The sequence below is a fragment of the Pristiophorus japonicus genome, chromosome 18 (assembly GCF_044704955.1).
Source record: "Pristiophorus japonicus isolate sPriJap1 chromosome 18, sPriJap1.hap1, whole genome shotgun sequence".
Classification (NCBI taxonomy): domain Eukaryota; kingdom Metazoa; phylum Chordata; class Chondrichthyes; family Pristiophoridae; genus Pristiophorus; species Pristiophorus japonicus.
The window spans coordinates 108,602,907-108,674,995 of NC_091994.1; the positions used below are offsets into that span (position 1 = coordinate 108,602,907).

General features: G+C 46.4%; 1 protein-coding gene across 1 annotated transcript; it reads left to right on the plus strand.

The window, feature by feature from the left end:
* Nucleotides 1-25,862: 25,862 nt before the first annotated feature.
* slc25a33 (solute carrier family 25 member 33) lies at nt 25,863-58,923 on the plus strand. The gene is made up of 7 exons (XM_070860510.1): nt 25,863-26,022; nt 44,319-44,498; nt 48,629-48,706; nt 54,383-54,483; nt 55,764-55,830; nt 55,935-56,209; nt 58,255-58,923. The coding sequence occupies exons 1-7, from the start codon at nt 25,982-25,984 to the stop codon at nt 58,443-58,445; spliced, it is 933 nt and encodes a 310-aa protein (XP_070716611.1). The 5' UTR covers nt 25,863-25,981; the 3' UTR covers nt 58,446-58,923.
* The last annotated feature ends 13,166 nt before the right edge of the window (nt 58,924-72,089 follow it).

Consider the following 72,089-nt stretch of genomic DNA (forward strand, 5'->3'; position numbering starts at 1 on the left):
TATCTGTAAAACATGCACTCCCATGTTCCGCCACCAGGGAGCGTATCCCCTGACGTCCCAAGGGATCCCAGCATCCCTTGGGAGCACTTTATATAAGCCGGCCCCCAAGGCCTGTTCCTCACTCTGGAGTGTCTTAATAAAGACTGAGGTCACTGATACTTTAACCTCCCTGCGTGCAGTCTCACCTGTGTTAGGAACACAACAACTGGTGACGAGAATACAAATCCAACGCAAAGATACAGCAAACTGTGGGCATCCTGGAGAAGTTCTCGGAGGGTGAGGACTGGGAAGCCTATGTCGAACGGCTAGACCAGTACTTTGTAGCCAACGAGCTGGACGGAGAAGGAAGTGCTGCAAAAAGGAGAGCGGTCCTCCTCACAGTCTGCGGGGCACCGACCTACAGCCTCATGAAAAATCTTCTGGCTCCGGTGAAACCCACAGACAAGTCGTATGAGGAGCTGTGTACACTAGTTTGGGAGCATCTTAACCCGTGGGAGAGCGTGCTGATGGAAAGGTATCGGTTCTACATGTGCCAGCAATCTGAAGGTCAGGAAGTGGCGAGCTACGTCGCTGAGCTAAGGCGACTTGCAGGACAATGTGAGTTTGATGGCTACCTGGAACAGATGCTCAGAGACTTTTTTGTACTGGGCATTGGCCACGAGACCATCCTACAAAAACTTTTGACTGTAGAGACACCGACCCTCAGTAAGGCCATTGCGATAGCACAGGTGTTTATGTCCACCAGTGATAACACCAAACAAATCTCTCAGCACACAAGTGCTAGCAATGTTCATAAAGTAATTGGAACTGTGTTTGCGAGCAGAAATGTACAGGGCAGAAATCACGAGTCTGCAACTGCCAGCAGGCCTCAGGTGACCCGATTGACTCAGAGTCCACAACAAAGGATGAATGCAAGGCAGTTCACACCTTGTTGGAATTGTGGAGGCTTCCATTCAGCCTATTCATGTTGCTTCAAAGGGTATGTTTGCAAGAGCTGTGGAACAATGGGGCACCTCCAACGAGCTTGCAGATGAGCTGCAAGCTCTGCAAAACCTGCTAACCACTATGTGGCAGGGGAAGATCGGTCCATGCTGGATCAAAGCAATTTTGAGCCTCAGAGAGAGGAGGCAGATGCTGAAGTACACGGGGTGCACACATTTTCGATGAAATGTCCACCTATAATGCTAAATGTAAAATTGAATGGCTTACCCATAGCCATGCAACTGGGCACTGGCGCTATCCAATCCATCAAGAGTAAAAAGATGTTTGAGAGACTGTGGTGCAACAAAGGACTCATACCAGCCCTGAGCCCCATCCACACGAAACTGAGAACGTACACCAAAGAGCTCATCACTGTCCTGGGCAGCGCCATGGTCAAGGTCACCTACGAGGGCACAGTGCATGAACTGCCACTCTGGATTGTCCCGGGTGATGGCCCCACATTGCTTGGAAGGAGCTGGCTGGGCAAAATCCGCTGGAACTGGGATGACATCCGAGCGCTATCACATGTCAATGAGGCCTCATGTACCCAGGTTCTTAACAAATTTCCTTCCCTTTTTGAGCCAGGCATTGGAAACTTTTCCAGGGTGAAGGTGCGGATCCACTTGGTCCCAGAGGCATGACCCATTCACCACAAGGCGCGAGCGATACCTCACATGATGAGGAAGAGAGTGAAAATCGAGCTGGACAGGCTGCAACGCGAGGGCATCATCTCCCCAGTGGAAATCAGCGAGTGGGCCAGCCCAATTGTTCCAGTACTCAAAAGTGATGGCACGGTCAGGATTTGCAGCGAATATAAAGTAACTATTAATCGTTTCTCACTACAGGATCAATACCCGCTACCTAAGACAGACGACCTATTTGCGACGCTGGCAGGAGGCAAGACGTTCACCAAGCTCGACCTGACTTTGGCCTACATGACACAGGAGCTGGAGGAGTCTTCGAAGGGCCTCACCTGCATCAACACGCACAAGGGACTGTTCATCTACAACAGATGCCTGTTTGGAATTCGGTCGGCTGCAGATCTTCCAGAGAAACATGAAGAGCCTATTCAAGTTGGTACCATGCACAGTAGTTTTTCAGGACGACATATTGGTCACGGGTCGGGACACTTTTGAGCACCTACAAAACCTGGAGGAGGTCCTCCAGCGACTGGATTGCGTAGGGCTGCAGCTGAAGATGTCGAAATGCGACTTCATGGCAACAGAAGTGGAATTTTTGGGGAGAAAGATCGCGGCGGACGGTATTCGGCCCACAGACGCCAAGACAGAGACTATCAGGAACGCGCCCAGGCCACAGAACGTCACGGAGTTGTGGTCGTTCCTGGGACCCCTCAACTATTTTGGTAACTTCCTACCGGGGTTAAGCACCCTCTTAGAGCCCCTACATGTGTTATTGCATAAAGGTGAGAACTGAGTATGGGGAAAAAAAACAAGTAATTGCTTTTGAGAAAGCCAGAAACATTTTATGCTCAAACAAGCTGCTTGTATTGTATAACCCGTGTAAAAGACTCGTGCTAGCATGTGATGCGTCGACGTACGGAGTCGGGTGTGTTTAAAACAAGCTAACGTTGCGGGAAAGTTGCAACCTGTCGCCTATGCTTCCAGGAGCTTGTCTAAGGCCGAGAGGGCCTACAGCATGATTGAGAAAGAGCCATTAGCGTGTGTGTTCGGGGTAAAGAAAATGCATCAGTACCTGTTTGGCCTCAAATTTCAGCTGGAAACCAATCACAAGCCCCTCGCATCCCTGTTCGCTGAAAACAAGGGGATAAATACCAATGCCTCAGCCCGCATACAAAGGTGGGCACTCGCGCTATCAGCGTATAACTATACCATCCGCCACAGGCCAGGCACCGAGAACTGTGCGGATGCTCTCAGTCGGCTACCATTGCCCACCATGGGGATGGAAATGGCGCAGCTGGCAAACTTGTTGGTGGCTCAGCCCGCAGACTTGTTGATGGTCACGGAAGCGTTTGAAAATGATAAATCACCTATCACGGCCCGCCAGATTAGGACTTGGACCAGCCAAGATCCTCTGCTGTCCCTAGTAAAAAACTGTGTACTGCATGGGAGCTGGGCCAGCATCCCCGTTGAAATGCAAGAGCTAATCAAGCCATTCCAGCAGCGAAAGGACGAGCTGTCCATTCAGGCAGACTGCCTGTTGTGGGGTAACTGCGTAGTGCTACCCAAAAAGGGCAGGGAGACGTTCATCTCGGATCTTCACAGCATACACCCGGGTATAGTAATGATGAAAGCAATAGCCAGATCCCACGTGTGGTGGCCCGGTATCGACTCTGACTTAGAGTCCTGTGTACGGCAATGCAGTGTGTGTGCTCAGTTGAGAAACGCGCCCAGAGAGGCACCACTAAGTTTGTGGTCCTGGCCCTCCAGACTATGGTCGAGGATCCATGTCGACTATGCGGGCCCGTTTCTCGATAAAATGTTCCTGGTGGTGGTGGATGCTTTTTCAAAATGGATTGAATGTGAAATAATGTCGGGAAGCACTGCCACCATTGAAAGCCTGAGGTCCATGTTTGCCACCCACGGCCTGCCTGACATACTGGTCAGTGACAACAGGCCATGTTTCACCAGTGCCGAATTTAAAGAATTCATGACCCGCAATGGGATCAAACATGTCACCTCTGCCCCGTTTAAACCAGCCTCCAATGGGCAGGCAGAGTGGGCAGTACAAACAATCAAACAGAGCCTTAAACAAGTCACAGAAGGCTCACTCCAAACCCGCCTGTCCCGAGTACTGCTCAGCTATCGCACGAGACCCCACTCGCTCACAGGGGTGCCCCCGGCTAAGCTACTCATGAAAAGGACAATTTAAACCAGACTCTCTCTGACTCACCCCAACCTGCATGATCAGGTAGAGAGCAGGCGGCAGCAACAAAATGTAAACGATGGTTCAGAGAGGCGGGAGTCGAGAGAGGCAGCGGCCTATAAAAGGCTCAGCAGTCCGGGGAGCGTCCAGAGAGGCGTACCGGTGCAGCTCCAGCTGAGAGAAGTCAAAAAAGAAGTAGAAAGAAATCAAAAGATGACGTCACAGCCAACGTGGTAAGTGATTGGCTGCTGATTGGTGAGTAGTTTTTCTTTTTCTTTATTAGTCAGTAACTTTTAACATTGTTGTCGGCAATTTAGGTGTATCTAAGGGTTAAGTCATGGCAGGACAGCTCGGTCACGTGATATGCTCCTCCTGTACCATGTGGGAACACGGGGACAACACCAGTGTCCCTGACGACTACATGTGCGGGAAGTGTGTCCACCTCCGGCTACTGACGGTCCGCGTTGCGGAGTTGGAGCTGAAGGTGGATTCACTCTGGAGCATCCACGATGCTGAGAATGACGTGAGTATCACGTGTAGCGAGTTGGTCTTACCGCTGGAGAAGGGTCCACAGCCAGCGAGGGAATGGAAGACCAGCAGGAAGAGTAGTGCAAGGAAGGTAGTGCAGGGGTCCCCTGTGGTCATCCCACTGCAAAACAGATACACTGCTTTGAGTGCTGTTGAGGGGGATGACTCATCAGGAGCGGGCAGCAGCAGCCATGTTCATGGCACCGTGGCTGGCTCTGTTGCACAGGAGGGCAGGAAAAAGAGTGGGCGAGCGATAGTGATAGGGGATTCAATTGTAAGGGGAATAGATAGGCTTTTCTGCGGCCGCAACCGAGACTCCAGGATGGTATGTTGCCTCCCTGGTGCAAGGGTCAAGGATGTCTCGGAGCGGGTGCAGGACATTCTAAAAAGGGAGGGAGAACAGCCAGTTGTCGTGGTGCACGTTGGTACCAATGACATTGGTAAAAAAAGGGATGAGTTCCTACGAAATGAATTTAAGGAGCTAGGAGCTAAATTAAAAAGTAGGACCTCAAAAGTAGTAATCTCGGGATTGCTACCAGTGCCACGTGCTAGTCAGAGTAGGAATCGCAGGATAGCTCAGATGAATACGTGGCTTGAGCAATGGTGCAGCAGGGAGGGATTCAAATTCCTGGGGCATTGGAACTGGTTCTGGGGGAGGTGGGACCAGTACAATCCGGACGGTCTGCACCTGGGCAGAATCGGAACCAATGTCCTCGGGGGAGTGTTTGCTAGTGCTGTTGGGGAGGAGTTAAACTAATATGGCAGGGGGATGGGAACCAATGCAGGGAGATAGAGGGAAACAAAAAGGAGGCAAAAACAAAAGACAGAAAGGAGATGAGGAAAAGTAGAGGGCAGAGAAACCCAAGGCAAAGAACAAAAAGGGCCATTGTACAGCAAAATTCTAAAAGGACAGAGGGTGTTAAAAAAAACAAGCCTAAAGGCTTTCTGTCTTAATGCAAGGAGTATCCGCAATAAGGTGGATTAATTAACTGTGCAAATAGATGTTAACAAATATGATGTGATTGGGATTACAGAGACGTGGCTCCAGGATGAGCAGGGCTGGGAACTCAACATCCAGGGGTATTCAACATTCAGGAAGGATAGAATAAAAGGAAAAGGAGGTGGGGTAGCATTGCTGGTTAAGGAGGAGATTAAGGTAATAGTTAGGAAGGACATTAGCTTGGATGATGTGGAATCTATATGGGTAGAGCTGCAGAAGACCAAAGGGCAAAAAACGTTAGTGGGAGTTGTGTACAGACCTCTAAACAGTAGTAGTGATGTTGGGGAGGGCATCAAACAGGAAATTAGGGGTGCGTGCAATAAAGGTGCAGCAGTTATAATGGGTGACTTTAATATGCACATAGATTGGGCTAACCAAACTGGAAGCAATACGGTGGAGGAGGATTTTCTGGAGTGCATAAGGGATGGTTTTTTAGACCAATATGTTGAGGAACCAACTAGGGGGGAGGCCATCTTAGACTGGGTGTTATGTAATGAGAGAGGATTAATTAGCAATCTCGTTGTGCGAGGCCCCTTGGGGAAGAGTGACCATAATATGGTGGAATTCTGCATTGGGATGGAGAATGAAACAGTTAATTCAGAGACCATGGTCCAGAACTTAAAGAAAGCTAACTTTGAAGGTATGAGGCGTGAATTGGCTGGGATGGATTGGCGAATGATACTTAAGGGGTTGACTGTGGATGGGCAATGGCAGACATTTAGAGACCGCATGGATGAACTACAACAATTGTACATTCCTGTCTGGCATAGAAATAAAAAAGGGAAGGTGGCTCAACCGTGGCTATCAAGGGAAATCAGGGATAGTATTAAAGCCAAGGAAGTGGCATACAAATTGGCCAGAAATAGCAGCGAACCTGGGGACTGGGAGAAATTTAGAACTCAGCAGAGGAGGACAAAGGGTTTGATTAGGGCAGGGAAAATGGAGTATGAGAAGAAGCTTGCAGGGAACATTAAGACGGATTGCAAAAGTTTCTATAGATATGTAAAGAGAAAAAGGTTAGTAAAGACAAACGTAGGTCCCCTGCAGTCAGAATCAGGGGAAGTCATAACGGGGAACAAAGAAATGGCGGACCAATTGAACAAGTACTTTGGTTCGGTATTCACGAAGGAGGACACGAACAACCTTCCGGTCATAAAAGGGGTCGGGGGGTCTAGTAAGGAGGAGGAACTGAGGGAAATCCTTATTAGCCGGGAAATTGTGTTGGGGAAATTGATGGGATTGAAGGCCGATAAATCCCCAGGGCCTGATGGACTGCATCCCAGAGTACTTAAGAAGGTGGCCTTGGAAATAGTGGATGCGTTGACAGTCATTTTCCAACATTCCATTGACTCTGGATCAGTTCCTATCGAGTGGAGGGTAGCCAATGTAACCCCACTTTTTAAAAAAGGAGGGAGAGAGAAAACAGGGAATTATAGACCGGTCAGCCTGACATCGGTAGTGGGTAAAATGATGGAATCAATTATTAAGGATGTCATAACAGTGCATTTGGAAAGAGGTGACATGATAGGTCCAAGTCAGCATGGATTTGTGAAAGGGAAATCATGCTTGACAAATCTTCTGGAATTTTTTGAGGATGTTTCCAGTAGAGTGGATAAGGGAGAACCAGTTGATGTGGTATATTTGGACTTTCAGAAGGCGTTCGACAAGGTCCCACACAAGAGATTGATGTGCAAAGTTAGAGCACATGGGATTGGGGGTAGTGTACTGACATGGATTGAGAACTGGTTGTCAGACAGGAAGCAAATGGGTACTTTTCAGAATGGCAGGCAGTGACTAGTGGGGTACCGCAAGGTTCTGTGCTGGGGCCCCAGCTGTTTACACTGTACATTAATGATTTAGATGAGGGGATTAAATGTAGTATCTCCAAATTTGCGGATGACACTAAGTTGGGTGGCAGTGTGAGCTGCGAGGAGGATGCTGTGAGGCTGCAGAGCGACTTGGATAGGTTAGGTGAGTGGGCAAATGCATGGCAGATGAAGTATAATGTGGATAAATGTGAGGTTATCCACTTTGGTGGTAAAAACAGAGAGACAGACTATTATCTGAATGGTGACAGATTAGGAAAAGGGGAGGTGCAAAGAGACCTGGGTGTCATGGTACATCAGTCATTGAAGGTTGGCATGCAGGTGCAGCAGGCGGTTAAGAAAGCAAATGGCATGTTGGCCTTCATAGCAAGGGGATTTGAGTACAGGGGCAGGGAGGTGTTGCTACAGTTGTACAGGGCATTGGTGAGGCCACACCTGGAGTATTGTGTACAGTTTTGGTCTCCTAACCTGAGGAAGGACATTCTTGCTATTGAGGGAGTGCAGCGAAGGTTCACCAGACTGATTCCCGGGATGGCGGGACTGACCTATCAAGAAAGACTGGATCAACTGGGCTTGTATTCACTGGAGTTCAGAAGAATGAGAGGGGACCTCATAGAAACATTTAAAATTCTGACGGGGTTAGACAGGTTAGATGCAGGAAGAATGTTCCCAATGTTGGGGAAGTCCAGAACCAGAGGTCACAGTCTAAGGATAAGGGGTAAGCCATTTAGGACCGAGATGCGGAGGAACTTCTTCACCCAGAGAGTGGTGAACCTGTGGAATTCTCTACCACAGAAAGTTGTTGAGGCCAATTCACTAAATATATTCAAAAAGGAGTTAGATGAGGTCCTTACTACTAGGGGGATCAAGGGGTATGGCGAGAAAGCAGGAATGGGGTACTGAAGTTGAATGTTCAGCCATGAACTCATTGAATGGCGGTGCAGGCTAGAAGGGCCGAATGGCCTACTCCTGCACCTATTTTCTATGTTTCTATGTTTCTATGTCGCACCACTATATCACGGGAAATTGATCTGAATGACCCTGTGTATGTGCTAAACTATGGACATGGTCCCAAGTGGATCGTGGGCACGGTGATAGCTAAAGAAGAGAATAGGGTGTTTGTAGTCAAACTAGACAATGGACAAATTTGCAGAATGCACCTGGACCAAACGAGGCTGCGGTTCACAGACTGCCCTGAACAACCCACAGCAGACACCACCTTTCTCGAGCCCACAACACACACCCAAAGGATCAACGACACCACTCCGGACCAGGAAATCAAACCCATCATGCCCAACAGACCAGCAAGACCAGGTTCACCCAGCAGCCAGCCCAGCGAGGGCACAGCCAACACACCAGAACAGACATTTGTACCGAGGCGGTCCACCAGGGAAAGAAAGGCTCCTGACTGCCTCACCTTGTAAATAGTTTTCACTTTGACTTTGGTTGGGGGGGGGGGGGGGGTGGGGGGAGGGGGGAGTGATGTTGTGTATCTGTAAAGCATGCACTCCCAAGTTCCGCCACCAGGGAGCGCATCCCCTGAAGTCCCAAGGGATCCCAGCATCCCTTGGGAGCACTGTATATAAGCCGGCCCCTAAGGCCTGTTCCTCACTCTGGAATGTCTTAATAAAGACTGAGGTCACTGTTAGTTTCACCTCCCTGTGTGCCGTCTCATCTGTGTTAGGAACATAACAGTGAAGGTAGTCACCTTTCTCACAGCTGCCACAGTCACAAAGCTCGAAGTGCAGCTTGCACTTTAGCAACTTCAGGCCAAGCAATTGGTGTCACGTAGACTGACTCTGAAATCACAACCAGCATGTGGTATCTAATCTCTGTGCTGCAGCCTTCTCACCGGCGTGAGAACACTAGCGGCAGGTCAGGGCCATAAAAGGGGCGGAGGTGCGGTGCCTGGGAGCAGCGTGGAGGCATACCGCCACAGGGGGGCAGCACGAGCTGCGACGGCAGCGAAGAGTGACATCATCAAGGTCCAGGTCGGTGATTGGAGCAGGGGCAGATACAGCAGGAGCGGTGAAGGCGTGGCGAGAGAATGTAGAGGGATGTGATCGGGGCCTAGGGGAGGCATGCTTTCGGGGCCAGGGGCCCGGGGGCAGCACGGGCCCAGCCCACACTGCGAGATGTGTGCGCGCACTCGGTCTGTGCAGCAGAGCTGGTCTCCAGCCGTCTTGGATAACCCTTGCCACTGGACCAAGACCTCGCTCTGTCAAGCCCGTGTGGTGGCTGGTGTACAACGGTCACCCCACGTTAAAAAAATCCACCCACAGGCATCTTCCACCCTTCAGGATGTAGTTCGGGATCTGGAATATTAGGTCCTTCATTGAAACACCTGTGAGCTCATCCCTTTTTGGCGTGGAAGCAAGTCATCCTCCTTTCAAGGGACCTCCGATGACGATGATACAGCTTTCCAACAAACAAAGACAATGAATCCTCAGCCCAAATACCCCGCAGTCTGCAAACTTTCTCCTCTGCACTAGTCCGCTCCCTCTTTCATTGTCCATCTTTCACTCAACATCTCCTGCCAAAATAAACATCAAACAATCTCGATTGCTGTTCCAAGTACCTCACTGATGTAAGACAGGCTGATGAAGTGGATTGGTTTCTCCTAGAGGAACAATCAAACGTACTTCAAGCTAGACTATGGAGTACAGAGTCTAAATAAATCAGAAAATATCAGCTTTTCGAACTCACACACAATCTCCTCCATATTAACACAGGCAAATGTGGGCATTACATTTTGGCAAGAAGAATGGGAGGTCACCTATTACTGGGAGGGTGCGAGTCTAGGTGGGGTAGAGGAACAAAGGGACCTCAGTGTACAAATACACAAATCACTAAAAGTTACTGTGATATAGTCACAGAGCACAGCACACACAGCTTCCTAACATGGCAGGCAGCTCTCTCGGAAGTCTCCGGAAATCTGCCTGGTTCTGTTTATTATTAGCCCTGCACTTGCAGTACACAATACATCCACATCCACAGTGTGGCGCCACAAACATTACATGCTTACAGACATTACACTTCTCCCTCCTTAATGAAGAAGCTATCATAACAAGCATCATACATAACTTTCATGTTTATACATAACACAGGATATAAACTTTTTTTTCCATATTTACAAATTTAACTTTACCACTTGTTTTCTGTTTCGAAGAGGATACCTTTGCTCTCAAACAGAACCTACCAAACATGGTCTCGAATCTAAACTCATTCGAGGCTCATCCTGAGGAACGTTTTCCTCCACAGAATTTCCTTGATTTTCATTTGAACTCACTCTAACTTCAGGCTCTTTGTTTTCCTGACTTGGACTCAGACTTTCATTCTGATTCTCTCCTGGATTTGTTTCCAGTACGTTGGATTTAGGATTTGTTACTGGTGTATCAAAACTATCTGATGAGTCAGAAATAATTGAATCATTCCCACCTTCAACTCCTTCCATGTCTGTAAGTAAAATATGATCAATGTGAACAAACCTAACCTGTCCATTATCAAACATCTTTACCAAATATGTGCGAGGACCACATATCTTCACCACTCTTCCTGGTAACCACTTTAACCATTTATGGTGATGGTTCTTCACTCTCACCTTCTGGTTTAATTTTACACTTCTCTCTTTTACTCTACCTCTATCCTGATTCTCTTTCTGTCTTAATTGTGTCTCTTCTACGGACTGTGCCAAATTTGGCTTTAACAACGAGAATCTGGTTCGTGGCTGTCGTTTGAGAAACAACTCTGCTGGTGTTCTACCAGTAGTTGTATGAGGAGTATTTCGATATGTAATCAAAAAATTAGCCAATTTGTGATCCAATGACAACTATCGTTTCCTTGGATTTGGATCTAACATTTGTTTTATGAGGGCACGTTTTACAATTTGTACAGTGCACTCTGCTGTACCATTCGAAGCAGGATGGTATGGTGGAACCTTGGTATGTTTCACACCATTTTTGCTTGTGAATTGTGCAAATTCTTCTGAACTAAATTGTGGTCCATTATCTGAAACAAGCTCTTCAGGGAGGCCAAATGAAGAAAATAATTTTCGTAAAATGTCTAATGTTTTACCTGTTGTTACTTTCCACACTGGAAACACCTCAACCCACTTCGAATGGCTATCAATCACAATGGACAATTGTTGTCCTTCTAACTTAGCAAAATCAATATGTAGCCTTTGCCACATCCTGGAAGACCATTTCCATGGCTGTAATGGTACCGATGGTGGTTGCTTGCTTACCGATTAACATGTCGTACACTGACTCACGATGTACTCTATATCTTTATTAAGACCTAGCCACTATAAATAACTGCATGCAAAACTCTTGGTCAAACACATTCCCAGGTGCTGGTCATGGAGGTCTCCTAATAATTTGGACCTGAATTTATTTGGTATAACCACTCTTGCACCCCACATGATACAATCCTTATCAACTGATAATTCATTCTTACGAATGAAGAATGGATGTGTATCTTTGTCTGTTACCTGGTTTGGCCATCCATTTGCAATATATTCATACACCTTTGACATCACTGGGTCATGTTTGGTTGCTCTACCAATCTCTTCAGCTGTGACTAGCAGTTCACCAATGTATGAAAAATAAAACACCTTCCCTATCAGGTGTAACTTGTGATGGGGAAGGCAATCTAGACATTGCATCAGCATTACTGTGGTCAGCTGATCATCTGTATTCAATATCGTATGTATATGCTGACAAAGTCAAAGCCCATCTCTGCATTCGGGTTGCAGCTAATGTTGGAACTGAGTACTTTGGATGGAGGATTGCTGTTAGGGGCTTATGGTCCATAATGATGGTAAACTTATGACCATACAAGTATTTGTGAAACTTCTTGACCCCAAAAATTAATGCCAAAGCTTCCCTTTCAATTTGCACATAATTACTCTCACTGGCACTGAGAGTACGTGAAGCAAAAGCAATTGGTCTCTCCTCCCCACTACTTAATACATGAGAGATTACTGCCCCAACTCCATACAGAGAGGCATCACATGCTAGCTTAATCTCCTTAGATATGTCACATTGAACTAACATGGTGCTCTCTTGTTTTTTTTGCTTTTACACTCCTTGAATGCTGTATCGCATTCTTTTGACCACTTCCAATGGACCTGTTTTTTTCAAAAGTTCATTCAGTGGATGTAATACAGTAGCCAAATTTGGTAGGAACTTCCCATATTAGTTCAAAAGACCCAAGAATGAACGAAGTTCAGTGACATTCCTGGGAGTGGGTGCATTTCTAATTTTTCCATGGTTGGATGTAAACCATCTTTGTCTACTCTGTACCCTAAGTACTCCACTGAGTTTTGAAATAACTCACACTTACGAGCAGACACTCGTACTCTGTGCTTCTCTAGCCATTTGAGGACTTCATTCAATATGTTATTATGAATTTGCCTATTTGGTGCTGAAATTAGTATGTCATCCAAATAACATACTACCCCTTCAATACTTTGCAAAATCTGGTTCATCACCCCTTGGAATATGGCAGGGGCGGAAGACACTCCAAACGGTAGCCTATTAAATTGATATAGGTCTCGATGAGTATTTATAGTCAAACATGACTTGGACTCCTCAACTAGTTCAAGCTGTAAGTAGGCATTTGTGAGATCCAGTTTTGAGAAGATCTGACTACCTGTCAGTGTTGTGAACAAATCTTCCAAATTCGGCAATGTATTGGGGACACTACCCTCTAGAACCTGGTTTACGGTTACTTTATAATCACCACACAATCTTACCTTACCATCGGACTTAGGTACAACAACAATGGGTGTAGCCCAATTATATCGATCCATCTTACAAATAATGTTCTCAGTCTCTAGTCTTTTTAGTTCTTGCTCAACTTTCTCCTTGAGTGCATATGGTATGGAACATGGCTTGTAGTAAACCGATCTAGCGTCCTTCTGTACCCTGACACTCGCCTTGAAGCCTTGGATCGGACTGCCTGTTTCGCAGAACACCTTCGGATACTGTTTGATAACCTCATCCGTTGATGAAAATCTCGCTTCCACACAGAAAATCTTACTCCAATCCAGCTTCAGTGAGCTCAAACAATTTCTTCCTCATAAGGCAAGCTTGTCTCCTTTCACTACTATTAGAGGCAAGTTCTGAAATTGATCTTTATATTTCACCGGTACGGTGATACGACCTACCACAGGAATTTTCTCTCCCGAGTAGCCTCGCAGCTTTATCTTGGATTTCTCCAGTTGGAAATCACGCAATTTGTCGAGGTACAGCGACTCCGGTACTACACTCACGGAGGCACCGTGTCAATTTCCATTGGTATCTTGAATCCCGTAACATCTATGTGGATTTTGATGCTTTCCAAATCGCTGTCCGTTAACCTCGTGCTCCTGATGACGTGTAACTCTAACATCTCCTCGTCCTGTTGTTGTTCTTCCATGCTATGTAGTCTCTTGGGATTTCTACTCATAGCTTTGAACACTGGACTCATAGCTTTGAAAGCTGTTTTATCCTTCAGTCGGCATGCCTTCGCAATATGCCCAGTCTTCCTGCAGAAGAAACACTCTGCCTTCATGTATGGACAACTTTGAGCAATGTGTTGTCCCAGGCACCTATAGCACGACTTCGACGCTCTGGTAGAATTTCCAGTTTCTGAGACTTTCGACCATGCCCGTCTTTTACTTTGAACCTGCAGGTGATTTACCTCGGTTGACTGACGACCGTAATTATTATTTAATTCTCGGGAATATTGTTCGGCCATGCCCATCGACCTCGCTGTCTGACAAGCAATCTCAAAAGTCAAGTTATCCGGCGTCAATAATTTCCTTCTGATCACATCATTTTTCACCCCACAAACAAAACTATCCCGTAATGCTCGGGTTTGAAAGTTTCCAAAATTACAGTGCATTGATAGCTTTTTTAATGCTACGATGTAATCAGTGATACTTTCATCAGCCTTTTGATTCCAAGTCCCGAAACGATAGCTTCCAGCAATTTCTAATGGTTTGGGGTTATAGTGCTGCTCCAGCTTCGTTAAAATCTCTTTAAGCGTTGTGTCCTTTGGCTCGTCAGGCACAAGCAGATTTACAAGAGTGTCATATAATGCCGGACTTGCCTCCATTAAGAAGATCGCTTTTTTACGTTCCAACACAGCCGGGTTCTGGACTGCATTGTCTGGAACTTTGATTATGTTATTTGCAGTGAAATACATTTCTAGCCGGTCCACATCTGCTTTAAAACGTTCCCGGCCATGTCTATATTCCCCCAAATATCCCAACACACCTGCCATTTTAATCTCTACCTGTTCACACCGTGTGCTGTATTTTACCTCGGATTTTGTAGCTTTTTTCCAAAGACAGAAACTTCCAAAGTCTCTCTGTCGGCTGGCTGAATCCTTCACCAACAAAATTTAAGCTTTAAATCATCCGAAAAATCCCATCTTCTGTCGCCATATATGATATCTTCACAGAGCACAGCACACACAGCTTCCTAACATAGCAGGCAGCTCTCTCGGAGGTCTCCGGAAATCTGCCTAGTTCTGTTTATTATTAACCCTGCACTTGCAGTACACATTACATCCACATTCACAGTGTGGACCTACAAACATTACAAGCTTACAGACATTATAGTTACGACACAGGTTAGCAAGGCCGTAAAAAAGCAAATCAAGCACTAGGGTTTATTTCTCGACGTATCAAATTGAAAAGTAGGCAACTTATGCTAAACCTGGAGTACTGCGTACAGTTCTGGTCGCCCTATTATAAAAAGGATATGGAGGCACTGGGGAGGGTGCAGAGAAGATTTACAAGGATGATACCAGAAATGCGAAGGTATACATATCAGGAAAAGATGAACAGGCTGGGTCTATTTTCTCTCTCAAAAAAAGGCTGAGGGGTGACCTAACAGAGGTCTCTAAAATTATGAAAGGTTTTGATAGAGTGGATACAGACAGAATGTTTCCACTTGTGAGGAACAGCATAACTAGAGGCCATCGGTATAAGATAGTCACCAAGAATTTTTGGAAGGGAATCAAGGGATATGGGTTTAGTGCAGGAAAGTGAAGTTGGGGTAGAAGGTCAGCCATGATCTCATTGAATGGCGGAGCAGGCTCGAGGGGCCGAATGGCCTACACCTGCTCCTAATTCTTATGTTCTTATGTTCTTAAATCGCGAATTCTAAAGAAAATTCTTTACCCAGAGAGTGGTGAGAATGTGGAACTTGCTACAGCAGGGAGTGATTGAGGCGAATAGTATAGATGCATTCAAGGGGAGGCTAGACAAGCATATGAGGAAGAAGGGAATAGAGGGTTATGCTGATAGATTTAGATGAGGAAAGACGGGAGGAGGCTCGAGTGGAGCATAGACACTGGCATGGACTGGTTGGGCTGAATGACCTGTTACAGTAACATTAGCATTAGCACCAAGAAAACATCCCACTTTCAGCAATAATCAGATGGTAGTACCAGACACATCGGAAAACAAACCTTGTTGTATTTATTCAAAATCAAGCTGCAAAAGGAACTGCATAGAATCATAGAATGATACAACACAGAAGGAGGCCATTCGACCTATCATGCCTATGCTTAAAAATGATAGAATAAAATCCTTCTATGTCCTGTTGAGCTAAGTCTAGTGTGACCATTGTTCACACTGGCTATATATTACTGCCACATATGAGAACATAAGAACATAAGAAATTGGAGCAGGAGTAGGCCATTCGGCCCCTCGAGCCTGCTCCGCCATTTAATCCGATCATGGCTGATCCGATCATGGACTCGGCTCCACTTCCCTGCCCAGTTCCTGTAACCCCTTATTCCCTTATTGATTAAAAAACTGTCTATCTCTGTCTTAAATTTATTCAATGTCCCAGCTTCCACAGCTCTCTGAGGCAGCGAATTCCACAGATTTACAACCCTCTGAGAGAAGAAATTCCTCCTCATCTCGGTTTTAAATGGGCGGCCCCTTATTCTAAGATTATGCCCCCTAGTTCTAGTCTCCCCCATCAGTGGAAACATCCTCTCTGCAGCCACCTTGTCAAGCCCCCTCATAATCTTATACGTTTCGATAAGATCACCTCTCATGGATCTATTGCTTTTATGTTTCAGATCAAAGATCCTTTGGCTTCAACCTGAAACGTTAACTCTGTTTCTCTCCACAGATGCTGCCTGACCCGCTGAGATTTCCAACATTTTCTGTTTTTATTTCAGATTCCAGCGTCCGCAGTATTTTGCTTTTGTATTTTTTTGTGTGTTTGCACCATACACTATGGTTCATTCAAAATGCTGTCATTGTTAATATTGTAAGGAATGAATAAACTATCTTCTCATGGGACGTCCTCAAAGTGGTTAGCCACTCACCATTAACTCAATGACGTGGCTCATTAGTGAAGATCAATAACGTGCCTCTGTCCATCAGTACAATAGGCAGAAGCCCTGAATCCTCCAATATCAAAGAATTCCTTTCTGCAATGGTTAATAGGAAGGGCAATTAGGATCATTAATTGGATTTAAGACTGTGCATGGCCTGTGTATTTTCACAACGAGACTATTCCATTAAACATAGAATCAATAATTACTTCAGGCACATGATTAAGGGCCTGAGAAATTATACAAATGATTTTCAAGACTTTATTGAATAGGATTAGGAAGCATATTACATGCATGCTAGAATATGAGAACATAAGAAACAGGAGCAGGAGTAGGCTATACGGCCTCTCGAGCCAACTCCGCCATTCAATGAGATCATCTCTGACCTTCGACCTCAACTCTATTTTCCTGCACTATCCCCATATCCCTTGATTCCCTTAATATCTATCGATCTCTGTCTTGAATATACTCAACGACTGAGCCTCCACAGCCCTCTGGGGCAGAAAATTTCAAAGATTCACCACCCTCTGAGTGAAGAAATTTCTCCTCATCTCAGTCCTAAATGGCTGACCCCTTATTCTGAGACTGTGGCCCCTGATTCTAACTTCCCAGACAGAGGAAACATCCTCCCTGCATCTATCCTACATTAATGATTTAGACAAAGGAATTGAATGTAATATCTCCAAGTTTGCAGATAACACTAAGCTGGGTGGCAGTGCGAGCTGCGAGGAGGATGCTACAAGGCTGCAAGGGCACTTTGTCAGGTTAGGTGAATGGGCAAATGCATGGCAGATGCAGTATAATGTGGGTAAGTGTGAGGTTATCCACTTTGGTTGAAAAAACAGGAAGGCAGATTATTATCTGAATGATGACAGATTAGTAAAAAGGGATGTGCAGCGAGACCTGGGTGTCATGGTACATCAGTCATTGAAGATAGGCATTCAGGTACAGCAGGCAGTAAAGAAAGCAAATGGCATGCTGGCCTTCATAGCGAGGGGATTTGAGTATAGGAGCAGGGAGGTCTTACTGCAGTTGTACAGGGCCTTGGTGAGACCAAGTATTGTGTGCAGTTTTGGTCTCCTAATCTGAGGAAGGACATTCTTGCTATTGAGGGAGTGCAGCGAAGGTTCACCAGACTGATTCCCGGGATGGCAGGACTGACATATGAAGAAAGACTGGATCGACTAGGCTTATATTCACTGGAATTTAGAAGAATGCGGGGGGATCTCATAGAAACATATAAGATTCTGACGGGATTGGACAGGTTAGATGCAGGAAGAATGTTCCCGACGTTGGGGAAGTCCAGAACCAGGGGTCACAGTCTAAGGATAAGGGGTAAACCATTTAGGACCGAGATGAGGAGAAACTTCTTCACTTAGAGAATTGTGAACCTGTAGAATTCTCGACCACAGAGAGTTGTTGAGGCCAGTTCGTTAGATATATTCAAAAGGGAGTTAGATGTGGCCCTTACGGCTAAAGGGATCAAGGAGTATGGAGAGAAAGCAGGTGTAGGGGGTGGTGTGTGGGGTCAGCTTGCCTTCCCTGACCCAAAGCGGTTGGGAGTCACTCCCACTCCCTGGTTCTTGAGCCTGGATTTATTCATCAGGGTGTGATAAAGTACAGCAGACAACTGTTTTGTACAAAGAAATGTATGGTTTTTATTCACGAAGAATGAATACACCTTTTATTAAAACTGAAAAAACTTATCACTTTAGATGAGAGAAAACTTACTACTGAGAGAAAATTTATCACTCTAATGGGGAATCCTTTACTCAAGCACAAGAGAATACACAGCAGTACAACACCTCCCAATTCCCCTATCTAACTAGGTTAGGCTCTGGGGCTTCAGGGACAAATACACAGCAGTACAACACCTCCCAATTCCCCTATCTAAATAGGTTAGGCTCTGGGGCTTCAGGGACTGCGCTCACCAATCCTTCCTTGACAGTCGGTAATTGATCACGGTTTCGGGGTGCATTGGATTTTGTCGATTCTGCTAGCCATACCCTGAACGTAGGACAGGACTTCTTGCTGCATGTTCCTCAGTTGGGTGGTGTCCGCTGATGCAGATTTATGGGGTGAGTACCCACTTTCTTCCTTCAGCAGTAGGTTTTTAAGTTCTTTTAGGTAATGTTTTACCCGTTGGTAGCTCAGGGATAGCTTGTAGAGTGGAAACAGTTTGCGAATCTTTGGGTTTTTGTCAAGTTGACTTCGGTTTGGAAATTGTTGGTTGCGGTGGCTCAATATTACCAATTTGGTTGCTGGTAATATCTTGGTGGTTGCTTTGTGAGCCTCTTGCTGCCGCGGTGTGCTTGGTGTCCTGGTCATTTGCAATGCTGTCTTGGTTGATGTTCTGAAGAACCAGGTTAACAAAACTGGTGTGCTGGTCTTGAAGTCTGCCAGGTCTACATAAGAACATAAGAATTAGGAACAGGAGTAGGCCATCTAGCCCCACGAGCCTGCTCCGTCATTCAACAAGATCATGGCTGATCTGGCCGTGGACTCAGCTCCACTTACCCGCCCGCTCCCCGTAACCCTTAATTCCCTTATTGGTTAAAAATCTATCTATCTGTGACTTGAATACATTCAATGAGCTAGCCTCAACTGCTTCCTTTGGCAGAGAATTCCATAGATTCACAACCCTCTGGGAGAAGAAATTCCTTCTCAACTCGGTTTTAAATTGGCTCCCCTGTATTTTGAGGCTGTGCCCCCTAGTTCTAGTCTCCCCGACCAGTAGAAACAACCTCTCTACCTCTATCTTGTCTATCCCTTTTATTATTTTAAATGTTTCTATAAGATCACCCCTCATCCTTCTGAACTCCAACGAGTAAAGACCCAGTCTACTCAATCTATCATCATAAGGTAACCCCCTCATCTCCGGAATCAGCCTCGTGAATCGTCTCTGTACCCCCTCCAAAGCTAGTATATCCTTCCTTAAGTAAGGTGACCAAAACTGCACGCAGTACTCCAGGTGCGGCCTCACCAATACCCTATACATTTGCAGAAGGACCTCCCTGCTTTTGTACTCCACCCCTGAAGCATACGAAGCTGGTGTAGAAGCCAAGTGCAATCCTGGCTGTAAAAACAGGTCTTAATCATACTTTGAGAGACTTCCTTATCTGTCCCCAAATCAATCTTGGTTCTTTGTTTAGGTTTTGCAGCCCAGCTAACTGAAACTTGATTAAGTTTTAATCTGGCGTTGATAGATTTTTCTGAGTCCATTGTGATAGCACTGGGTTTTTTTTTGCTTCGGGAAGTCTGGCCTGAGCCAGATATTTCAATGCCTGTTGAAAAGGTGTTGGAATATGTCTGTGACATTTGGGTCCTCTGGGTGGGGTGATAATGTTTCTTCCGTGGTCGATTGTTTAAATGCTAATGTTTTCTAGGGGCAGGTTTCGGGGGTAAACAGTTCCCAGACAATTTCATTAGCTCCAATGTCCAAACTGGCCGTTTAGAGATTGACCCCATCCCTTTTCTTGCAGATCCAACATTCACCTTTTAAAAATCCCAAACTTGGTTAAAACTCATATAGATTTCTTCCATAAGCATTTTAGGATCCCAAACTTTTTGGTAGATAGTTCCAAATTAAATTTCCTTTCCAATGAGTCCAAACACTGGGGGGTTCTCCCAATGAATTTTGCAACTTTACACAGGAATAGGGTACTGAAGTTGCATGATCAGCCATTATCATATTGAATGGTGGTGCAGGCTCGAAGGGCCGAATGGCCTACTCCTGCACCTACTTTCTATGTTTCTATGTTACCCTGTCAAGCCCTGTAAGAGTTTTATATGTTTCAATGCGACCACCTCGCATTCTTCTAAATTCTAGAGAATATAAGCCTAGTTTACTCAATCTCTCCTCATCAGACAATCCCCCCATCCCAGGAATCAGTCTGGCGAACCTTTGTTGCAGTCCCTCTAAGGCAAGTATATCCTTCCTTAGGTAAGGAGACCAAAACTGTGCACAATACTCCAGGTGTGGTCTCACCAGGGCTCTAAATAATTGTAGTAAGACGTCTTTACTCTAATACTCAAATCCTTTTGAAATTATGGCTAACATACCATTTGATTTCCTAATTGCTTGCTGTACCTGCATGTTAACTTTCAGTTATGTACAAGGACACCCAGATCCCTCTGAATTCCAACATTTCCCACTCTCTCACCAGTGTCAGTTGTGGCTCAGTGAGTAGCACTCTCGCCCCTGAATCAGAAGGTTGCCCATTCCAGGGACTTGAGCACATAAATCTAGGCTGACACTCCCAGTGCAGTGCTGAGGGAGTGCTGCACTGTCGGAGGTGCTGCCTTTTGGATGAGACGTTAAACCGAAGCCCCCGTCTGCTCTCTCAAGTGGACGTAAAATATCCCACGGCACTATTTAGAAGAAGAGCAGTGGAGTTCTTCCCGGTTTCCTGGGGCCAATATTTATCCCTCAATCAATATCACAAAAACAGATTATCTGGGGCATTATCACATTGCTGTTTGTGGGAGCTTGCTGTGTGCAAATTGTCTGCCGCGTTTCCTACATTTCAACAGTGACTGCACTTCAAAAGTACTTCATTGGCTGTAAAGCGCTTTGGGACGTCAGGTGGTCATAAAAGGCGCTATAGAAATGCATGTTCTTCTTTTTCAAACTTTTAACTTATTTGAATATAAAAAGTTAAAATAAAAGTCCAAAATTTAGATTGGGCCATTCTACTTTGTAGTCGAATCCAGTAAAGGGTGAGTGGGAGGTTGTGAAAAATAGCTCCATGCATATTTTTTTTAAATACGTTATTTTCAGATACATTTTAATAGAGCAAGAAATGGAGTTCAGTTTGAATGAAGAAGGTTCTTCAAATAAATCCTTCCAGAATAACAAACCTATTATCCAACCATTGCAGCTTTTTAACATTCGCTTGAAGAGGCTTTCAGGACCACAGTTAGGGTCAAGGAAGGCAAGACCGATCGATAGATGGAGTGCGCCAGCACCCATACTGCAGGTGCTCCACATTTAAACTGTTTGAACCTTGGCAAAGAGGAATGTTGTTTTGTTGGAAATACTCAGCAGGTCAGGCAGCATCTGTGAAGAGAGAAATAGAGTTAACGCTTCAGGTCAACGACCAACTCTGTTTCTCTCTTTCTCTCTGCCGAGGCTGCCTGACCTGCCGAGTATTTCCAGCATTTTCTGTTTTTATTTTCGATTTCCAGATTTTATTGTGATGTCTGCCAACTGCAGCAAATGGTCACATGCGTTTTGCGGTGGTTTGACGCCCATTGGTACCGATAAATGAGGCTTAGGTTTTACTCGCTCCCTCTGAATTACTCAGAGCCTTTGACAAAATGAGCGTGAGCTCGGCTTTATGCGGGATATGGACTGCAATGCAGATTGGTGCCAGACAATGTTAACTGCTGCACTTGATGACAAGGGGTAAAATTCTGTTTTATTGGCAAGGGCGTTGTCTGGTCGCTTGTTACCATCTCAAGTTTTTGGTCACTTGTCCTAATGCCTCCTAAGTGGCCCGGTGTCAATTTTGTTTGATAATCACTCCTGTGAAGCTGCTGTGTGTCAGCCGTGGCTCAGTGGGCAGCACTCTTGCCTCTGGTTCAGAAGGTTGTGGGTTCAAGTCCCACTCCTGACACTTGAGCACTTAAATCTAGGCTGACACTCCAGTGCAGTGCTGAGGTAGTGCTGCACTGTCGGAGGTGCACAAACTGGCTGCTGCATTTCCTACATTACAACAGTGACTACACTCCAAAAAGTACTTCATTGACTGCAACATGCATTGAGACATCTGGTGGTCATGAATGGCGCTATAGAAATGCAAGTCTTGTTTTAATTTACTAATGTCTTTTGGATGAGACATTAAACCGAAGCCCCGTCTGCCCTCTCAGGTGGACGTAAAAGATCCCACGGCACCCTTTTGAAGAAGAAGCAGAGGAGTTAGCCCTGGCTAATATTTACCCCTCAATCAACATCAGTAAAAACAGATGATCTGGTCATTATCACATTGCTGTTTGTGGGAGCTTGCTGTGCGCAAACTGGCTGCTGCATTTCCTACATTACCACAGTGACTACACTCTAAAAAGTACTTCATTGGCTGCAACGTGCATTGAGACATCTGGCGGTTGTGAATGGCGCTATAGAAATGCAAGTCTTTTTTTAATTTACTACGTTAAAGAGACTATATAGATGCAAGTTGTTGCTGGTAAAGAAAGTAAAAACCATTCTTTGGATAGTTTCCATACACATGAAGCATTTATCATTCACTGATCGACAGCCTCAACAACGGTGCGTTAAGGCTGCAGATGATTCGCATCAAGTAACTTCGAGGACTTACCAAATGAGGAATACACGGCTGCTTGCTGTTGACATCTGCAAAGCTTGTGCTCGGGCTGAGCCCCTTATATAAAGCTACGTGATAGCAGCAGCGTCCGTGTTCCTGGCAATCTCCCACATGGATTACTCACAGCTTCTTGTATTTCTGTGAATAGTGTCAGTGAGCACGTGGTGCCTCGTTGCTTCTGGTCATGGGATGCCCTGAAATTGGGAAGCAATGTCAAAATCTCGGCGGTGAAGCAGAAGTTCTTATCGGACTCCGCAGCAAAATGAATGGGCCCATTTACAGCATTGTTGTCTGCAGTGATATTATATCTTGAAAAGAGAAGGCTGAGGAGTGAACTAATAGAGAGGTCTTTAAAATTACGAAAGCTTTTGATAGTTTAGACACAGGGAAGAGCATAACTAGAGGCCATCAATATAAGATAGTCATCAAGAAATCAAATAGGGAATTCAGAAGAAACTTCTTTACCCAGAGAGTGGTGAGAATGTGGAGCTCGCTGCCACAGGGAGTGGTTGAGGCGAATAGTATCGATGCATTTAAGGGGAGGCTGGACAAACATATGGGGGAGAAGGGAATAGAGGGTTATGCTGATAGAGTTAGATGAGGAAAGAGGGGAGGAGGCTCGAGTGGAGCATAAACGCCGGCATGGACTGGTTGGGCCGAATGGCCTGTTTCTGGGTTATGATTCTAATTCTATGTTAGAAAATGCTGGATCGAATGGGTTTTGTTGAATTCATTGTCTTAATTCACCGTTGATTATCTGACCCCCAACTTTAGCCTGGGAATTGTTTTCTGTATTTTGTGGGTCAGACATCAGGCTCTGCGGCACAACCAGCAATAACTAGTGAACACCTTCACTGCAGTAATTGTTAATGCTGCTGGCCTGGGCGAGTGTTACTGTCATCCATCTAATAAGCGTAGGATATCTCCCAGCTACCCACTGCCAATGGTAAATTTGCCTGCAAACGGAGCCTGCCTGGTGACTGATTTCTTCACGAGCAAGTACAGTACTTGTTTTGTTGCATGGCTGATCATGGTCCGTGCTATTTATAAACCTTCTAAGTGTGTGTGATCTCATGTTCCCAATTGCTCTAAATCAAGTCCGAAAGCAAATTAGAGGTCAGAAAAAATCAGCAGGATATGACTGGCTTTCTTCTGAATTGAGTTATTTTGACAGTGTGACAGTATATGTGACCGACCTGTCTTAAAACCATTTTATTTATACATTATAATCAAAGTAACAAATCTTTTGGAGACTGCTCCATGCCATAGACCATGACACCACAGCCACTTGCGTTATTCCACCCGTGACATTTTAAATCATCTTTTTTAAAACTATAATTGCAGCTCTTTTTTTAAAAAATCATTCAGACGAAATGTATTTCTTCTTTTTATGAGCTTCGCACTTGTTTATTTTTATTTAGTGTTTCCTTCACTGAGCAGGGTTGCTTCACTTGCCTCTGTATACGTCACCACTGCTCTCACTAACCAAATCTATGCTGGAATAGGGCCTGAACCCACAACGTTCCGGACTCCAGTCAACTGAGCCAATAGAATATATCGGAACATTGGAAATGCTCGACGGAAAAAAGACCAGGGTTTGCCTTCTGCCATCCTGGTAGTCGCATGATACAACGATAATAGACTTGTTGACTAATTCTCACTATCATTCTACATAGAATGGCACAGAATATACGGCACAGAAACAGGCCATTCGGCCCAACTTGTCCATGCCCGCATTTATGCTCACTCGAGCCTATCAATGAAGATAACCTGAGTTGTGGAGAGCTTTGGGAACTATAGGCCATTTGTACTCCCAAGCACGCTACATTTACCACATGTCATGTCACAAATTACTCATCTCCTAAAGTGTTATGTTCTAAAATAAATCTATCTAGTTTATGTCTCTGTGTGTTCGGCAAATATAAGGAGAATAAACCACGTGCCAGTAGCCCCCTTTGTTTATTTTCCTTTCCAGGCCTTCCCTTGCCTGTCTGAGTGTAGACACCCTTTGTGTGTGTGTGTGCGTTGTATGTAAATGCACCATGTATATGTATATGTGTAAATGCACCCTGTGTGTGCGTGTAAATGTACCGTGTGTGTGCAAATGCACCCTCTGTGTGTGCGTGTGTGTGTAAATGCACCGTGTATGTATGTATGTGTATGCGTGTAAATGCACCCTGTGTGTGTGCATGTAAATGCACCCTCTGTGTGTGTGTGTGTAAATGCACCCTGTGTGTGTGTGTGTAATTGCACCATGTGTGTGTGTGTGTGTGTGTGAATACACCCTGTGTGTATGTGAGTGTGTGTAAATGCATCGTGTGTGTGTGCGTGTGTAAATGCACCGTGTGTGTAAATGCACCCGGTGTGTGTGTAAATACATCCTGTGTGTAAATGCACCCTCCATGTGTGTGTCTGTGTAAATGCACCGTGTGTGTGTGTATAAATGCACCCTGTGTGTGCGCATAAATGCAAGATCTGTGTGTGTGTGTGAATGCACCCCGTGTGTGTAACGGCACCCTCTCTGTCTATGTGTAAATGCACCCTGTGTGTGTGTGTAAGTGTACCCTGTGTGTGTGTGTGTAAATGCACCCTGTGTGTATAAGTGCACCCTGTGTGTGTGTGTGTAAATGCACCCTGTGTGTGTCTGTGTAAATGCACCCTGTCTATGTGTAAATGCACCCTGTATGTGTGTAAGTGCACCCTGTGTGTGTGTGTAAATGCACCCTGTGTGTGCGTGTGTGTAAATGCACCCTCTGTCTGTGTGTATGTGTGTGAGTGCATCCTGTGTGTGTGTGTAAATGCACCCTGTCTGTCTGTGTGTGTGTGTGTAAATGCACCCTGTATGGGTGTGGGTGTAAATGCACCCTGTGTGCGTGTGTGTGAGGCTGAGCGCGCAGCCAGCTGCGCCCTGGAGCGCGCGCGCCCTCCTGACCCCTCCCCGCCTCTGGCCAGCGGATGACGTACGCAATGACGCGAGCCAACGCCCCCGCCCCGCCTCCGGAGACGTCACAAGCCGGTGTGCGCGCGCGTGCGCAGTGACGTGCGCCGCTTGCTGCTGCTGCTGCTGCTCACCCCCGGGGCCGGGCGGCCGTCCGCTGAGCCGAGCCGAGCTGCACATCATGACCGTCTGAAGGATGGCTCACCGGGACACCGCGCTGCACCTCTTCGCGGGAGGGTGAGTGAGTGAGTGAGAGCGGGCCACGGTGTGAGGGATGGGAGATCCGTTCGGGCCGGACAGCCCCTTCCCCTCCCCCTCCCGGCTGCCCCTGGTTACCGGGCAGCAGCAACAACAACAACAACAACTTGTCCCCCTGGGGCTTATTGTCCACAGAGCCCTCAGTGCAGCTCAACCCTGCTCTGCCTCACCTCACCCTGAGTGCTCCAAACTTCAACCCCCTTCCCCACTCTCCCCCTTTGCTGCTGAGAGATAAAATGTCTGCAAATGTACTTAATTTATTTTGGAGGAAGATTACCTTTCCCTCCCATGTTCTATACCAAGTGTAGGACCATATTCCATTGCAATTGAAGAAGGTGGGGTGGGGTGGTGTGAGAGAGAAAAATATATTCCAGGATTAATTATTGTGATTGAATGATGGAAAAAAACATATTCCAGTATTAATTAACTGTGGAAAGGGGGGAAAAAAAGTTATTTTAGACACCAATGGTTATGTTTTGGGATTTTTTTTTGTGTGTGCATTTTTCTGGCCTTGGCAGCTGAACGATCATGACGATGAGATAGCCTTAAGAGTCCCAGACGTGTGGAGGGTTCCCCAGAATAGAATCAGCTGTATTTGAGTTGGTGCCACAACTGTGATCCAGAAAAGATTTGTATGGGATATGTTCGCAAGCCCATGATTTTACATTATATCCTCATGTGACACTAGCCTGTTATTTTGCTTCTAACTTGCATAATTCTTGAATATAGTTCTGCAGTGATCAGCTCACTGCAATAATTTTATTTATAATTAAATTGCTTTCATTTTAATGAAAACATAATGCAAATTATGAAATAGAATGGAAATGGAGTGCATATTAATATAAGTGGATTATCTTGACGTTATTATTTGTGGAGTGGTGAAATGCCTTTCTGCTGATTTTGTCTTTCTTAATTGTGGTACCAGAGCTTCTCCAGGGTGTTGCTAATTTCAGAATAGCCTGTAGCTGTGACTATGGCAAAGTCTTTTCACACCCTGTTGATTACTGGCTTTCTATGTCACTCTCTTGGGAGCAGTTTGGTTGGTATGATTGAAGTTTAGGGTTGCCTTGTCTAATTGGATGTCCTTGTGCCTGAGTCCAGAGAGTGAATAAGGATATGTTATTTGATCGTGGTATCAGCCGTGGCTCAGTGGGTAGCACTCTCACCTGAGTCAGAGGGTTGTGGGTTCAAGTCCCATTCCAGAGACTTGAGCACAAAATCTAGGCTAGCACTCCCAGTGCAGTGCTGAGGGAGTGTTGCACTGTCGGAGGTGCCGTCTTTCAGATGAGATGCTAAACCGAGCCAGGTGGACGTAAAAATATTTCAAAGAAGACAGGGAAGTTATCCCTGGTGTCATCACATTTCTGTTTGTGGGAGCTTGCTGTGGGCAGATGTTTTTTGCATTACAACAGTGACTCCACTTCAAAAGTACTCCATTGACTGTAAAGCACTTTGAGATGTCCTGAGGCTGTGAAAAGTGACAGATAAAGGCAAGTCTTTTTATAGTTGAACCCAATCCAGTCTGTTGTTTGTATAGGTGTGCATATATTGGCTCCCAGTTATGTAATGCCGCGATTTTAAAATTCTCATCCTTTTTTTCAAATCCCTCCATGGCCTCACCCCTCCCTATCTCTGTAATCTCCTCCAGCCCCACAACACCCGAGATATCTGCCTTCCTCCAATTCTACCCTCTTGAGCATCCCCGATTTTAAATGCTCAACCATCGGTGGCTGTGCCTTCAACTGTTTGGGCCTGAGGCTCTGGAATTCCCTCCCTAAACTTCTCTGCCCCTCTACCTCTCTTTCCTCCCAGACACTCCTTAAACCCTACCTCTTTTCCATAATATATCCTTAAGTGGCTGGGTGGCAAATTTTGTTTGAAAATGCTCCTGTTTTACTACGTTAAAGGTGCTAAATAAATACTTGTTGTAGTTATTGGTGCCGCTGTTGTTGCAGCTGCAGTTATTGTAGTTGCAAGCCTTTTTATAATTCAGCTCAAGAACAAGACATCGGGAGCAGATGGAATCCCCGCTGAGGCACTAAAGTATGGCGGAGAAGCACTATTGGCACGGATGCATGACCTCATCTCTCATCTGGAAGGAGGAGAGCATGCTAGGAGATCTCGGAGATGCCATAATCGTGACCATCTTCAGAAAAGGGGACGAGTCCGACTGCGGCAACTACAGAGGAATCGCCCTGCTGTCGGCCACTGGGAAAGTCATCGCAAGAATCCTCCTCAACCATCTTCTCCTTGTGGCTGAGGAGCTCCTCCCAGAGTCACAATGTGACAACTACAAGAGAAATGAAGGGAACAGCACCAACCCATATACATGGCCTTTTTGACCTTGGAGACCTTTGACACTGTCGTCCTCAGTTCGGCTGCCCCCAAAAGTTTGTCATGATCCTCCACCTGCCCCACGGTGACATGCAAGCCGTGATCCTGACCAACGAATCCACCACAGACCCAATCCACATCCGGACCGGTAGGTCAAGCGAGGCTGCATCATCACACCAACGCTCTTCTTGATCTTGCTGCAATGTTCCATCTCACTATCAACAAGCACCCCGCTGGAGTGGAACTAATCTATAGACCAATGGGAACTTGTTCAACCTATGTCACCTCCAGGCTAGATCCAAGGTTGTCCCATCCTCTTGTCATCGAACTACAGTATGTGGACGATGCTTGCGTCTGCGCACACTCAAAGGCTGAACTCCAAGCCATCGTCAACACCGTCACCGAGTGCAAAAGCATGGACCTTACGCTGTTGTTGCTGTACAGGTCATGAACAGTAACCAGGAGTGGAAACCATGGTTGATTTTCCTTCCACTTCCCTCAGTTGCTGGGACCAGTAATGGTGCCCAATGGTGCAAAAACAAAATCAAACCTGAAATTTTGTGGCTATATGGTCCATTTTGGGGTTGTGGGTTCACCTCCCACTCCAGGGACTTGAGCACAAAAATCCAGGCTGACACTCAGTGCAGTGCTGAGGTATTGAGGGAGTGTTGCACGGGAGTGCTGCACTGTCGCAGTTGCCGTCCTTTGGCTGAGACATCTGCTCTCTCAGTTGGACATTAAAAATCCCAGGGCACTATTTTGTAGAAGAGCAGGGAAGTTATTTATCCCACAACATCACTGAAACAGATTATCTGGTCATTATCACACTGCTGGTTTGTGGGAGCTTGCTGTGCGCAAATTGGCTGCCACATTTCCTACATTAGAACAGTGACTACATTTCAAAAAGTACTTCATTGGCTGAAAAGCGCTTTGGGGCATCCCAAGGCACCATATAAATGCAAGTGTTCCTTTCATTGGGACATCAGGAAAGTGACTAACATTTTTTCAATTACCCTTGGGTGATGAAAAGTACTGAAATATTTTTCTGCACAAATATTCTAAGGACATTCCAGTCACATTTCTGGAGTTTTTCATTGTTTGAAGTTTCATGAACTCGTGGACAAATAACTTTACAACTTCATCCCATCCATTATTGTTTTGATCGCAGTTCTATGCAACACTCAAGGGATACCGATTGAATCTTCCACACTTGTCAATATGACCTGTGCGTCGAATGTCCCGGAAGTGCTCTCGATGGTAAACATGATTCATGCAGTCTTTTATTCCACCTGAGTGAGCCCTTTGCATAAACCTGGTGGTACATGTGGCTGAACAGCTGTAGAGAGAATGGCAGAACAGGTTGAATCACCCTTATTCGGGTGGTGCATGAGCACAACGCAGCCAGTCAAAATCCTCGAAATATCAATGTAAAATAAATTTACCCAACTTCAGAGCCGACATCTCTGGGCCCGCCGGCACCTCGGGGCCTGCTGTCCCGCCAACACCACACTGACTGACTGTTGTTTCAGCCAATCAGCGCCCACACACACTGAAAATACGTGACCTCCTCTTGTCCGGAAATATCCCTCATTCGGAACTTGCCAGGTCCCGAGGGTTCCGGATAAGGGAGGTTCGACCTGTACTTGGTGTTCTGTCGAATGTTATAAATCTGAAATGAAAAACGCACGAGTCATTAACACCACTTGGAATAATGCAAACCATGCCACTTGAATGTTGAATAGCGTCAATCCTGCATGTTGAAACTAGTACAATTAGCACATGGACCAGCGAGAAGAAATAATATTTATACATTTTGTTTATCTTTTTAATAAGATTACTGTGCTGTAAAATCTGAAATGTTGATCCTTTATGCTGATAATTTATTATCGGAGCGTTTGTGGTGTTTACGAGCAGCGTTTAGTTGGTTGCAATTGGGGAGGGGCGAGCTATCAGCCGGTACAGTCATCTTTCACAGCAATGTAGAAGGAAAGAATTCACATGGCATATATCCCACTGTCTACGATCATATGAGTGTGTAGCAATCCCATCAAGGATATTTGGCAGTAACCCAAAAATGTTGTTGCATTAATCATTAGTCTAGCTAGAAGATATATAAATGTGTTTGTACACAGCTTTATTTGAAGCGCTATAGATTGGATTGAGCCTCTAGGGGCCCAAGTTTCCACATGATTCGCGCCTGATTTTTAGGAGCAACTGGTGGAGAACGGACTATTTTAGAAATCGCAATTCTCCACATTTTTTTTTTTCTGCAGTTCTAGTCAGGTAGAACAGTTCTACTTTAGAACAGAATTTTTTCTTCAAAAGGGGGCGTGTCCGGCCACTGACGCCTGATTTGAAAGTTTCCACAGTGAAAATGTACTCCAAACTAAAGTAGAATGGAGCCAGTGAAGATTTTTGTAGAACTGAAAAAACCTGTTCTACACATTAAAAAATCAGGCGCAGGTTACAAATTAGGTGTCCAGAACGAGGTGGGGGGGAGGGGGGGGAAGGGAACTCATTAAATTCGACAATAAATCCTTATTTATACTTATACAAATATTATACAAATAAATCCAACCTGAATAAACATTTATAAGCAAAGAAAAGATTAAATAAACCATCTTCCTACTTGTGTGAAAGTGCTTCAGGCAGCTCAGCGATGTTCCTGCGAACGGCGGGGAGGGAGGGGCAGGCAGTAACGAGGCAGCAAACAGCTTTCCACTTGAGGTGGAAGCCTTAGTCAGCTCAGCGATGTTCCCGCGAACGGGGGAGGGATAGGTGGGGGGAGGGAGGGAGAGAGAGGGAGGGGCAGGCAATGTTTTTTTCACATTGCGCGTGCGCGAACACTCCAACGTGCACGCGCAGCGTTGCTGGCAGGGAAAACAACTCATTTAAATAGTACCCGCCCCCTCCCACTTACAAAATCGGCGCGAGTGTAGGCTCCGCCCCCCCTGCACGCCGCGCCAGGCAGACAAGGAGCTGCAGAACGCTCGAGAATCGAGATTTTTTTTTTTAGGCGCCGTTTTAGGCGCGAAAAACGGGTGCCCAGCTTGGAGGGGCGCCCGTTTTTTTTTTCTTGTGAAAACTTGGGCCCATTATGTCGTCTCCTTCCTGTCACGCACCAGTCCTTAGCTGAGCTGAGTAGGTGGTTGACCTAATTCCAACCCTTTGCCAATATTGCTCAAGCCAGCTGCGAACAAGTGCGTAAGCAATATCTACGACTATCTTTTTTAATCTTCTCTCCATTGGCTCCCCGTGGGGAAGCACCTATTTTTGCGTTGCCTTTTTTCCGTTTTTTTGACTTGAGATTGGAAGCTCGGGCCGTGAGAAATTGTGATTATTTGCTGTGCGAGTGATCATCGTTATTACTGTGTGTGTAAAATAAGGTTGATGAGAGCTGTCCAAGAGTATTGTCATGTATTAATTATCAGCTCAAGGACTGTTTTCAAAAAACGCAGGTTTTGCAACAGTGACTACACTTCATTGGCTGTAAAGCGCTTTGAGACGTCCGGTGGTCGTGAAAAGTGCTATATAAATGCAGTGCAGGTCTTTCTAAGTAAATACAATGAAGGACTATGGGATAAACACATTTCCATCTGAAAGGAATCCTTCCCCAACACCCCTCCCTTGAAAAATTGCTTTGTGATTTGCAAGATATTCAAAGCAGCAGGAACGTTAATGCTAGACTGGAAGCAACTCTAAATTTACCAACGTGTCGGCAAATTTCAATCTTATTCGTGCTGGTGAAAGCTCCAATATCTTACTGGTAATAAAACTTTAATATCTGGAGCTGCTTCATTGCTGTGATTGAACTAAAAGGTTTTTTAAATGCCGCCAATCTCTTGTCTGTCTTTATATACATGTTTACTGTTGCTTCAGTTTGATGTATGCAGTTTTATAATTATCCCTTTAAATTGTGTTAACTTTTTATTTTTACGATCCAGTCTCAGTGTTTTAGAAGTGGGGACACATTTTGCTAAAGTTCGCTTTTGGCTGAAGAAGGTTTTACCTGTTGCCTGTTGCAGCCTGGATGTGTGATGATTGTCATAGCTTTGATCTTTCAATCTTTTGAAACAATTTTCTAGCAATAAGTAAAGGAGTGATGCTCCCGTTATACGCGAGGCCAGCAGCCTAATCACATTCCGAGAAGAGAACTTCTCCATAGTGCTGCAACTTGGGGAATAGGACAATCGGAATAGGAAAAATAGAAAAGCAGAGTGTTTTTTAAAGAGTGAGAGATTGAGAAATGTTGGTGTTCAGAGGGACCTGGCTGTCCTTGTACACGAATCACTGAAAGTTAATATGCAGGTACAGCAAGCAATTAAGAAAGCAAATGGTATGTTGGCCTTTATTACAAGAGGATTTGAGTATAAGAGTAAAGACGTCTTACTGCAGTTATATCGGGCCTTGGTGAGACCACACCTGGAGTATTGTGTACAGTTTTGGTCTCCTTACCTAAGGAAGGATATACAGGTACAACGTCCCGAATCCGGAATTCCAAAAACGGGAATGTCCGAAAACCGGACATTTTTGAGGCAGCCAAGATGGCGGTGTCGGGCGGCGAGGGACGAGTAAACCGGTAAAAAATGCAGCGCCAGGGGGCAGCGGGAATCGGCGGGTGGCGAGCACCAACAGCGAGGTCTGAAATCCGGCAAAACCCAAAATCCGGCACTGAGTCGGTCCCGAGGTTTCCAGATTTCAGAAGTTGTACCTGTACTTGCCATTGAGGGAGTGCAACGAAGTTACACCAGACTGATTCCTGGGATGGGGGCATTGTCCTATGAGGAGAGATTGAGTAGACTAGGCCTATATTCTCTAGAGTTTAGAAGAATGAGAGGTGATCTCATTGAAACGTACAAAATTCTTACAGGACTTGGCATGGAAGATGTTTCCCCTGGTTAGTGAGTCTAGAACTAGGGTTCAGCCATTTAGGACTGACGTGAGAGACTTCTTCACTCAGAGGGTGGTGAACCTTTGGGAATTCTCGACCCTAGAGAGCTGTGGAGGCACAGTCATTGAGTATATTTAAGATAAGTCGCTAGATTTTTGGATATTAAGGGAATCAAGGGATATGGGGATAGTGCAGGAAAGTGAAGTTCAGGTAGAAGATCAGCCATGATCTCATTGAATGGCGGAGCAGGCTCGAGGGGCCGAATGGCCTACTCCTGCTCCTAATTCTTATGTTCTTAATATAGCAGCTAAATTTCTGCTGCTTCCCCGCTCTGTACTTTTGAAAATGCTTTTGGTTAACCTTCCATAAATTGGCATTGTCAACGTGACAGAATAATAAATGTTTTCCCTCAATGAAGATGTTAAGACAAAGGAAAACATCTGTTAGGGTGGAGAGCAGGAGTGATTAAATGACAGAAGGGATGATGATGCAAGGCGAAAGGGGGTGATGGTGCAAGTACAGAAACAAAAGATGGGTCCAGAGGAGGCGTGAATGGTTACAGCAGAACCATTACCAGCACCTGCTCTCCGAGACAGTGGGAGCGATGGTTATGATCTAAAGTTGTTGAACTTGAGGTTGAGGCCAGGAGGCTGTAAAGTGCCTAACCAAAATATGAGGTACTGTTCCTCAACCTTGCATTGAGCTTCATTGGTACAGTAATACAAAGGAAAAATACTGCGGATGCTGGCAATCTGACACACAAACAGAAAATGCCTGCAGAACTCAGCAGGTCAGGCAGCAACTGTGGAGAGAGAAACCAAGTTAACGTTTCAGGTCGGTGACCCTTCGTCAGAACTGGAAAATGTTCTGATGAGGGTCGCTGACCTGAAACGTTAACTTGGTTTCTGCTGAGTATTTTCAGCATTTTCTGTTTCTATTTCATTGGAACAGTGTCGGAGGCTGTGGACTGAGTGGGGGTGGGACAGAGAATTAAAGTGCCAAGCGACCCGAAGCTGGGAGTCACGCTTGCAGGCTGAACGTAGGTGTTCAGCAAAGTGATCACCCAAAAACTGTGTTTGGTCTCCCCAATGTAGAGGAGGCCACATCGTGAGTAGCGAATATAGTATACAGGTACAACGTCTCGAATCCGACTGTCCAAATCCCGGAATTGTCCGAAAACCGGACATTTTTGAGGCGGCCAAGATGGCGACATCAGGCGGCGAGGGATGAGGAAACTGTTTTTTAAAAAAAAAAATGCAGTTCTGGGTTGGGGGGGGGGGGGGCGGGGTGGGGTGGGAGAGGGCGGGAATCGGTGGGCGACGAGGATCGGTGGATCGGCTGGCGGCAAGAAGTGGAGGGTCAGCAGGCGGTGAGGAACGGCAACAGCGAGGTCCGAAACCCGGCACGGTCTCTGTCCCGAGGTTGTCGGATTTCAGGCGTTGTACCTGTACTAAATTGGAAGAAGTGCAAGTAAATCGCTGCACCCTGGGTGTTAGGAAGGGTGGAGGAGGAGGTCGGATCGCCTGCACTTGCATGGGAAGGGGAATCTAAAGTGAACTTTAATGAGTATTTACCCATGTTCTCTTTGACCCAGGAGTGAGTGAGTGTTAATGGATTTCTGAAGTGAGAGAGTCCATTTTCCAACACAGACAACAACCTGTATTTATATAGCACCTTTAACGTAGTGAAATGTCCCAAGGCGCTTCACAGGAGTATTACGAGATTAAAAATTTGACACCGGGCCGCATAACATAGAAACATAGAAAATAGGTGCAGGAGCAGACCAATCAGCCCTTCTAGCCTGCACCGCCATTCAATGAGTTCATGGCTAAACATGAAACTTCAGTACCCCCTTCCTGCTTTCTCGCCATAACCCTTGATCCCCCGAGTAGTAAGGACTTCATCTAACTCCCTTTTGAATATATTTAGTGAATTGGCCTCAACTACTTTCTGTGGTAGAGAATTCCACAGGTTCACCACTCTCTGGGTGAAGAAGTTTCTCCTCATCTCGGTCCTAAATGGCTTACCCCTTATCCTCAGACTGTGACCCCTGGTTCTGGACTTCCCCAACATTGGGAACATTCTTCCTGCATCTAACCTGTCTAAACCCATCAGAATTTTAAACGTTTCTATGAGGTCCCCTCTCATTCATCTGAACTCCAGTGAATACAAGCCCAGTTGATCCAGTCTTTCTTGATAGGTCAGTCCCGCCATCCCGGGAATCAGTCTGGTGAATCTTCGCTGCACTCCCTCAATAGCAAGAATGTCCTTCCTCAAGTTAGGAGACCAAAACTGTACACAATACTCCAGGTGTGGCCTCACCAAGGCCCTGTACAACTGTAGCAACACCTCCCTGCCCCTGTATTCAAATCCCCTCGCTATGAAGGCCAACATGCCATTTGCTTTCTTAACCGCCTGCTGTACCTGCATGCTAACCTTCAATGACTGATGTACCATGACACCCAGGTCTCGTTGCACCTTCCCTTTTCCTAATCTGTCACCATTCAGATAATAGTCTGTCTCTCTGTTTTTACCACCAAAGTGGATAACCTCACATTTATCCACATTATACTTCATCTGCCATGCATTTGCCCACTCACCTAACCTATCCAAGTCACTGTGCAGCCTAATAGCATCCTCCTCGCAGCTCACACTGCCACCCAACTTAGTGTCATCCGCAAATTTGGAGATACTGCATTTAATCCCCTCGTCTAAATCATTAATGTACAATGTAAACAGCTGGGGCCCCAGCACAGAACCTTGCGGCACCCCACTAGTCACTGCCTGCCATTCTGAAAAGTACCCGTTTACTCCTACTCTTTGCTTCCTGTCTGACAACCAGTTCTCAATCCACGTCAGCACACTACCCCCAATCCCATGTGCTTTAACTTTGCACATTAATCTCTTGTGTGGGACCTTGTCGAAAGCCTTCTGAAAGTCCAAATATACCACATCAACTGGTTCTCCTTTGTCCACTTTACTGGAAACATCCTCAAAAAATTCCAGAAGATTTGTCAAGCATGATTTCCCTTTCACAAATCCATGCTGACTTGGACCTATCATGTCACCATTTTCCAGATGCACTGCTATGACATCCTTAATAATTGATTCCATCATTTTACCCACTACTGAGGTCAGGAAATTAGTGCAGGTAACCAAAAGCTTGGTCAAAGAGTTATGTTTTAAGGAATGTCTTGAAGGAGGAAAGAGAGGCGGAGAGGTTTAGGCAGGGAATTCCAGAGCTTGGGGCCTGGGCAACAGAAGGCACGGCCACCAATGGTTGAACGATTATAATCAGGGATGCTCAAGAGGGCAGAATTAGAGAAGCGCAGACATCTCGGTGGGGGTGGGGGGTGGGGGGTAGCGGTTTGTTGTGGGGCTGGAGGAGATTAGAGAAGGGCAAGACCATAGAGGGATTTGAAAATAATGATGAGAATTTTGAAATCGGTGTTGCTTAACCAGGAGCCAATCTATGTCAGCGAGCACAGGAGTGATGAGTGAGCGGGACAGTGAGAGTTAGGACACGGGCAGCCGAGTTTTGGATCACCTCTAGTTTATGTTGGGTAGAATGTGGGAGGTCAGCCAGGAGCGCGTTGAATAGTCAAGTTTAGAGGCAACAAAGGCATAGATGAGGGCATCAGCAGTGGATGAGCTGAGGCAGGGATGGAGACGGGCGATGTTATGCAGGTGAAACAACCTAGTTAAGTTTAGTAAGGAAGCGTCCATCGTAACGAGCAGCATGGAAAGTGACTCCGTTGCTCCAAAGGTTTTGTAGTGAAGACTGCCTTTACACATAGATGTTTTTCTTCCCCTCTGTTTTTAAACACACTGGTGCAGCTAGATAATAACAGAAAATGCTGGCAATACTCAGCAGGTCAGGCAGCATCTGTGGAGAAAGAAACCAAATTAATGTTTCAGGTTGATAGTCTTTCATGGTCACCATTACTGATACAGGAACAATGTCCGGAATCCTCGGGACAGAGTCTGTGTCGGTCTGTGCCGGTTTTTGGGTTTTCCCGGATTTCAAACAAGAAAATAAATACTCTGGAATCTGGAATCCTCGGGACTAAATTGGTGCTGGATTTTGGGATTTGCCGGATTTTGGACTTCGCCGTGGCCCGAATCCGTGCCGGATTTTGGGTTTTGCTGGATTTCGGACCTCGCTGATCCTTCGCCGCTCGCCGAAATGTCAGTTTTACGAACAATTCCGGTTTTCGGAGTTCCGGATTCGAGATGTTGAACCTGTATTAGCTTTTTATTCCAGATTTATTTGTTCCCCAGGGAGGTAGGTACATTACAACTGCTTATACTGAACTGACACGGACGATCCGTACATGAACTCTGTTGCAATAGAGGCTGTACTTGGCACTGCGATATATGTACGCACTAGGTCCGTGCAGCAGAGCAGGTCTCCAGTCGTCCTGGTTAACCCTTGACACTGGATAAAGACCTAGCTCTGTCAAGCCCGTGTGGTGGCTGATGTGCAACGGTCACCACACGTTAAAAAAATCCACGCACAGGCATCTTCCATCCCCTCAATTGGAGTTCAGGACTGGAACACCGGGTCCTTCATTGAAAAATCTGTGAACTCATGTGGAAGCAAGTCATCCTCGTTCGAGGGACTGCCTATGATGATATGACCTGGCATTGCTTTTACTTGTACTTTGCCTCTGATGTTTTCGCTGAGAAATAAGAAGGAAAAGAAAAAAAAATGTAGATTTATACAGTACCTTTCGCACCTGAACAACTCAAAACATTTTACAGCCAATGAGGTGAACATGACTGTAACATTGCACACAGCGAGGTCCACACCAGGAGTGAAATAAATGACCAGTTCATCTGTTTTGGTAGTGTTGGTTGAGGGATTAATGTTGACTAGGACAGCTGGAGAACGCCCCTGCTTTTTGTTAAAGTCCCATGGGAACAGCACTCCTTTAGCACTGAGGTGAAGTGGGACTATGAACACATGACCTTTTGCTGAGAGTGCTACCACTGATCAAGTTGATATTTGTTTAGAATGTATGCCTAAAAATAGTAACTGGTTGATATTTCTGAGTCGTGCATAGCTTTTGCCTTTAAGGGTAAACGTATCTGCATTGCATTAAGAACATAAGAAATAGAAGCAAGAGTCGGCCATTCAGCCCTTCGAGCATGCTCCGGTATTCAATAAGATTATGGCTGATTGTCCAGTTTCCTGCCTTATCCCCATAACCTTTGATTCCCTTCGTGTCCAAAAATCTATCGATCTCCGTCTTGAATATACTCAATGACTGAGGATTGATTTCCTTTAACTTAATACTTCATATTGCAAATAAGATGGGACTACTTGTAATCTGATACAATGTCCAAACATGCTTACTGCAGCTTTCAAACTACTAAAGTGATTAGATTACAGTAAATTATATAGAATTTACAGACCGCCGGGCCCAACTAATCCATGTTGATGTACATCCTCCACACAAGCAGTAGACCTAATCCTGTGTGCCTGTCCTATTCCTTTAGGTTGCTTTTATTTAAATCCATTTATTTGCACAAGTTCCCAAATCCACAAGAAGTATTTTGGCATATCTGTTAAACTGCAGCAGTCTTGAGTGTGTTGAAAGAAAGAAAGACGTACATTTATATAGCGCCTTTCGTGACCACCGGACGTCTCAAAGCGCTTTACAGCCAATTAAGTACTTTGTGGAGTGTAGTCACTGTTGTAATGTGGGAAATGCAGCAGCCAATTTGTGCACAGCAAGCTATGACAAACAGCAATGTGATAATCTTTTTTTTGTTATGTTGATTGAGGGATAAATATTGGCCAGGGGACCGGGGTAACTCCCCTGCTCTTCTGCGAAATAGTGCCGTGGGATCTTTTACATAAGATCACCTCTCATTCTTCTGAATTTCAATGAGTAGAGGCCCAACCTACTCAACCTTTCCTCATAAGTCAACCCACTCATCACCAGAATCAATCTAGTGAATCTTCTCTGAACTGTCTCCAAAGCAGGTATATCCTGTTTTAAATATGGATACCAAAACTGGATGCAGTATTCAAGGTGTGGCCTCACCAATTATCATCATCATAGGCAGTCCCTCTGAATCAAGGAAGACTTGTTTCCACTCCTGAGTGAGTTCTTTGGTGGCTGAACAGTCCAATACGAGAGCCACAGACGCTGTCAGAGGTGGGACAGACAGTCGTTGAGGGAAGTGGTGGCTGGGACTGGTTTGCCGCATGCTCTTTCCGCTGTCTGCGCTTGATTTCTACATGCTCTCGGCTTTGAGACTCGAGGTGCTCAGCGCCCTCTCGGATGCACTGCCTCCACTTAGGACAGTCTTGGGCCAGGGATTCCCAGGTGTCAGTGGGGAATGTCGCACTTTATCAGGGAGGCTTTGAGGGTGTCTTTGTAGTGTTTCCGCTGCCCAGCTTTGGCTCATTTGCCATGAGGGAGCTCCGAGTAGAGCACTTGCTTTGGGAGTCTCGTGTCTGGCATGCAAACGATGTGGCCTGCCCAGCGGAGCTGATCGAGTGTGGTCAGTGCTCCAATGCTGGGGATGTTAACCTGAATGAGGACGCTGATGTTGGAGTGCCTGTCCTCCATGGGGATTTGTAGGATCTTACAGAGTCATCATTGGTGATATTTCTCCAGCATCTTGAGGTGTCTATTGTACATGATCCATGTCTCTGAGCCATACAGGAGGGCAGGTATTACTACAGCCCTGTAGACCATGAGCTTGGTGGCAGTTTTGAGGGTCTGGTCTTCAAACACTGGAGGTGGTGTTGGATCTCATCGTGGATGCCTGAAGAGGGTTGGGGCGATGACGCAGCCCTGTTTGACCCCGGTCCGGACATGGATTGGGTCTGTGATGGATCTGTTGGTAAGGATCACGGCCTGCATGTCGTTGTGGAGCAGGCGGAGGATGGCGACGAACTTTTGGGGGCATCAGTTGACAGTGTCAAAGGCCTTTGTAAGGTCGAAGGCGGCCAAGTATCAGGGCTGGCGCTGTTCCCTGTAGTTTTCCTACAGCTGTCGCGCTGCAAAAATCATGTCCGTTGTGCCCCATAGGGGACGAAATCCGCACTGTGGCTCCGGGAGGAGCTCCTCGGCCACGGGAAGAATACGGTTGAGGAGGATTCTAGCGACGACTTTCCCAGTGGCTGATAGCAGGGAGATTTCTCTGTAGATGCCTCAATCAGACTTGTCCCCTTTTTTAAAGATAGTCTCGATTACTGCATCTCTGAGATCCCCCGGCATGCTCTCCTCCCTCCAGATGAGAGAGATGAGGTCGTGTATTCGCGCCAGTGTGCCTCTCCACCATACTTCAGTGCCTCAGCAGGGATTCCATCCGCACCCGTAGCCTTGTTTTTAAGCTGTCTTATGGCTTTTTCCACCTCGTGCAGTGTTGGGGTCTCACTGAGGTGGCGGCGGGTTGCATGCTGCGGGATGGAGTCGAGAATACTCGAGTCAAAGGCCGAGTCTCAATTGAGGAGATCTTCGAAGTGCTCCTTCCAGCGGGCCCTGACTGCCTTGGTGTCCTTAATAAGTGTTTCCCCGTTCCCCGTTCTTGGCCAGTACTGAGGTGGGGCCTTGGGAGTTTGGACCGTAGGTAACCTTGACTGCGATGAAAAATCCTCGCACATCATGGCTGTCGGCCAGTTGTTGTATCCCCTGTGCTTTTTCCATCCACCACCTGTTCTTTAGGTCCCGGCTTTTTTGTTGGACCTCAGCCTTGAGCCGTCTGCAGTGCTGCTCCCGCGTTGGGTTGTTGTTTAAGGCTCAGAAATGCCCTGCGCTTGCGATCTATTCGTTCTTGGTACTCCTGATCATTCTCATCAAACCAGTCCTGGTGTTTCCTGGTTGAGTAGCCGAGTGTCTCTTTGCAGGCACTGGTTATGGAGGCCTGGAGGGCAGACCAAGCGCTGTGGCATTCTGCGCCTCAGGGTCATCAAGGCACGCCAGGTTAGCTGTGAAGCGCTGGTTATATAGGGCTCTCTTAGCTGGGTCCTTAAGTGATCCGGCATTGACTTTTTTTGTGGTACTGCTTCTGCTGTCCCCTCCGCTTTGGGGCTATGTTGATGTCGATGATTGATCGGATTAGGCGGTGGTCCGTCCAGCAGTCATCGGCTCCTGTCATGGCGCAGGTGATGGACACATCCTTGCGATCTCTGGCTCGGACGATGACATAGTCGAGCAGGTGCCAGTGCTTGGAGCGAGGGTGTTGTCATGATGCCTTGTATTTGTCCCTCTGGCGGAACAAGGTGTTGGTGATGACAAGTTCATGCTCTAGACATTTTGTCAGGAGTAGGGTACCACTGGAGTTGGCTTTCCCTACCCCCTCTCTGCCAATCATGCCCCCCCCCCCCACCCCCCAGAGGTCTGTGTCCTTGCCAGCCCTGGCGTTGAAGTCACCGAGGACGATCAGTTTGTCGCTCGCGGGGACGCAGGACAGGGATTTTTCGAGGTTGGTGTAAAAACCCTCTTTGGCCTCATCAGTTGCATCGAGTGTTGGGGCATATGCACCGATGACTGTGACGCACTGTTTCCGGGATAGGGTGAGTCGAAGAGTCATGAAGCGTTCGTTAGCCCCGCCGGGGCAGTCTTTGAGTCGGTCAACCAGCTCATTTTTGATGGCGAAGCCGACTCAGTGGAGGCGACATTCTTCCTCTGGTTTCCCTTTCCAGAAGAAGATGTAACCCCCACCTTGTTCCTTGAGCAGGCCTTCCCCTGCCCGCCGGGTGTCGCTTAGGCCGGCGATGTCGATATCAAAGCGTCTTAAGTTCCCAGGCAACTATGGCAGTGCGGTGTTCCGGCCTGTCGCTGTTGGAGTTGTCCATGAGGGTCCTGACGTTCCAGGTCCCGAACTTCATGTTAAAGGAGTGGAAGATGTCTGTGCGTGAGTTCTTTTAAAGTGGGGTGATCGTTGCACACCGGCTACCACACGGGCTTAGCTGAGCGATGTCTTGATCCAGTGGCAAGGGGGTCCAAGACGACTAGAGACCAGGCACTGCTGTATGGGCCTAGTTGCCTCCGGCGAGATGTTGGCCGCAGGCTCGGTGCTGGGTAGGGCCCTTGGTGGTAGGTGGTCCCAGGCCTGGTTGGGGGCAGGCATTGGGAGGGTCAGTGGCCCACCGGGGTTCAGGGTGGGAGGGTAGGGAGGTCACAGCCATGGTACTCATCACGTGTTGGAGGTGGTGAAGAGGCCAGGTCGCCAGTGGGGGAGGAGAGCTCCAGTCGTCGCTGAAGGAAGACCGGAGGCCAGTCGCTGACGTGACCTTGTATAACTAGCAAGACTTCCCTGCTTTTATACTCCATCCCCTTTGCAATAAAGGCCAAGATTCCATTGGCCTTCCTGATCACTTGCTGTACCTGCACACTATCCTTTTGTGTTTCATGCACCAGAACCCCCAGGTCCCGCTGTACTGCAGCACTTTGCAATCTTTCTCCATTTAAATAATAACTTGCTCTTCGATTTTTTTTTTCTGCCAAAGTGCATGACCTCACACTTTCCAACATTATACTCCATCTGCCAAATTTTTGTCACTCACTTAGCCATGTCTATGTCCTTTTGCAGGTTCTTTGTGTCCTCCACTTGAGAGACCAGATGGGGCCTCGGTTTAACATCTCATCCAGTAGACGGCACTTCCGACAGTACAGCACTCCCTCAGCACTACACTGGAGTGTCAGCCTCTTTTTTTTCTCTTTATGCTCAAATCCCTGGAGTGGGACTTGAACCCACAACCTTCTGAGAGGCGAGGGTGCTACCCACTGAGGCACAGCTGACATTGTAAATTTACAGTGTTGAGCGTTGAGCTTTTTAAAAAAAAAAATGTCGTTCCTGGAATGTGGGCGTCGCTGGCAAGGCCAGCATTTATTGTCCATCCCTAGTCTTCCTCGAGAAGGTGGTGGTGAGCCGCTGCAGCCCATGTGGTGAAGGTGCTTCCACAGTGCTGTTAGGGAGCGAGTTCCAGAATTTTGACCCAGCGACGATGAAGGAACGGCCGATATATTTCCAAGTCAGGATGGTTGTAACTCGGATGGAACTTGCAGGTGATGGTGCTGAGAGCCCATTTCACATATTACCCATTTGCATCAATGTTGAGCGAGGGAAGGCAGAACACGTGTGTGAAATTCCAACGGGTCGATTTTAACTCTGGGCAAGAATCGGGACTGGAGGGTGCAAAGCGGCCAAAAACCACCTGGCTCGGCAGAGCGTGAGGCCTAGGAGATTTTAACTCCGGGCCTCAATAGCTTTTCCTGACAGAGTCCTGCCTGAAGCCGGAGGGAATTACATCACTGATAGACGGGCGTCACAATTCATGGGCAGGGGAGGGATGTTCAGGCTTTATGGAGGCTTTTTGAACATGATGCGAGATGTTGCAAGGTGGAAGGATTTGGGGAAAGAGTTCCAGATTATAGAGGCAAGATGGCTGAAGGCTCTGCCACTGAAGGTTGAGTGGAGAAAGGGAGGAATGCACAGTAAACCAGAATTAAGAGTGCAGGATACTAGCAGGGCTGGAGCAGATTCTAGTGTTGGGCAGGTACAAGGCTATGGAGAAATTTTGTCGACAAAGCTGAGAATTTTGACACCATTATACTAAGGGATGTTGAGCCACTGGAGGTCAGTAAGGATGAGTTGATTGGTGAGTGGGATCTGTAGGGTTGGATACAAGTAATGGAGTTTTGGAAGAGTTGGTGTTTATGGAGAATTAGAATGGATGAGGTTTTATCCTCCATCTCTTTTAGTTGTTTTTTTCTTAAAGAAAGGCGCTATATAAATGCAAGTCTTTCTCTCATCACAAGCCTTTATCTCCTCCAAAAATAAAGCTCACCCATGGATCAGTCTGATTTGATAAGAACATAAGAAATAGGAGCAGGAGTCGGCCATTCGACCCCTCGAGCCTGCTCCGCCATTCAATAAGATCATGGCTGATCTGATCGTGGCCTCAACTCCACTTCCCTGCCCCCTCCCCATAACCCTTGTCTCCCTTGATGCCTGTGTTTCATATGTACTCCAATAGCTAAGTGAATTAAACTCATTCTTTTTCCATTCTTTGCACTATCCACAGGTGTGGAGGAACAGTGGGAGCAATTGTTACTTGCCCGTTGGAAGTGATCAAGACTAGGCTGCAGTCCTCAGGCTTAACACTTCGTCCGGTCTACATTCCGCAGGTCAACCTTAACACAATCAATGGACCGGGGGTTGTTCGACCAGCACGTGTAGTACCAGGACTTTTCCAAGTTCTCAAGTAAGTGACCTACTCCTGTGTTTTGATTTTGCTGTTTTTCTGCATTTCTTCATAAAAGTAATGAATTAGCTTCTCCGTATTGTGGGCTGTGCAATTCTAGGCTGCTGCACATGTTCCGCGCAATACCCTGGTCAGATCAACTATTGCCCAGCCAGTGCAACTCAAGTTAAATATTAATTGATCCTGGTATTTGGGATCTGCTCATCTATCAGCAAAGTTACAGAGCCAGGCAGTGGTTGGTATTTCATCATCATTTTATTTCTAATGATTAAGGATCTGGATAGGAGAACAAAAGAGCCACATTGTGGTGCAATGACTTTGTGGTTTATCTTTTAGTGTTTTAAACTGTGTTCTATCCTTTAGCAAATGTTAAGAAAACTTGAAAAGTTGTTTCCAAAGATGAACAATTTTGTCGACTATAAAATAATATTGGTACATGTCCGTTTAAGAACATAAGAAATAGGAACAGGAGTAGGCCCCTCGAGCCTGCTCCGCCATTCACTAAGACCATGGCTGATCTGATCATGGACTCAACTCCACTTCCCCGCCTGCTCCCCATAACCCTTGACTCCCTTATCGTTCAAAAATCTCTATCTCCACCTTTAAATATATTCAATGACCCAGCCTCCACAGCTCTCTGGGGTAGAGAATTCCAAAGAGTCACGACCCTCTGAGAGAAGAAATTCCTAAAGTTAGCGATTTATTTCTAATCTATAAACTCTATGGTTAACTTTAATACTCTCTCCACATCCCAAGTCCAATCAGCTGACTCAGTGTCACATCAATTGGATTATTTACCCTTTGGAGCCACAAGGAGATTCAACTAATTATATCTTATGCAGAGTCATATTGCTCACGTTCATTTCTACAGTTTATTTCTAGAGGTGTAGAATTGAAAAGTAGGGAAATAATGCTAAAACCTGTATCGAACCTTGGTTAGACCACATTTGGAGTACTGCGTACAGTTCTGGTCGTCATATTATAAAAAGGATATGGAGGCACTGGCAAGAGTGCAGAGATTTACAAGGATGATACCAGAAATGCGAGGGTATACATATCAGGAATGGATGAACAGGGCTGGGTCTCTTTTCTCTTGGGGAAAAAAGAAGGCTGAGGGATGGCTTAATAGAGGTCTTTAAAATTATGAAAGAGTGGATACAGAGAGAATGTTTCCACGTGTGGGGAAGAGCATAACTAGAGGCCATCAATACAAGATAGTCACCAAGTAAACCAATCGGGAATTCAGAAGAAACTTCTTTACCCTGAGAGTGGTGAGAATGTGGAACTCGCTACCACGGGGAGTGGTTGAGGCGAATAGTGTCGATGCATTTAAGGGGAGGCTAGACAAGCATATGAGGGAGAAGGGAATAGAGGGTTAAGCTGATAGATTTAGACGAGGAAAGACGGGAGGAGGTTCGAGTGGAGCAAAAACGGCGGCATGGACTGGTTGGGCTGAATGACCTGGTTGTGTCGTATATCCGATGTAATTCTGGTTTTATTCGCTTGACCAGTTGAGACCCACCAAATGATTTTAAGGTGTACTGCAGCGACTGGTTGGAGACTCATCGTCATAACTGTTGGACTGCTTTCTTGTTCCTTTTGGTCTCGTTACTTTAAATGGTAGATGACGCACACATTCAGTTGTAGCAATGCAGGATCAGGTCTTCATTGAAACAGCATGCTTCACAAAACCAGTACGAGAGCTGAGACATCATACTATACCAAGAACCTGTATGAATTGTTACACGGTGATTCACTCACATCTCTTCTACTAATTTTACCTTTGATCACTACATTGCATGCATACCACCAATAAATCAAAGATACACACAAATGACAACAGAATAATTACATGATCTAAACAAACATACACTTAACTCTTCTACTTATTTTATCGCCATAGTTATATTGCCCTACCATAGACTCTTCTGATCATTCCCATAAACACAAGTGACCAAGCTGACATATTCCAGACCATCACAGACATGACTGAACAACTTTCACAAATTCCACCATCCTCCTTTCCTGTGGAGGTATTCTTGCTTTAGGCCTCCTCGCACAATTCATCCCACGCTCAGCAGAAAGCGGTTTTAATTCATCGTGTACTGGTCCTGTTGACAGCCTAGAAAGGACATCAAGGTACCCTGGCAGTGCAAACTTTTGCTCGCACAATAACCAGGCAGAAACCGGTTGACATTGTTTGTTTCTGCTTGCTGTAATTTGAACAGTACTATTTAGGAGAGAGCTCTGTCAATGCCTGGACACACATTTGCAGAGTTCTCGCCCAAAAGTCAGAAATGTAAACACTTGAGAGTGGGAAGAGGGGAATCTCTGCTTTCCAACCATTTAAATTTAAGGTCAAGTTTGCAAAGTGCTCAGGGAATCCACCAGATTTACACTCCATGCAGTGTCACTGAGCCAATATTGCTCCAGGAATTCTCTCACCGCTTTGTTCTTGGGTTAGGTCAGGCCCTGACCACAGATTTGCACTACCATTTTAGTGTCTGTACGGATCGGAAATAGTTTCTTAAAAGCGCCCTAAAAACGAGCCAAAGGTAGGCAGTGGAAACGTTACAAGGACACCCTCAAAGCCTCCCTGGTAAAGTGCGACATCACCACTGACACCTGGGAGACCCTGGCCGAAGACTGCCCTAGGTGGAGAAAGTGCATCTGGGAGGGCGTTGAACTCTTCGAGTCTCAACGCTGCGAGCATGAAGAGGTCAGGCGCGGGCAGCGGAAGGAGCGTGCGGTAAATAAGTCTCACCCCTTCCCCCGCCGAATATCTGTCCCACCTGTGACCGGGTCTATGGCTCTCATATTGGACTGTTCAGCCACCAAAGGACTCACTTTAGGAGTGGAAGCAAGTCTTCCTCAATTCCGAGGGACTGCCTTTGATGATTATGATGATGAATAAATGTGTTGCAATGTGTATCGTGCCAATTTGCCCAAATAGAACTTTGTGAAAGCACCAGGTTTTGTGGTACAGTCCACCCTCCTTATCTGTCACCTGCAGACTGACGGAGGAGATTATTTTGAAAGTTTCCAAACTAGTCAACAAGGTTTGCTACTGAAGTATTTAAAAATTCCAGCACACCCACCCGCCCGAAACAGTCAGGGCCGGCAGGGCACGAGCAAGAAATCGGCCCGGGAGTCTTGGGGTGCCGGGGAACCAAAGGAACGGTCCTCTGCATAACCCCTCAGCATTGTGCAAGGGCTTTGGCAGCCGACAGCCAGCTCTTGCAGAGGAAGAGACAGGGCTGGGGAGGCCCATGGACTCCTTGCGGGACCTGAGGGGATTCACTCCTGCTCCTCCTGGCCCACAAGAGGTTCTCGCAAAACTTACCTTGGCCTCTTCTGGCCAGTCGGTGCCTCCAGCTGTGGCCCGGCCGTCAGATTTCACACAACGCCAGCCCCCCCCTGACTCAATCTTAAGATGACGTCAAGGCACCGATGACTTTTAAATTGTAGGCCCCTCCCGCCTGCCTGTAGCTGGAGTCTTGACTTGAAAGTCGGTGAAGGTGAAATGCCGCAGGGCAGGAACAGTGGCCTCAGTTGACTCAGTCTAATCTTAACCCCTCCCGTGCGCTATTCTCACGAGGGGGGAGGTTAAAATCCAGGCCAATGGGCCTACAACCAGAACTCCACACTAGGAGAATCCTGGATTTGATAGAGGGTGGGGGAGGAGAAACAACAACAAATTGCATTTATATAGCGCTGGCAGAATGTATGATTTTTAAATGGGGACTGAATTGATGTTGGCACTCCCTAATTCAATTATCTAACAACAAGAACAATAGTTTATATAGCGCCTTTTAATATGGGGGGGGGGGGGAAAGCTTTTCACAGAGCAGTGATCCAAAAAAACTGTGCCCTAAGCCAAAGAAGACGTTATTAGGACAGCTGCCAAAAGCTTGGTCAAAGAGGTAGGATTTTAGCAGGGTCATGAAGGAAGAGATGGAGCTCGAAAGTGGGAGGGGATTTGTGTACGCCGAGTCGACAGTAGGTACTTTAGTACTAAAGCTACATCTTAAAGCTTTAAACAGCCATTGATATAGGAAGGTTGCAGATGTTCAGCTGATTTGTTCTTTTATTTCATAACACACACTAACTTTATATCCCAACTTTTGCAGATCTATTCTGGAAAAGGAGGGACCGAGGTCACTTTTCAGAGGACTGGGACCCAACTTGATTGGCGTCGCTCCATCCAGGTAAACTTAACTCTTCAACTTGAAGGGAAACAAATTCTCTGCTCTCTGTTTGGTTACTTTGCATGTGCCATGTGAATTCTGGTCTGATAAGATTTTTGGAGTCTCAGGAAATTGAGGGATATGGTGATCAAGCGGGAAAGTGGAGTTGAGGTCGATGATCAGCCATGATCTGATTGAATGGCAGAGCCGGCTCGAGGGGCCTGCTCCTATTTTGTTCTTGGCTTGTCTGAGCCAGGACAACATTGGCCTTGCAGTTAGCCTGCACGCTCCTGGGCCAGAGTAAAAATCAGTCCGGGTTCCACTCCTGATGGTTTATCCAGTGCCCCCTGCAGGAAGGTGTGCGCGTGCTTGAGGTGAGGATAGACATGAGCATGTTTGTAAAGGCCTGCTGACACTCCCTCATCTGGTTGTGGCTTGTGCCTTGTATTCTGAGAGGTTGGGTTTGAAAGTGTACGTTTATGTAACTATTTTACACTGTCATTTTGATAAATTTTGACCAATGTTAACCAAATACTCTCCCCAAAAACAAAAATAATGGGGAAAAAGTCGCATTGCAATTATATAATTATATAAATCTGATATAACTTGGACATTCAAAGACCTCTAGAGATTTTAATGAGTAGTCAGAAGGGTGAATACCACTGTTGGCATTCAGCTACTAAAGTTTCATTGTGGTTGGGGATTGCGGTGCAGTGAAATAAACCTGAATTATTAGTTCTGTAAGCAAATGATTTTATTTATAGCGTAAGGAGCCACAGTACACAATTGTTTCTTGGCAGGCAGATGTGACTTTCGCATGCAGTGCTGGGTACTAACTTAACTCATTAGACTCCAAACAGAAATCAGTAGTTTCAACATATCAAACAGTTGTCAATAGATTTTGTTGGGGACAAAGTGGCAGCTCAGTGAGCGCTGCTAATGATGAACAATGGGCCTCATTTTGCAATTCAGCTTTGACTTTCTGATCAGGTATGGTGCGGACGAGATGCAGGTTTAATTCCCAGTTTTGTAGCAATGAAGGCTCCCATTGCATCAGTGCAGCATTTCTATTTTTCACTCCAGCTATATCCCATGGCCCCCGCCCGAGACTAATTGCAGGCAGATTTGTGCGAGGGATCTTTACCCAACCGGTCCAGTGAAAAAGAAGGGCGGTAAGAGAAGGGATAATCAGCCGTGGGGATAACCAAGGAAATAAAGGAGAGTATCAAATTAAAAACCAATGCGTATAAGGTGGCCAAGGTTAGTGGGAAACTAGAAGATTGGGAAAATTTTAAACGACAGCAAAGAATGACTAAGAAAGCAATAAAGAAAGGAAAGATAGATTACGAAAGTAAACTTGCGCAAAACATAAAAACAGATAGTAAAAGCTTTTACCGATATATAAAACGGAAAAGAGTGACTAAAGTAAATGTTGGTCCCTTAGAAGATGAGAAGGGGGATTTAATAATGGCAAATGTGGAAATGGCTGAGACCTTAAACAATTATTTTGCTTCACAGTGGAAGACACAAAAACCATGCCAAAAATTGCTGGTCACAGGAATGTGGGAAGGGAGGACCTTGAGACAATCACTATCACTAGGGGGGTAGTGCTGGACAGGCTAATGGGACTCAAAGTAGACAAGTCCCCTGGTCCTGATGAAATGCATCCCAGGATATTAAAAGAGATGGCGGAAGTTATAGCAGATGTATTCATTATAATCTACTAAAATTCTCTGGACTCTGGGGCGGTACCATCGGATTGGAAAGCAGCTAATGTAATGCCTCTGTTTAACAAAAGGCAGGTAACTATAGGCCGGTTAGTTTAACATCTGTAGTGGGGAAAATGCTTGAAGCTATCATTAAGGAGAAATAGCGGGACATCTAGATAGGAATGGTGCAATCAAGCAGAAGCAACATGGATTCATGAAGTGAAAATCATGTTTAACTAATTTACTGGAATTCTTTGAGGATATAACAAGCATGGTGGATAGAGGTGTACCCATGGATGTGGTGTATTTAGATTTCCAAAAGGCATTCGATAAGGTGGCACACAAAAGGTTACTGCAGAAGATAAAGGTACGCAGAGTCAAAGGAAATGTATTAGCATGGATAGAGAATTGGCTGGCTAACAGAAAGCAGAGAGTCGGGATAAATGGGTCCTTTTTCGGGTTGGAAATCGGTGGTTCGTGGTGTGCCACAGGGATCGGTGCTGGGACCACAACTGTTTACAATATACATAGATGACCTGGAAGAGGGGACAGAGTGTAGTGTAACAAAATTTGCAGATGACACAAAGATTAGTGGGAAAGCAGGTTGTGTAGAGGACACAGAGGCTGCAAAGAGATTTAGATAGGTTAAGCGAATGGGCTAAGGTTTGGCAGATGGAATACAATGTTGGAAAATGTGAGGTCATCCACCTTGGGGAAAAAAAACAGTAAAATGGAATATTATGTGAATGGGGAGAAATTACAACATGCTGCGGTGCAGAGGGACCTGGTGGTCCTTGTGCATGAATCCCAAAAAGTTAGTTTGCAGGTGCAGCAGGTAATCAGGAAGGCGAATGGAATGTTGGCCTTCATTGCGAGAGGGATGGAGTACAAAAGCAGGGAGGTCCTGCTGCAACTGTACAAGGTATTGGTGAGGCTGCACCTGGAGTACTGCATGCAGTTTTGGTCACCTTACTTAAGGAAGGATATACTAGCTTTGGAGGGGGTACAGTGATGATTCACTCGGCTGATTCCGGAGATGAGGGGGTTACCTTATGATGATAGATTGAGTAGACTGGTTCTTTACTCGTTGGAGTTCAGAAGGATGAGGGGTGATCTTATAGAAACATTTAAAATAATGAAAGGGATAGACAAGATAGAGGCAGAGAGGTTGTTTCCACTGGTCGGGGAGACTAGAACTAGGGGGCACAGCCTCAAAATACGGGAGAGCCAATTTAAAACCGAGTTGAGAAGGAATTTCTTCTCCCAGAGGGTTGTGAATCTGTGGAATTCTCTGTCCAGGGAAGCAGTTGAGGCTAGCTCATTGAATGTATTCAAATCACAGATAGATTTTTAACCATTAAGGGTTATGGGGAGCGGGCGGGTAAGTGGAGCTGAGTCCACGGCCAGATCAGCCATGATCTTGAGTGGTGGAGCAGGCTCGAGGGGCTAGATGGCCTACTCCTGTTCCTAATTCTTATGTTCTTACGGACTAGACTGTACCTTGCCAAATGGCTGTTCTGGTGTGAGCCCAGACAGAACACAGGTCAGTCGGGGGGGGGGGGGAGCGGGTATCTGGTTGGGGGGTGGGGGGGGGAGCGGGTGTCGGGTCTTGGGAGGAGCCTTATTCACGTAGCCCCAGTGAGGCCATTCAGCCAGGGCTAGGGGCTGCGTGCTTCAGGCCCCTCCCACACAGTTCGGTGCCTGGAGCTACTGCACTTGCATGCCGACTGTAGCGCGCATGTGCAGAGGTCCTGGCACTGTTTTCTGCACACAGCTCGTGCTGGCTGCGCTGAGGGTCAGAGGACCTGTAAGTAGGTGGAGAATACCGAGGATTTTTTTAGGCGCGAAAAACGGGCGCCCAGCTCGGAGGGGCGCCCGTTTTTTTTCTTGTGGCAACTTGGGCCCTATGTTACTATAAAAAGGAGCCGGCCTCTTTCCTGTGTCAAGACATGCCATTCTCCTACTGAGAAGCCACAACACTCTTCACCCAAACATCTGCTGGTACCAGCCTGAATCCTGGAACCATAGAAAATTACGACACAGAAGGGGCCCATTCGGCCTATCGTGTCCATGCCGGTCGCAAAAGAGCTACCCAGCCTAAGCCCATCTTCCAGCACTAGTTCTGTAGCCCTTTAGGTGCCTCTAAGTACACATCCAAATAACCTTTTTAATGTGGTGAGGGTTTCTGCCTCTATCACCCTTTCAGGCAATGAGTTCCAGGCCCCCACCACCCTCTGGGTGAAGAAATGTTTCCTCAACTCCCCTTTAACCTCCTACCAACTACTTTTAAATCTATGCCCCCAGTTTATTGACCACTCCACTAAGAAATAGGTCCTTCCAAACCACCTATCATCATTTCTTCCTTGAGGAGGAAGAAGCTCAGACATGTGGGAGAGTGGTTTAGGCTGGGTTTTCTTTTTGTTATCTTGCTTGTGGAAGCGATTGGCTTCCAATATGAGCTTCTCCTGTCGGCACGCTATTGGAACTGGTTGTGGAAAGGAATCATGGACAAACTGGTGACATACCCCACCGTATCGCCCTGTTGGTTCACCAGCTCCTCTTTGCCATGTAACCTCAGCCCAGGGACACGGAGGGCAATTGGTGCCCTGGCTCGGATCAGCATAGACTGGGAACATTCTGGTCTCTACAGTGCATCTACCTACCGAGCCACCTTTTTTTAGTGAGTGTAAGTATGGTGTAACCCTTTTAAAGGGGATGGTAACTGTACAGATAAGTTCTGATGCCAGTCAAAGGGCTCCTCGCAGTATATTGGGCCACTGATGTGAATGTAGTTGCTCTGACTGAGCAACTACATTCACATCAGTCCAGACTGAGCCGGGAGCGATTGAGCTAAATCTAGAAACCAACCAAATGCACTCGGTAGTCTTTGCTGGGATCCTAACGGCTGATGCTGGTGTGCATTGCTTCACTTCAATGAGATTGTTGTCTCCTGGGGTCCATGAGAGCTGGATTTTCGGCTTTGATGTTTTGGGGGCGATAATGGCGGCGGGACAAGTAACGTTAGCGCCCAGGAACAGTTTGTGCCTCAGTAAGTAAGTTTGGGCAGCTGGGCCCTGAGGCGGGGCGCAGCGGTAAGGGAGGCATTGTACACCTCTCTTAGGTGTTAGGATGGGAAACTCCCGAGCTAGGGGGATCGGGGGGGAGACCTGAAAAAAAAACCCACAAAAACATTCCCAAAACATTGCCCACGCTACCACAACACACATCGCAAAAAAAATTCCAAGAATAAACACTTGCACTTGCCTTAGGAGCCCTACCTCTCCACTGTCGGTATCGTTGGACTGCCCTGATTTCCCAGGCGGTCACTGCGAGGCGGACTGTGGGTCGGGCGGGAGTCAAAGCTCGCGCCGGTGTTGTAACTGGGGGCTTTGCACACCGGGCGCAGCTCTTCCGGGCGGTGCTGCTCCGCGCCGCCGCGAAACCCAACCCGAAGATCGCCGCGGGGCGCTGGAGGCTGACCGCCCACCAAGAACACCTCACCCCCGCCATTGCCGCCGCTCGGGGGCGCAAAACGGAGCCGAGAGAAACCGAAAATCTGCCCCCGAGACTTTTATCAATTTCTCTCTCCCCACCCTTCAAGGAAAAAATTGTTTTCAAAAACACCCGAGACATGTAAAGGAGTATGGACTAATCATAGTTACCTTCTCCTTTAATGTGTCTGTCACTGAAGATCAACATTGATTTTTCCCCAATGGCACTAAATGTGTTATTACAAAAAAAAGTACAAATTATAGAGCGTACAGTCTGAATCTAAATTCTGTATTTTGAAGTAAATTTTAAAAATGATCTGCATCAGCCTAATGTACTAGAGGCTGAAACTAACGGTATTTGCTGGCATTGTCAATATCTAAAGCTATAAAATGCATTCTTGACTTTAAATCCCCAGTTCTAATGTTCACCCAGATTATTATTTAATCATTCAATCCGCCTATTACCAATTATGTACGATAAATTTGTGTTTCCACAGAGCGATCTACTTTGCTGCTTATTCAAAAGCCAAGGAGAAATGTAATTCAGTCTTTGTACCACACTCTAATGTTGTCAACATGTGTTCTGCTGGTTTTGCAAGTAAGTTTGAATTAATGATCAAGTATAAACCTAAAATGGTCATTTAAGAGTGAAGGTGCAAAGGAGAGTAGAGTTTTATGTCTCTTCCCAGAACCTGAACGCTGTCTTGCCATTGGTTATCTGCGTGTACTATTTTTATTAATCAAAGTTTTATTTTGACCCTTTATCAACAAATGAGTATTGTGAACTCTAACTTTCATGTACAGCAATGTAACTGCTGTTTTGGACGATAAGGGAGTCGAGGGTTATGGGGAACGGGCAGGGAAGTGGAGTTGAGGTCAAGATCAGATCAGCCATGACCTCATTGAATGGCAGAGGCGGCTCGAGGGGCCAAATGGCCTGCTCCTGCTCCTATTTCTTGGCCCAGGAATTCCTCTGGGGGTCTTCCCGCGGACAATTGCCTCCTCACTGGATATCTTTTACGAATTTACCTGGTGGTCTAGGAGGCGCCTTGATTTCCGATGGGGAGGCCTTCTCCTCCTGCACTGCGAAGCGCACTCCCGTCCCACGCAGAAGATGCAGTCATGTGTGACAGCACAGCCAATCAGGTAAGTATTTCACAGGTTCCCATTAATAGTACTGAGATTCCCGTATCCACCAGTTCTCAGTGCTATTAATGGGAACAAAAGCAATCACACAAAATAATAAAAAATAAACAGACCACACATATTTAAAATAAATTGAAATTAAAGTTATTCGTGTCTTTATAAAAATAAAATATTTTCCCGATTTACAAAAAAAACTTTTTAAAATTATGGTTAAAAATAAATTTACCATAGTGGGGAGGGTTTTTAAACAATAAACTGTTTATAATTTTATTTTACAATTCTTTTTGTGTGTTTTAAAACATTTGCGCCTGTAACAGTAGGTTATGCGCCTGCTTTTTCAGGCGCAAGATTTTTGAGGGCATTTGCCGGGCAAGATGTGGGCAAATAGCCCAATCTTGCCTGTACAAATGACCTCGCTCCCAATCTGGCTACGATCTGTCAGGCTCCAGCTTGACAGATCGGAAAAGCCAGTTTTCAGCGCATGCGCATTGCATGCTGAAAACCGGCTTTTTCGATGCTTTCCCGGGTCCGTAGGGACTTTGTACGGGCCTGGGACGTCAGAAATTCTGCCCCAAAATGTTTGCTTGCTATTAATGAATTGTATTTAAAATATTAAACCCTGAAGCTGATGGACACACTGACATAGTCACGGCATTACTTAATCGTTGCATTTGTGATCATATTTCAGAAAATGTGAAATAGAAATAAATGTACCTTCTTTTAATACACTAGGTTTTATTACCAACACGTTGATGAACCCTATTTGGTTGGTCAAGACAAGAATGCAGCTGGAAAGCAGGTAGGTTGCACTGATGCATGTGTTTGTGGGTATGTGCAGTCCAGTTGTAATAGCAAGTGCGTAATCTTCACTGTCTTAATTGGATCCTCATTTTCTGTTTGTAGGAAACGAGGTGAGAAAGCAACAAATGCTTTCCAGTGCGCAAAGCACGTTTATCAAACTGAAGGATTCAAGGGTTTTTACAGAGGTTTGACAGCCTCGTATGCTGGGATCTCCGAGACTGTGATTCATTTTGTTATTTATGAAGCCTTGAAGAAACATTTAGAGGAGTGGAGGTTCACTGTGCGGGAGAATGACAAGAGTGCTTCAGATTTTCTAGGATTAATGATAGCTGCTGGCTTTTCAAAGACTTGTGCGTCTTGCACTGCTTACCCTCATGGTAAGTGTCCATGTTTTTACCCTTTTCATTTGTTCAACGTTGCCCTGGATTCTCTGCCACAGGACAGCCAATGGAATTGAGGCGAAATGTTGGCTCAGATTCTCTCTCAATGCCACCAGCTCGTGTTGTTACATTCTGTTTAAGCAAATTGTAAAACCAAGACCTGATTTGAAGGAGATAATGAGGGTTTCTTCCACAAAGCAGTGTAATAAGATCATGGCTGATCAGTCACCTCAGTACCCCTTTCCTGCTTTCTCTCCATACTCCTTGATCCTTTTTAGACATCAGGGCCATATCTAACTCCCTAACGAAGGAAGGATGTTCTTGCTATTGAGGGAGTGCAACGAAGGTTCACCAGACTGATTCCCGGGATGGCGGGACTGACGTATGAGGAGAGACTGGATTGACTAGGCTTATATTCACTGGTGTTTAGAAGGATGAGAGGGGATCTCATAGAAACACACAAAATTCTGATGGGACTGGACAGGTTAGATGCAGGAAGAATGTTCCCGATGTTGGGAAAATCCAGAACCAGGGGTCATTGCCTAAGGATAAGGGGTAAGCCATTTAGGACTGAGATGAGGAGAAACTTCTTCACTGAGAGTTGTTAATCTCTGGAATTCCCTGCCGCAGAGAGTTGTTGACGCCAGTTCATTAGATCTATTCAAGAGGGAGTTAGATATGGCCCTGACGGCTAAAGGGATCAAGGGGTATGGAGAGAAAGCAGGAAAGGGGTACTGAGGTGAACGATCAGCCATGATCATATTGAATGGTGGTGCAGGCTCGAAGGGCAGAATGGCCTACTCCTGCACCTATTTTCCATTTTTCTATAATATGCATGTTGCAGATTGTTAGAACAAAGTTTATGTTGAATCTTGAATAAGTTTAACATTGGGATATTGCCATTACCAATGTTCCCTCTTTAAAAAAAATTTTTGGTACCATGCAGCCCATTCAAGATGCCGCGCATGTGCGTGCTTTCCATGAATAGCTGACTGCGCAGGTTCATTGGAGCACTGCGCAGCTTAATGGGAACATGGCCATTACCCTTTTATTGTGCTACACTGCTTCATTTTTGTGACTTTGAATCTGCAGCATTGACTTTCAAAAATGCATGAAAGTCAAGTGGAGCTGCCAAACAAGTTAATCAGGAAACCGAACTGCGCTTGTTTTTTGTACTCTGCTGTGGCTCGGTGGCACAGCATGACCAACTTTTTTGGAGGCCTCCTTTCATCAATCGCATGAATTATGTGACAGGGTATTACGTGGCTGCATGCAGTTTGGGCCTCCTTATTTAAGGAGGGATATACTTGCATTGCAGGCAGTTCAGAGAAGGTTCCCGAGATGAAGGGGTTGTCTTATGAAGAAAGGTTGAGCAGGTTGGGCCTATACTCATTGGAGTTTAGAAGAATGACAGATGATCTTATTGAAACATATAAGATACTGAGGGGGCTCGACAGGGTAGATGCAGAGAGAATGTTTCCCCTCGTGGGGGAGCCTAGAACTAGGGGGCATAGTTTAAGAATAAGGGGTCGCCCATTTAGAACTGAGATGAGGAGGAATTTCTTCTCTCCAAGGGTTGTAAATCTGTGGAATTCTCTGCCCAGAGAGCTGTGGAGGCTGGCTCATTGAATATATTTAAGGCGGCGATAGATTTTTGAATTGAGTGAAGGGTTATGGGGAGCGGGCAGGGAAGTGGAGTTGAGGCCAAGATCCGATCAGCCAGGAATCTTATTGAATGGCGGAGCAGGCTCGAGGAGCCGAATGGCCGACTCCTGCTCCTATTTCTTATGTCAACCCTGGTCCAGTGTTAACTAATCAGCTGAATTCAGTGAGTTCAGCTGGACAGTGAGGACAGATCGTATTCGTCTTTGGTAAGAGACTCGCTGTCCGGAATTGCATCGGAACAATTGGCACTTGCTTAAGGAACAGGATTGCTACTGTTTCTTGTGGGTCAACTCCAGTTATGGTGAGAGGAGTGTCGAAGTGAATACTGACCAGAACAAGCTTGGCATTCCAGTTATTTTTCCCCTTTATTTTTCCAGAGGTAATAAGGACACGGTTACGGGAGGAAGGCACAAAGTACAAGACATTTTTGCAAACTGCACGGCTAGTGGCAATAGAGGAAGGTTACAGTGCCTTCTACAGAGGACTGCAAGCTCAGCTTATCCGCCAGATTCCAAACACCGCCATAATGATGACCACGTATGAGCTGATTGTTCATGTTTTGGGATAGCGTTGAAAATAAACGGACACTCAGCAATGGAAGGATTCTGTTTTGTTGCACTGCAATATCGTCATAATGAGCCACATTATGAAACTAGGAGAAAATGTGGGTAGTCACTGACCAGATTAGACACTGTTTTATGTAGAGTACAAAGATGAGATCTGCTCTGGATCTGAACCCGGGGGGGTGGGGTGGGGGGAGGGGGTGGCAGTTCGGGTGCTATAAACTGGCGCTAATGTCCCTGGGCGAACTGGAGATAAAGTTACCAGGGTTCCTGCTCCTGATTGCTGTTTAGTGACTTCTGTACAGAGTGGGCACGGGGTGATATCAAACACTGACGATACCCTCCATGGTATGCTGGCACTCAGTCCAGGCTCACACCTTAAGACTGGCCACTTGGGCAAGCTACTTAGAGGGCTGGCACTGCCTGTGAAACTACCACACAGCAAGAGTCACCACCGACAGAAAATGAGTGTGGGGCGGAGGGTGGGGGGGGGGGAGGGGCGGGCGGGCATGTGGTGGGAAATTGGCAAAAAAGTCATTTTTTGTTTCTGCCGGTAATCTGTGCAGTGATATCTATGCATTGGTCTCTAGACATCACTATTTATTTTGATGATGAAAACTTGCAAATTTAATTTGTGATAGCATTTTCCTCTTGGAACACAGGATTTTTTGGGGGGCCTTCTGAAAATTTCAGGAAGCTCTTTTTGAAGGGAATGTGTATATATTTGTAATGTATATGTTTTCTGTAGATACGTTCGGCTAATAAAATGTGTATACTGAATGCGGCACAGAGCACACGCTACATGCAGTAACAAAAGGAAATACGAGCAAATGTTAATTTATTCGTTTTAATGTGTTGCTAACAAAATGTGGAAACTGGGAGATGGTATCCCCTCAGTTGATCTGGTGACCTGCCAAACTTTGAAGGGAAATGTACACCTTATCACATGACAAACACAGACAATACTGCCATGCTATGTAGTCACTTTTAATAGTTTACAACTGAGTCTCCTCAAATTGCAATTTAGCATTAAGTTCTCAGTTTAATGGGATTGCCCAAGACACGGTCTTAACTGCGCTCCAAACGTTGATACTTTGTTCTTGGTTCAGATTACCAGCATCTGCAGTACTTGGCTTTTATTTTTTAATCAAAATTTGTCGGTTTTTTGTTTCAGTATACAGCAGAAAGTTATAACTTTAATGTTAAAACCTGCAATAGGGATCATTTAAAACAATGGCTTATTTTACTATTAATTTTAGATGTGTGCCTTATTAGAGTTGACTAGCTAGCAAATTAACATTGTAGTAGAATGAAAATGTTTTCAGTGATCAGAGCTGCAGGTTTTAGCATGATCTGGAAATCAACATTTATTTTTTTAAATATTTCTCTTTCTACACTTGCTGCGGACAGCGTCGTTTTTTTCTTCTTCCAGATACTTAAATGCTTGCGTGTAATGACTGTGTTTGGGGGGCGGGGGGCGCAGGGGAAGAGAAGAGAAGCAATCAATGTCTTCCTACAGAAATACTTGAAGTTTCAGTGACTATGAAGAAAAGTGTTCGAGCTAAGCCAAAATGGCCAAATTTTGGATAGTGTTACTGGGAGATACCTTTTGAAGGATATAACTAGTAGTGGCTTAGTCATGTTGCAGTATTGCTTATGTTCAGCATGTTACTGTTAAAATTTGTTTCTTTTCAAAATATTCCGAATCGGTGTGAAAAATACCCATCTGAATAAATGCCTTCACCTGAAATCTCCTACCAAGCACTTAAGTTATTTTGATCTTTTGAATACAATTTGGGGAGCAGTCTTTGTTCAACTGCAGACCAAAGGAAGAGGCAGTAATTCCTCGCTCCCCTGTAATTTGCTATATCGCTGACAGGAAAAAAAACCCCAGAGAATAAGTGGGATGATTAAAGTCACACATGAACCTTTTTCCAGTTGACGGACCTTCAGATTTTGATTCCAAATTATATCAAATCTGCCCTCCCCCAGTGTGTGCTACTAATGGATTTAATGTGACCGTCCTGATGGAGAAATGTGGCTTGTTCAATTGAGTCTGGTAGTACACCAGTATTGAGAACATAAGAATTAGGAGCAGGAGTCAGCCATTTGACCCCTCGAGCCTGCTCCACCATTCAATGAGATCATGGCCGATCTTCTACCTCAACTCCACTTTCCTGCATTGTCCCCATATCCCTTGATTCCCTTAATATCCAAAATTCTATCGATCTCTGTCTTAAATAGACTCAACGACTGAGCTTCCACAGCCTTTTGGGGTAAAGAATTCCAAAAATTCACCACCCTCTGAGTGAAGACGTTTCTCCTCATCTCAGTCCTAAATGGCCGACCCCTTATTCTGAGACTGACCCCTGGTTCTAGACTCTCCAGCCAGAGGAAACGTAAGAAATAGGAGCAGGAGTCGGCCATTTGGCCCCTCGAGCCTACTCCGCCATTCAATAAGTTCATGGATGATCTGATCTTGGGCTCAGCTCCACTTCCCTGCCCGCTCCTCAAAATGCTTCACTCTCATTGTTCAAAAATCTGTCTCTCTCCGCATTAAATATATTCAATGACTGCCTCCATAGCTCTCTGGGGCAGAGAATTCCACAGATTTACAACCCTCCGAGAAGAAATTCCTCCATATCTCAGTTTTAAATGGGTGCCCCTTTATTCTGAAACTATGCCCCCTAGTTCTAGATTCTCCCACGAGGGGAAACATCCTCTCTGCATCTACTCTGTCAAGCTCCCTCAGAATCTTACACATTTCGATAAGATCACCTCTTGTTTTTGTAAAATCCAGTAAGTAGAGGCCCAACCTACTCAACCTTTCTTCATAAGTCAAACCCCTTCATCCCAGGAATCAACCGAGTGAACCTTCTCTGAACTGCCTCCAATTCAAGTACAGGTTGAACCTCCCTTATCCAGAACTCCTTTATCCAGAACAACCCCTCATCCGGAACCATTCCCGGCCACTGGGTGGCGCATGCGCAGAACTCCGACATGAACAAATTGAAGTCCTTCCTCGCTGCCGACTCCCGCAATCGCTGGACTGACCCCGCAATCCAACCTCCCACCCCACCCCCCCCCCCCATGATCTCTCTGCCGCACTCCCAGCCCCAAGCCAGCCAGCCCCGATATCCCCTTGCTCAGTACCTGCACCATCCAATTTAACGTGACTACCCCTCGTCCGGAAAAATCCTTTATCCAGATCAGGCCAGGTCCCGAAGGTTCCAGATAAGGGAGGTTCAACCTGTATATCCCTCCTTAAATACGGAGACCAAAACTGCACGCAGTACTCCAGATGTGCCCTCACCAATACCCTGTACAGTTGTAGCAGGACTTCTCTGCTTTTATACTCTATCCCCCTTGCAATAAAGGCCAACATTCCATTTGCCTTCCTGATTACTTGCTGTACCTGCATACTAACTTTTTGTGTTTCATGCACAAGGGCCCCTGGGTCCCGCTGTACTGCAGCACTTTGTGATTTCTCTCCATTTAAATAATTTGCTTTCTTATTTTTCTTGCCAAAGTGGATAACCTCACATTTTCCCATATTATGCCGGTTGAGCGCCCGAAATCCGGAGTTCCGAAATTTGGAATGTTCTAGAATCTGGACATCAAGCCGATCCTTGGCGGGGTTGAACAGAAAATGTTCCGAAATCCGGACTCCCCCGGCTCTCGGCCGCCCGACCTCCGCCCCCTCACCTCGGCCGCCCGACCTCCGCCCCCTCACCTCGGCCGCCCGACCTCCGCCCCCTCACCTCGGCCGCCCGACCTCCGCCCCCTCACCTCGGCCGCCCGACCTCCGCCCCCTCACCTCGGCCGCCCGACCTCCGCCCCCTCACCTCGGCCGCCCGACCTCCGCCCCCTCACCTCGGCCACCCGACCTCCGCCCCCTCACCTCGGCCGCCCGACCTCCGCCCCCTCACCTCGGCCGCCCGACCTCCGCCCTCGTCCGCCTCCCCCCTCCCCGCCCAGGCAAAGACGTTCCGAAATCTGGAAATATCAGGAATGGCCTCGGTCCCGAGGTTTTGGGATTTCGGACATTACACCTGTACTCCACCTGCCAAATGTTTGTCCACTCACTTAGCCTGTCTCTGTCCTTTTTGCAGATTTGTTGTGTTCTCACAACTTGCTGTCTCACCCATCTTTGTGTCATCAGCAAACTTGGCTACATTACACTCTCATCCTCCTCGGCTACTTGGCTAGTCGCCAGCAGTGTGTGGAGAATGCCCGATTGAAGATCAGCTCCCTTGGAAACTGTTCCCTCGTAAACTCCTCTTCATTCTTCAAGTGGCGGCATTTTCAAGCCACCTGCTTTTCCCTCGTGTCTTGTGGGGAGTGAATGGATTCTCCTCATTCTGGGTTGTCTTTGGGTGTCAACAAGCTGAGTTCTGGAGCGTGCTAAAAGTTAACACAGCACGGGAGCCGGGGAGGGTCGGGAAAATCATTTTCCCAGACAAATTGTGCCGATGCATCCCGATAATTAGGTCCCCATCCCCAACCGCCCACCCCCTCCCCCACCGGCCCATTAATGTTTAGGAGCTGATGTTTCATCCAATCTGCTGGCTCTGTAACTCAAGTCCAATCCACTGAGCACGGCACGGCCTAAAGGAATGGCAAGTTAAAGGGGGTCACAGTTAGCACTTTGAACAAAAGACCGAGGACAGTTTTTGCACGAGCCGGAACGACACAGGAGGGGGAACTCACCGAGCGGTTTCGAGTCAGTGCCGAATGTTGTCTGCGGGTACAGAGCATCGCGGGTGTGGGGGACACACTGGGTGGAGCAGTGGGTCTTTTCCTCTCAGTCATTTATGGTTCAAGTCACGTTCTTTCAACAACTTAAATGTGAGAAGTTTAACATCTGGAAATAAATGTGCAATGAAAATTAACAAACTTACTGTGCGTTTCCTGATTTGTGGGGTTAAATAGCTAGTTAGAGATAACACAGAAACTTAGAGATTGGTAACTGTTAATACTGTATTAAATTAGTAACTGTAATTACTATATTAAAGTAACTGTCACATGATACATCTTAGTCTTAAGTTTTTGTCCAGCTAGTAAATAGCCTCTTAAATCTCTGCAGGGCAGGACAGCTCAGTCCCGTGGAGTGCACATCCTGGGCCATGTGGGAAGTCCTGGACGCTCCTCGTGGCCTGGAGAACCACGTGTGTGGGAAGTGTCGCCAGTTAGTGCAGCTCGAGCTCCGGGTTTCGGAGTCCCATCGTGAGGCTGAGAACTGCGTAGATAGCACGTTTCTCGAGGTGATCACCCCGCAGCTTAAGAGTGTGCAGGTGGAGAGGGAATGGGTGACGGGCAAAGAGGCCCAGACAGGTCGGGCAGGAGTCCCCTGAGAGCATCTCGCTCACTAACCGGTTTTCAGTTCTGGACGCTGGTGAGGGCGATGGTGGCTCTGGGGAGTGCAGCCAGAACCAAGTCCACGGCACCACGGGTGGCTCAGCTGCATGGGGGGGGGGCGGGGGTGCAGGGAAGGGAGGTGGGGGGTGGCTCAGTTGAACTGGTGGGGGGGGTGCAGGGAAGGGAGGGGGGGTGGCTCAGCTGCAGGGGGGGCGGGAGTGCAGGGAAGGGAGGGGGGTGGCTCAGCTGCATGGCGGGGGTGCAAGAAAGGGAGGGGGGGTGGCTCAGTTGAACTGGTGGGGGGGGGGGGAGGAAGAAGAGTGGAAGAGCAATAGTGGTAGGGGATTCGATAGTTAGGGGGGCAGACAAGTATTTCTGCGGCTGCAGACATGACTCCGGGATGGTATGTTGCCTCCCTGGTGCCAGGGTCAAGGATGTCACTGAGCGGCTGCAGGGCATTCTGAGGGGGGAGGGTGATCAGCCAGAGTTCGTGGTTCATATCAGTACCAACGACATCGGTAGAAAGAGGGGTGAGGTCCTGCAGGCAGATTTTAGGGAGCTCGGAAAGGGATTAAAAAGCAGGACCTCAATTAAAAGTAGTAGTCTCTGAATTTCTCCCGGTGCCACGTGCTAGTGAGAACAGAAATAGGAGGATAGAGCAGATGGATGCGTGGCTGGAGAGATGGTGCAGGAGGGAGGGCTTTTGATTCCTGAGGCATTGGGACCGTTTCTGGGGGAGGTGCACCTGTACAATCCGGACGGGTTGCACCTCAACAGAGCCGGGACCAATATCCTCACGGGGTCTTTGCTGCAGGAGTATGTATTCATGAATTTCGTCTTTGGGGAGGGGGGGAGGCGGGTAAAGGAATGGGGGGGGGTAAAGGGAAAGGGGAGGGGGTAAAGGGAAAGGGGAGGGGGTAAAGGGAAAGGGGAGGGGGTAAAGGGAAAGGGGAGGGGGTAAAGGGAAAGGGGAGGGGGTAAAGGGAAAGGGGAGGGGGTAAAGTGAGCGGGAGGGGTAAAGGGAATGGGGGTGGGTTAAAGGATGAATGTACCCATTTATACGGCGCTGTGTTTTACGGTCACGTGATGCCAATTAATTGCTGCTGAAAATCAGCCCCTGAGGTCAGACCAGGATCGGCCATAGCTGTGATGTGCCCATAGCCACCTGGCACTCATTGTCTAAGCTCACACAGAGAATGGTGAGGGAACAGGGTAACTGGTGCTCATGCAACCATTCCCTAACTGGAGGCAGTACCTTTCGTGGTGGGGTGGGGGGAATATAATACTGAACATAAAACTCAAAGATTTTGCAGTCTGTAAGCAAAATATGTCGATGGCACCAATCACTCCTGGTTAGCTTCACAGTAGATCGGAATCAGTTTGCAATGTCAGGGACACGAGCCTTTCTGTCTGGGTCAGATGCAGCAATTATTGTGACTGGACGGAGCTGGGAAGTAATGCAGTTGGCCAGTGACGTCTGGTTTTAATGTCACTCTCCCCAGCACGGGGGGCAGACTCCTGGATTCCATCTTTGCCCTTCCCTTGCATTTCTCTCCTTGAGGGCTTGTTGATTTTGGAGCGATTGTTTCTGGCTCTCACGGATGGTTGCCTGCATGCTTCGAGATGCCGTCTCCACACCCCAGGCACCTTCTGCTGATGATTGCCTGGGCTTGTTAATGTTTGTATGCCTGTTTGCTCCGTCGGTGCTCAGCAGCAAGTATTCATGAGTGCACAACTCTGTGGATTTCTTGCAGTGGTGGAACTAAGGAAAGCATATGACTTGCACCGATTTATACTGGCACTCTATTTTATGGTGTTTACAAAGTATGTCGTGTTGCACAAGGATACCGCATGGACATCTTGCTATTAGAATCATAGAAATTTACAGCATGGAAGGAGGCCATTTTGTCCCATCGTGTCGGTGCCGGCCGACAGAGAGCTATCCAGCCTAATCCCACTTTACCCCTCTTGGTCTGTAGCCTTGTAGGTTACGGCACTTCAAGTGCACATCCAGGTACCTCCCTGCTCTTGTATTCCATGCCTTGGCTAATAAAGGCAAGTATTACGTATGTCGTCTTAACCACCTTATCAACTTGGCCTGCTACCGTCAGGGATCTGTGGACATGCACTCCAAGGTCTGTCTGTCCCTCTACAGTTCTCAGTGTCCTACCATTTAATGTGTATTTCCCTGCCTTGTTAGCCCTCCCCAAACATAAGAACATAAGAATTAGGAACAGGAGTTGGCCATCTAACCCCTCGAGCCTGCTCCGCCATTCAATAAGATCATGGCTGATCTGGCCGTGGACTCATAGAAACATAGAAAATAGGTGCAGGAACAGGCCATTCAGCCCTTCTAGCCTGCACCGCCATTCAATGAGTTCATGGCTGAACATGAAACTTCAGTACCCACTTCCTGCTTTCACGCCATACCCCTTGATCCCCCGAGTAGTAAGGACTTCATCTAACTCCCTTTTGAATATATTTAGTGAATTGGCCTCAACTACTTCCTGTGGTAGAGAATTCCACAGGTTCACCACTCTCTGGGTGAAGAAGTTTCTCCTTATCTCGGTCCTAAATGGCTTCCCCCTTATCCTCAGACTGTGACCCCTGGTTCTGGACTTCCCCAACATTGGGAACATTCTTCCTGCATCCAACCTGTCCAAACCCGTCAGAATTTTAAACGTTTCTATGAGGTCCCCTCTCACTCTTCTGAACTCCAGTGAATACAAGCCCAGTTGATCCAGTCTTTCTTGATAGGTCAGTCCCACCATCCCGGGAATCAGTCTGGTGAACCTTCGCTGCACTCCCTCAATAGCAAGAATGTCCTTCCTCAAGTTAGGAGACCAAAACTGTACACAATACTCCAGGTGTGGCCTCACCAAGGCCCTGTACAACTGTAGCAACACCTCCCTGCCCCTGTACTCAAATCCCCTCGCTATGAAGGCCAACATGCCATTTGCTTTCTTAACCGCCTGCTGTACCTGCATGCCAACCTTCAATGACTGATGTACCATGACACCCAGGTCTCGTTGCACCTTCCCTTTTCCTAATCTGTCACCATTCAGATAATAGTCTGTCTCTCTGTTTTTACCACCAAAGTGGATAACCTCACATTTATCCACATTATACTTCATCTGCCACGCATTTGCCCACTCACCTAACCTATCCAAGTCACTCTGTAGCCTCATAGCATCCTCCTCGCAGCTCACACTGCCACCCAACTTAGTGTCATCCGCAAATTTGGAGATACTACATTTAATCCCCTCGTCTAAATCATTAATGTACAATGTAAACAGCTGGGGCCCCAGCACAGAACCCTGCGGTACCCCACTAGTCACTGCCTGCCATTCCGAAAAGTACCCATTTACTCCTACTCTTTGCTTCCTGTCTGACAACCAGTTCTCAATCCACGTCAGCACACTACCCCCAATCCCATGTGCTTTAACTTTGCACATTAATCTCCTGTGTGGGACCTTGTCGAAAGCCTTCTGAAAGTCCAAATATACCACATCAACTGGTACTCCTTTGTCCACTTTATTGGAAACATCCTCAAAAAATTCCAGATTTGTCAAGCATGATCTCCCTTTCACAAATCCATGCTGACTTGGACCTATCATGTCACCATTTTCCAAATGCGCTGCTATGACATCCTTAATAATTGATTCCATCATTTTACCCACTACTGAGGTCAGGCTGACCGGTCTATAATTCCCTGCTTTCTCTCTCCCTCCTTTTTTAAAAAGTGGGGTTACATTGGCTACCCTCCACTCGATAGGAACTGATCCAGAGTCAATGGAATGTTGGAAAATGACTGTCAATGCATCCGCTATTTCCAAGGCCACCTCCTTAAGTACTCTGGGATGCAGTCCATCAGGCCCTGGGGATTTATCGGCCTTCAATCCCATCAATTTCCCCAACACAATTTCCCGACTAATAAAGATTTCCCTCAGTTCCTCCTCCTTAATAGACCCTCTGACCACTTTTATATCCGGAAGGTTGTTTGTGTCCTCCTTAGTGAATACTGAACCAAAGTACTTGTTCAATTGGTCTGCCATTTCTTTGTTCCCCGTTATGACTTCCCCTGATTCTGACTGCAGGGGACCTACGTTTGTCTTTACTAACCTTTTTCTCTTTACATACCTATAGAAACTTTTGCAATCCGCCTTAATGTTCCCTGCAAGCTTCTTCTCGTACTCCATTTTCCCTGCCCTAATCAAACCCTTTGTCCTCCTCTGCTGAGTTCTAAATTTCTCCCAGTCCCCAGGTTCGCTGCTATTTCTGGCCAATTTGTATGCCATTTCCTTGGCTTTAATACTATCCCTGATTTCCCTAGATAGCCACGGTTGAGCCACCTTCCCTTTTTTATTTTTACGCCAGACAGGAATGTACAATTGTTGTAATTCATCCATGCGGTCTCTAAATGTCTGCCATTGCCCATCCACAGTCAACCCCTTAAGTATCATTAGCCAATCTATCTTAGCCAATTCATGCCTCATACCTTCAAAGTTACCCTTCTTTAAGTTCTGGACCATGGTCTCTGAATTAACTGTTTCATTCTCCATCCTAATGCAGAATTCCACCATATTATGGTCACTCCTCCCCAAGGGGCCTAGCACAATGAGATTGCTAATTAATCCTCTCTCATTACACAACACCCAGTCTAAGATGGCCTCCCCCCTAGTTGGTTCCTCGACATATTGGTCTAGAAAACCATCCCTTATGCATTCCAGGAAATCCTCCTCCAGTTTGGCTAGCCCAATCTATGTGCATATTAAAGTCACCCATTATAACTGCTGCACCTTTATTGCATGCACTCCTAATTTCCTGTTTGATGCCCTCCCCAATATCACTACTACTGTTTGGAGGTCTGTACACAACTCCCACTAACGATTTTTGCCCTTTAGTGTTCTGCAGCTCTACCCATATAGATTCCACATCATCCAAGCTAATGTCTTTCCTAACTATTGCATTAATCTCCTCTTTAACCAGCAATGCTACCCCACCTCCTTTTCCTTTTATTCTATCCTTCCTGAATGTTGAATACCCTTGGATGTTGAGTTCCCAGCCCTGATCATCCTGGAGCCACGTCTCCGTAATCCCAATCACATCATATTTGTTAACATCTATTTGCACAGTTAATTCATCCACCTTATTGCGGATACTCCTTGCATTAAGACACAAAGCCTTCAGGCTTGCTTTTTTAACACCCTTTGTCCTTCTAGAATTTTGCTGTACAGTGGCCCTTTTTGTTCTTTGCCTTGGGTTTCTCTGCCCTCCACTTTTCCTCATCTCCTTTCTGTCTTTTGCTTTTGCCTCATTTTTGTCTCCCTCTGTCTCCCTGTATAGGTTCCCATCCCCCTGCAATATTAGTTTAACTCCTCCCCAACAGCACTAGCAAACACTCCCCCTAGGACATTGGTTCCGGACCTGCCCAGGTGCAGACCGTCCGGTTTGTACTGGTCCCACCTCCCCCAGAACCGGTTCCAATGCCCCAAGAATTTGAATCCCTCCCTGCTGCACCACTGCTCAAGCCATGTATTCATCTGCGCTATCCTGCGATTCCTACTCTGACTAGCACGTGGCACTGGTAGCAATCCCGAGATTACTACTTTTGAGGTCCTACTTTTTAATTTAGCTCCTAGCTCCTTAAATTCTTTTCGTAGGACCTCATCCCTTTTTTTTATCTATGTCGTTGGTACCAATGTGCACCATGACAACTGGCTGTTCTCCCTCCCATTTCAGAATGTCCTGCACCCGCTCCGAGACATCCTTGACCCTTGCACCAGGGAGGCAACATACCATCCTGGAGTCTCGGTTGCGTCCGCAGAAACGCCTATCTATTCCCCTCACCATCGAATCCCCTATCACTATCGCGCTCCCACTCTTTTTCCTGCCCTCCTTTGCAGCAGAGCCACCTACGGTGCCATGAACTTGGCTGCTGCTGCCCTCCCCTGATGAGTCATCCTCCCCAACAGTACTCAAAGCAGTGTATCTGTTTTGCAGGGGGATGACCACAGGGGATCTCTGCACTATCTTTCTTGCACTGCTCTTCCTGCTGGTCTTCCATTCCCTATCTGGCTGTGGACCCTTCTCCTGCGGTAAGACCAACTCACTACACGTGATACTCACGTCATTCTCAGCATCGTGGATGCTCCAGAGTGAATCCACCCTCAGCTACAATTCCGCAACGCGGACCGTCAAGAGCTCGAGGCGGATACACTTCCCACACACGTAGCGCCCAGGGACACCGGAAGTGTCCCCGAGTTCCCACATGGTACAGGAGGAGCATATCACATGGCCGAGCTCTCCTGCCATGTCTTAACCTTAGATACCCTTAAATTGGTAATAACAATAAAAAGAAAAGAAAAGCTACTCACCAATCACCAGCCAATCACTTACCACATTGGCTGTGACGTCACTTTTTGATTACTTTCTACTTCTAGTTTGCTTTCTCTCCCGCTGTAGCTGCACCGGTACGCTGGCTCTCGATCTCCCGCTGGGCTTTTGACAGGTCGCTCCCCTCTCACCAACTGCCGCTGGCTCTCGATCTCCCGCTGGGCTTTTGACAGGTCGCTCCCCTCTCACCAACTGCCGCTGGCTCTCGATCTCCCGCTGGGCTTTTGACAGGTCGCTCCCCTTACCGTAACCCTTAATTCCCTTATTGGTTAAAAATCTATCTATCCGTGACTTGAATACATTCAATGAGCTAGCCTCAACTGCTTCCTTGGGCAGAGAATTCCACAGATTCACAACTCTCTGGGAGAAGAAATTCCTTCTCAACTCGGTTTTAAATTGGCTCCCCCGTATTTTGAGGCTGTGCCCCCTAGTTCTAGTGCCCCCTAGTTCTAGTTTCCCCGACCAGTGGAAACAACCTCTCTGTCTCTATCTTGTCTATCCCTTTCATTATTTTAAATGTTTCTATAAGATCACCCCTCATCCTTCTGAACTCCAGATTGAATTCCATTTGCCCAGTTCATTGATATCTTTCTGCTATTTCTAACTTGTGTTTGTTTCAATGGACGTCTGTCCATTTCCTGTAAGGCTGCTGCTTGCTCTGTCCTGTTTCTCTGGGCAGGAAAGCCACACATCAGCCAGCAGACACTTGTAGGAGAAGATCTATAGTACTCGTGGGATTATTGCAGTAGTCACATTATGCCAATTAATGATTTGAGAATAGTTTTTTGTACTTGGCTCTGATTTGGTCACATTCTGAGTTTATTCCGACACATTTTGCTCCCTCCAAACAAACATTTTAAGAACATTTAAAAAATGAAAATTCAAAAGCATTTTGTGTTGATGGTTTTTTTTCTTGCTTAAAAGGCATAGCTCAGAAAAAAGACCCGTTTTGCTGGACCTGTGCCCTTTATATTTCCTCAGAATGTTCAAGGTTCCCCCAGGGCAGTGAAACAAGCCACTATGGTCTGTCCCCAAACCACTGCCAACCGACTTCGAACACATTTTTCTCTCCCTGCCTAAACCCTCTCCACCTCTCCTCCTTCAAGGCGAGCCTTAAAACCGACCTCTGTGACCAAGCCTGCCGTAATTTCTTCTTGTGTGGCTCGGTGTCAAATATTTGTCGGATAGGATAAGAACATAAGAAATAGGAGCAGGATTTGGCCCCTCGAACCTGCTCCGCCATTTAATAAGATCTTGGCTAATCTGATCTTGGTCTCAACTCCACTTCCCTGCCCGTTCCCTACTCCTGTGAAACGCTTGGGGCGTTTTACTACGTTAAAGGTGCTATATAAATACAAGTTGTTATTCAGGGGAATGCTCAAAAAAGGACTTAGTGGGGAGAAGAAATGTTTAAGTAATAAAGGAATCCATAAGCAAGATATACTGAAATGATTCGTACCTAATCAGTGAGAATTATAATCTTTAAAAAAACATGAGCCGAATAACTTTCATATTTTCAGTCATGGAATCATGGAATGATTGCCACCTAGTGTGGGAGAAATGGACCATGAAAAATTTGCAAGAAATTAGATCAGTTACTGCTTTATCTGCAAGTAAAGGATATTCATCTGTGGTAAGATGAAGAATCACAAGGCACTGGATAGACTGAACAACTGTGTGTGTGATTTTCTGGTCAAGTGTCCATGTATGGCAATCGATTGTTTCACTTTCTTTAGTCGTCTGTCAGAGTTTGACGGATTCTCCAGGGAGCCCCAACAATGCTCCTTAATCCCAGCCTCTCAGGAGCACCTGACTCAATTTATGAACGAGAATAAGGGGTCGGCCAGTTAGGACTGAGACGAGGAGAAACTTCTTCACTCAGAGGATTATGAATC

Excerpts from the sequence above, each read along its gene's own strand:
- slc25a33 (XM_070860510.1), top strand. The coding sequence starts at position 25,982 with ATGGCTCACCGGGACACCGCGCTGCACCTCTTCGCGGGAGG. Across the intron at positions 26,023-44,318 it reads CTGCACCTCTTCGCGGGAGG|GTGTGGAGGAACAGTGGGAG; the intron begins GTGAGTGAGTGA and ends CACTATCCACAG. Across the intron at positions 48,707-54,382 it reads ATTGGCGTCGCTCCATCCAG|AGCGATCTACTTTGCTGCTT; the intron begins GTAAACTTAACT and ends GTGTTTCCACAG.